Consider the following 69,711-nt stretch of genomic DNA (forward strand, 5'->3'; position numbering starts at 1 on the left):
AGTCACTTCTGGGTCTGTTTCTGTTGATGACAGGTCATCTTGCCTGGAGTTTTGCACCTACGTGACCTGTGATGGGAGGCAGAGCGTTGTGAACTTGACCCTTTGGGTGCTGGGTAGTTGTATATCCCTCTGAATATTCTGGAACTTTGGGCTGCAGGCAAGCTCCTTGCAAAGAGTTTGGTCATTCTTTCAGGTCTCGGTCGTAAGCTCTGTGTGCTGGGACCAGCATCGTGTTTGGCTGAGGGGCTACGATTTCCTCATGGTTCAGGCAAAACCCATCTGAGTTTGCACTGATCACCTCTTCCAGGACAGAGGTGAAACCAGCCACTGCTCCTCCGTCTTGACCAGAAGCGAAATTGTGGGCTCGTTAACTTCTCTTAAGCTGAAAAGAACTAACCAGAGCCTGAGCAGCCCTTGACGACCCCGTGGCAGAGACCGGCCCTCGGCCCGCAGGCCCGGCCAGACGAGTCCGTGGAGCTGGGTTCTGCCCCTGGAGCAGGAGGCTTCCTGCTGGTCAGAGGACAGACAGCGCCGGCCATAAATGTCTTGAGGTTTAATGAGAGTTACCCTTGAGCCAGGCAAAGAGTCTGTTTTGTCAGCTGCTTCATGTGCATTTTTAATAGCAATTAAGTTTGGTAAACGAGGTTGTTCACATTTTCTACATAATTGCGCTTCTTTCCTTGGTGGGTCTATTGATTACTGAGAGAATTATGTGAAAAATCTCCAGTTCTCTTTGCTGATTTATTTGTTTCCTCTGTTCATTCTGTCTGTGTTTGCTTAGCACACTCCGAGCTGCGTTGCTGGGGATGCACACCTTTAGGATGACTGGTCCTTCGGGGGAGCTGAACCCTTTATCAGCTGCGGTGTTTGCCTTGACACCGTAATCCGCCTCATCTTAAAGGTCACTTAGTGCTATTAATCCTGCCGTATCAACTGTCTCAGAGTTATGTTTGCATATTACATATATTTCCTGTTTTTTAACTTTCAGTATGTGTTTAAAAAGCATATAGTTAGAATTTTTCGTTTGTTTTTTAGTTTGGCCTAGCAACTGTCCTTTAGGAGTTTTGGGTCTGTATTTGATGTAATTACTAGTGTGGTTGGTTTCATTTTACCATTTGCTGTTTGTCTTCTATTTGTATTACCTGTTCTTTGTTCTTTTCTTTACTGCCCTGCTTAGTTTGGATGAAATTATTATCCAAAAATATTCCATTTTATTTCTACCATAGGCTTATTAGTTATAGCAATATGTTTTTTAAAAAATTTGTTTATTTTTTGTTTAGTTTTGGCTGTGCCAGGCCTCTTGTTGCTACGCGGGCTTTTCTCGAGTTGGGGTGTGCAGGCTTCTCACTGCGCTGGCTTCTCTCGTTGCAGAGTCTGCTCTAGACCGTGGGCGTCCGTAGTCCTGGTGCTCGGGCGGAGCTGCCCACGGTTGAGGGATCTTCCCTGATCAGGGATTGAACCCGTGTCCCCTGCAGTGGCAGACTGATCGTTAGTCACTGGACCACCAGGGAAGTCCTCCCTCTGTTTTATTTTGCTTTCTCTGGAGGCTCACCTGCGTTTTAAGTGTTCACAGCCCCGCTTCAGGTAACACTCGTCTTTTCTGCAGAGTCGGGTCCCCACGTGTGTCCCGTGCTTACCTGTTTCCACAGCAATATTTTCTTTTTCTCTGGCTGCCTTTAAGGTTCTCTTTACCAGCAGCTTCCAGAACCTTTTGTGATGAGCCTTGCAGTATTTTTGTTGTATTTCTTCTGTTTGTGGTTAATGGAGCTTCTTGGCTGTCTGAGCTGATAGATCTGGGAGAAGTCTGGCTAACATTTGTTCAATGTTTTTTCTGTCCTACACCCCTCTCTGGGACTGGTGTCTCCCGTGATGGGACCCTTAGTGCCGCTCTGGGTCGGCCTCCTCCGTCTGTGCTCCGTCGGACGCACACGAGGGGCTCACGGTGTTTGCCCTGCAGCGTGCATCTCAGGTACCCCGTCCAGGGTAGGACCTGGGTGGTGGCTGTGGCCTCTCTTTCCAGCCAACCCAGCGAGTACGGGTGACAAGGGACAGAAGGGGTGGGGTGACGCACACGCCCCACCCAGAGCTGAGCCAAGAGCAGCCAAGGCCGGCATGGCTGTGGCCAGACCCCACCCACCCCCCCGGCCCCTCCTGTCCTGGAGGGGAAGGGCTTGTCCTGTCGTAATGCTGTCCCTGTCCCCCACCCCCATCTCCGAGCCTCCTCCGGCACCGAGGGCAGAGCTCACCACCGCTGACCTCCCACCTCGGGTTACGTCGGCAAGGGACGTTCACTGCAAGGGAAGCTTGGCACTCTGAACAGGTCCCCACCAGAAGCACCAGCCTGATGGACAGAGGGTCAGCGTCTGACGCCTCAGTGCCGGGGTCGGTCCTAACCGGGTGCCCGTGGCATGTCGGGTGTGTGTGGAGCTGGTCTCGGCAGGGACCATGCCTGTGACACGGGGTGGGGAGGTCGGGAGAAGCCGAGGGGAAGCTCTTCTCTCCTGGTGACCCCAGGGGCCTGCGTGGCTCTGTCTGGGGATGTCCTGGCTTGCCGTCCGCTGGACACATGTCTGGCCTTTGGGGCTTGGGGGCCAGGTGGTGCACAGTGGCTGGGAAACATAAGCGGGGCTGGCGTTGTGCTTCTGTAGAAGCGTCAGCCTCTTTTCCCTTCCCTGAGCGTCCGCCTGGCGGGTCCCAGGAGAGGGGCTACGCGGGCAGACGGGGATGTGGGGATGCGCGGAGGGGGAGGCGCCTGGGGACAGTGAGTGAGGGTCACCTGTCACTGCCCTGAAACTTCTCTGCCGCTCCGGGCTCGTCCGTCTTCAAGGGCTCAGTTCCCCCGGCTGGGATGCTCCTACTTAGGGACATGGTGGGGCCACTGCCCTGCAAGCTTAGGTGGTCACAGCTGTTGGTTGTCCTCCTGCCAGTGAGGTAACAGGGTGGCGCCCTGTGACAGATGCTAATGACAGCGTGGCGGGCAGGGGACCCTCTGGGCACCTCTCAGCTCTTTCCCAGCTGATCCCGTGACCAGTGGAGGCAAGACCACAAAGGCTCCAGGTGCTTTGGAAAGAAAATGTGACTCCTTTCTCTTGGGAAAGACCTGACTGGTCAAGGTATGTGGGGACCATGGCACGGGGGCGGGGGGGTGGTGGGGGAAGGAAGCAGAGAATACCAGTCTCAGCCACACACCAGCCCCGGGAGGCAGGACTGCAGTGCCCGAGTGACTGCTTTCTTGACTGGCATGTGTGCGTGCACGTGAACGTGTACATGTATGTTTGTGTGCCTGTGTGTACACATGTATGCACGTGCATGTGTGCACACATGTACACATGTATGGACATGCATGTGTGCATGCATGGGTGTGCACATGCCTGTGTACACAGAGGTATGTGCACATGTCCCTGTGTATACACGTGTGCATGTGTATGTAGACACATGCATGTACACATGCATGCCCATGTGTGCGTGCATGCGTGTGGGTACCTGTGTGCACACGTGCGTGCACACACATGTACTACATGTGTCTACCTACACATCCGGTCGTTTTACAGCGGGAACTTTATCACCTAGTTTCCCATGTGACAGAGCATCCGATGCTGTCCACTGGCACAAGAAGAACTCCCCTGAATGGAAGTGGAGGCAGTGGGACCCCACTTTCTCAGCAGAAGTGAAGCGTGTGTGGAGGAGGGGTTATAACATCACGGGAGTCACTGCCTCACAGGGAGGTCAGGATGGACACCGTGTGGCCGCAGGGATGGACAGTGCGGTCACCAGGCGCCTGCTGCTCTCGGCAGCACCCCCTGTTCAAGACTCATGACGTTCGGCTTTTGGGGCTGCAGTACCTCAGCTCTTCCATTTCTAAATCCTTTACTGATTCAATGGGCCCGAATTCAAGATCCCTGTCTCTGCTCAACAGCCTGTGAAGAAGGTGTGAGTTTCACAGAGAAAGGATAGAAACTGACACTGCAGGTCTGCAAACAGCCTAGGAGGTTGAGTTCTGGGAAATGTCCGCCGCTGTCCATGTAAGCGCGAAACATCCAGACCCTCCTGTTACCCAGAGAGTGTTTCCTACAGAATTTCAATGACCGTGCTTTCCTAGCCTCCTAGAAAAGCACCAAGAAACCTCAGCCAGACGGTGCTCCTGTGACAGTCTGAGTCACGTCTGCTGTTGTCTTTCTAAAAAAAACCACACACATAAGAAAATACATCCTCAAGCATTTAAGACGTTATGTTTTATTCGTTCTGTTGAAAACCTCTGGTTGTTTTGGAGCTGCCTGCCCCACCCCCCCACCCCCAGCACCCAGCGGGGCCCCTGCAGGCGGTGGGCCCCTTGCAGCTCCTGGTCCCACGCACGGGGCATCCACCCCCAAGCTCTGTACATTCACAGCTCTGAACCCACGACCCTAAGTCACTACGAAAGAGAAAAGAGAATCAGGAGGAACAAACATCCATTCAAGGTCTGTTTATCAGAGATTTTTTCCTGAAAACGCATGGCAGCGTTTCATTCAAAAACCCTTCATGCACAGACGCGGGCTGACGCCCCTGCTCAGAACATCTTGGCTCGTTCACCTCCTTCATAGCTGGGCGTGGGGTTTTGTCTTGTAAAGATGAACCTTCATGCGCTCTATGGTCACGACCTCAGTCCTGTTCGCTGCCAAGGCTGTGCTAGAAGTGTTGTGTCCAGCGGGCCAGTGCTCTGGAATGATGTCAGGTGCCCCCTGCCCAGCGTGGGGCTGGAGGGGCTCTGGAATGAACGGAAGTTACAGAGGGTTTTCTTTCCTGACGCCTGTCCATCTGTCGGTCGACATGCAGGTCTCTGAGCCCCAGGAAGTCAGTAAATATTTGCTCTGCAATTCCAGCCCTGGTGGTCACTTTCCATGGTGATGGCCCCAAGAGAAAATCCAATCGCCTTAGAAATTAAAAAAAAAAAAAAAGTCCCAAACAAACCCAGAGGCTGTGCTCCGGGAACACACTCCGTGTGGTTGTCATTGTGCTTTGAGGAGACGTTTCTAATCACGTCCTGAGGAAATGAATCAAGGTGATTTCGTGACCGTGAAGGAGGCCCCTGGAGCCCCTCTCTGAGCCCGGAGCTGCCGCCCCCCACCTCCGGGCACAGAGAGGTACCCCAGCCCCCGGGTCTCCCTGAAACCCACCACCTGCTCCCCACACCTTCCTTCCCTGAGGCTGCTCTGGCTCCTGATGCCCCGGGAAACCTGGGGCAAAAGGGGGGTGCTGGGGGGAGTCAGCGGCTGGTGGAGCCTCCCGGGGATTGCCGGTGCCCTCGGGGTGCCAGCCGGGGAGACAGGAGCCCCCTGCTGGTCTCCACCGAGGCCGGCCTCCCCTCCCCACGCTCAGGGCTCTGGTCGCAGCCTGCAGTCGGTGACGTGGATCCGGTCACCCCAGAACAGAAACCCCAAGCTGGTGTAAGAGCAGCGGGGCTGAAAAGGGCTGATGCTGCAGGAAGGCAGCTCCAGACGGGGTGCCTGTGGCGCCCCAACGCAGGGGCGGGGCAGGGGGGCTGCCTGGATGGGAGGGGCTGGAGAGAAGGTCAACTCAAAGCTCCAAAGAGCCCCGGGATCTATCAAAAAAGGGCCTATAAATAAATATCCTCTGACCCTCAAAGGAAAACGAAGTAGAAAAACGATTCTCTTCTTGTAAAAAAAAGGCTGAATGTTTCCTGAAGTATCTAAATGAAGTTTACAAAAGACTCATGAGCTCCTGCAAATATAGAAACGTTTAAAAATCGGACGGCGGCCCTGCCCTCCTCCGCAGAGGGCGGCGGAGACTGTTGGAATCGACACGCGGGCGGGAGTGCCGCCTTGAAGTGCCCATGGAGGCCGCCGGCCCGTGCTGCCCGGACAGGACTGGACCGGACTGGAAGGCCCGAGGGAGAGGATGGGGGCAGAACCGGGGCTCGAGGTGAGGACAAAGCAACCGCGGGCCCCCGACTGCTGCCTGGAAGCGGCGCCGGAGCCGCCCCGCGAGCTGCTGTGGCTTTGCTTCCGGCGCTCAAGGTCCGGCCTGGCCCGCCCGAGGGCAGGGCAGGGGCAGCACGCGCGGGAGAGTGAGACCGGCTGGCGGCTGCGCACAGGCCTGGTCTCCCCAGACCCTGCCTCCCTAGTCCAGCTTCTTGCGAACAGGCTCCGTCCCAACGGCTGAGTTTTCGGGGCTGAAATCGGCGCAGAAGCCGTTGGGGGTGGGAGCCGGGGGCGTCCGGGCGCAGCTCCGAAGGCGCGTCTGCTCGGAGTACAGGTATTCCTCCGCGAAGTTGGGGTTCGCCTCCGCGAACCTCTCGAAGTCGGCTGGAGAGAGACAGGCATCTTGGTTAAGAGCTCGGGGGCGAAGGTCTCGAGCCTGGCGTCTCTCCCAGGCGCCCCCCTCACACCCGGGGGCGTCTTGGGATCTGTGTGCACGGCCCGGAGGCCCCGCGCCTGTTTTCTCTGCGGCGCCCTAGTCCCTGCGGAGACCCTGGCGGCCGCCACAACGCCTCGGCCACGCCCGCTTCGGGGGAACTGAAGGGTCACTTCCGGGGTGTGTCCCGGGTGCGCAGCGTCCTGAGAGGGACTCGGCTGTGCCCTGGGGACCCCGGGCGCACCGTCCCCCGAGCCCTCGCGGGGCCTGCGCTGTGTCTCCCGGTGACTCTGGGTCCCAGCTTCGGGGTGGGGCACCCTGGGGGCGCGGCGATGCTCTGAGCCCCGGGTCGGGGCGCCGCAGGCTCCAGGCGGCTGAAGAGAAGCGCCCGTGCTCCCTCGGCCGGTGGGAACAGCCTCCACGGGGTCTGCAATTCGGGGGCTCAGAGCCGCGACAGCCCCCGCTCCCCGCGAGGCGTGGCCCCTTTACCGCAGGCGTGCGCAGCCAAAGCGAGGCCCGGCGGCTCCTCCTGACATTTGGCTGTGATTTAAAAACACAGCCAAACAAGAGGCGCACGATGACCTTTCCTGAGCAAACTCTGCTCTTATCTCAGGGAGATTACCGCTCATCCTCTGATGAGCCCGCCACCCTCGGAGGCTCCTGCTGCCTTTGCAGCCCAGGCCTCGTCCCCGGGTGGGTTCCCGCCTGAGGCGCGCAGCCGTCCCACCGTGTGTGGCAACAGGTGCCAGGGCCAAGCCCCCCGGAGAGGAGGTGCCCTAGGCGTCAGGGCGGAACCCCTCCTGGCCCCAGGGACCTTCTGATCTCCGCCCGGCAGACGCTGGGGAGGGCATCTGCTTCATGGCCAGACGCGGAACGTGCCCGTTAACCGCCCGCGGAGGAGACAGGGAGCCCCGCCCCAGCCCTGCCCGGTCTCGGGGCGGGGCAGGGGAGTGGGGCGCCCCACCTCGCACGGGGGTGTCCTCCCCGGCTCCCGGCCACTCACCAAACGCGATCCTGCCCTTCCGTTCTTGGTCTATTGCCCGGAAGAGGTCGGTCACCGTCAGCTCAGCCACCCCCAAGGCGGTCTTGAGGATGCTGGACAGGGCGTGCTCGTCGACGCTGCCGTCCTGTGACCCGTACATCTGCGGGGCGGGGCAGGCGTCACTCAGCAGCCTCCCCTGCCCCACGGCCCCGGACTGCTCCTGCTCTTGGGCTGGGCCGGACCCCATAGGGTCGGGACCACTGGAGCCCACAGAGTCCGGAAGGTTGGCGCCCAGCTCCACGACCCAACCCTCGGGCCTTCAGTTCCCCGCTCTTATGTCTTAAATCCACCAGACACGGTGCTCCGGGCACTGCAGTGCAATCGCCTGGCATTTGGCCGTTGCCTGCAAGGCGCCCGCTTCAGACGTCCCCCTGGGTGAACACACCACGGCCGTGACACGTGGTCACTGGCAAAACCACAGGGTGAGGAGCTAGGCCGGCCCTCAGACCCCGAGGTCCCTTCCAAGGAGCCCTGGTGACCCACACAGCGGACCACCGCAGTGACCTCCTCTCCCTCCTCTAACTTCCCCCTTCTGCTTTGAATTCACCGCTGAAGAATGAATCCCCAAGCCCCAGGCCCCATCCTTACCCCCCACAAAGGCAGAGCCTGACCCACTCTCTCCCTGTGACCTGGCTATACCCGCGCCATGGGCCCTCCAGGACCTGAGGGTGATGGGCCTGTCCTCTCGAGGTTCCCTGACGGTCATCACTGCGGGCGCCTTGCAACCAGTGAGGCCACACGGGCCGGTGCAGCCATAGCCCCGGTTACACTGGGCTGAGACCCGCCTGCAGCCGCCGACCCTCTGCAGCCGACCTTCCCGACGCCCCTTCCGCCTGGTTCTGGAGGAGGCCCCCTGACCCCCGAGGCTGACCGGGGCTGCGGCAGAGCTGGGGGCTGCCCCCCGTGCCGCCTGTGGGCTCAGCTCCCCACTGTGACCCAGGGGCCCCCAGGCCCAGCTGCTCCTGGACCCCACGACCTCTGGAGCATCCACTCTACCCTCCTGCCTGGAGGCGGGCTCCCTGGGGCAGGATGCCTGCTCCTTGGGTCAGGCAAAGCTCGGGCCCTGCCCGGCGCCCCCAGGGGCTCACTGGCTTTTGTCAGCGAGACGAGCCGGCCACCCGCTCACACAGCCTTCCGCAGGTGGGAGGCCCGCTGCCAGGCGCTTCCGTGTTGGAGGGCCGCCTCCACCGCTCCCAGGGCCCAGCCCGCTCCGCCCCTGGCCTAGTCCCCTCGTATCTCGCTCTTTATATGCGTCAAACCAGACCACCTGCAGACAAACCTCTCTGCAGCCTCCAGAGCCCCACAGTCCAGCCCGGCCTGCGGGCGCCTCGCACCCGCCAGTGCTCAGAGCTGCTGCAGGGGGACCAGCGGGCCTGAGGCCTGAAGCTGTGACGCCGAAGGCGAGGGGACTTCTGTCTCTGCATCCCGAGATGACCCTGCCGTCTGTCTGAGAAAGGCCAGGAGGCACCGGACTTGTGACGGGAGGACCAGGCCCCGGGCTGCCCCCCTCACCTTCCTGAGCTGGTGGGGTTTGTACCACGACTGTATCTGCAGTTTCACATGATGATGACCGTAAGGAAAGCTGGGCACCGAAGAATTGATGCTTTCGGACAGTGGGGTTGGAGAAGACTCGTGAACAGTCCCTTGGACTGCAAGGAGATCCAACCAGTCCTTCCTAAAGGAGATCAGTCCTGGGTGTTCATTGGAAGGACTGATGCTGAAGCTGAAACTCCAATATTTGGCCACCTCATGCGAAGAACTGACTCAGGACTGAAGGCAGGAGGAGAAGGGGCCGACAGAGGATGAGATGGCTGGATGGCATCACTGACTCGATAGACATGGGTTTGAGTAAATTCCGGGAGTTGGTGATGGACAGGGAGGCCTGGTGTGCTGCAATTCACGGGGTCGCAGAGTTGGACACGACTGAGCGACTGAACTGAATCGATGACGGTAGTAGAGAAGGTGGAGACAAGGGACCCAGAAGTACGTTACGCTGCCTGCGAGCACTGGCACGGGTCTCTGGGAGCCTGAACTCCGCCATAATGCTGGGTCTCAACCATCAGCCCAGGGGGACAGGCACAGGGGTGTCCGCGTCCCCGGGCAGGGCACCTCGCAGACCCTCCTCACCACATCTCAGGGCCGCCTGCCCCGCACCTGCTCACACACGCCCCAATCCTGGGCTGTGGGTGGGGACGGAGGGGGAGCCTGTGGGTCGTCGACCTCAGGTGGAGTAGGCCGTCCACACGAGCAGGACACGCGGGCACCCTGTAGGGATGCCAGACACAGGGGCCGCCCGCTTTCTGGGGAGCCTGGGAGGGGCAGTCCCTGCAGGGGAGGCCATTGTGGAGAACCACCGGGACCCTCGGGTCAGCTGCTCAGGCAGCCCTGCCCCCCCCGGCCGTGCACCTGGCCCCGGGGTGGACGCCCTAGCAGTTCATGCTTGTGCTCAGCTGCTGTGCTGAAAGCAGGTCGCCCGCCCCCCCACCAGCCGCCATCGTGACGGCAGATTCTACCCAGCCATGTCAGTGAAGGGGCGATGGGCCCCGAGAGGTGCCCGCTGAGGCCAGAGGATGCGGACGGGCTTTCCTGGTCTTGGTCCACCAAGCACTGATGCTGCCCATCAACTCCTCTGCCGGGACTGGTGGAGCCACCCTGCGCTGTGGGGTCCCTCCCAGCCGTGGGAAAGGCCTGCTGGGGCTGGAAGGCAGAGACGGCGTTCCCCACCAGCGAGGGACAGGGCTCCCCGGACCTACACACAGCAGGTGCCCATGAGTCTCGCTAGTGTGAGATGGAGCCTGTCTCTCGGCGGGCAAGGCCTGCCTCGCTCCATCCTAGCAGACTGACCCCACGAGCGGCCTTCAGGGCCGCTGGCTGGATCCAGGTGGGCCAGGACCCCAGCGTGACCCTTCCCTGCCTCCCAGACTCACTGCCCGCCTCGTGAGCAGACTGGCCTGGAGTTACACTGGGGCTGGTGGGTCTTCAGCCCCGAAGCCCTGCTTCCCTCCGGTCAGCAGGCCGACAGGGAGGCTGTCTGGGGAGAGACGGCCCAGCGGTCCTGCTAGGCACCAGCAGGACTCGGGAAGGTGAGCAGGGCTCTCATCTAGGAGGAACCGGGCAGAGGCGCTTCTGGGCCTTTTTACAAGCAATGGCTGGTACACACTCAAGTGAAAAGGGCCGGCACACGACTAAGTTCCCCAACATCCTAAGGGACTACAAAGTGTCTCACAGGTTGGACGAGCCCATGTCTCCCCGACCCCACATGTTAAGGTCGCAGAATCGCCGCACTTGCCTTGAACGCGAGCTGGATGGTGTCCAGGGTCCGGGCCGGCCGGCAGACGACAGACAGGGCGACCACGTACTCACGTAGGTCCACCTCCCCGCCGCCACCCTGGGGACAGACACCGTTAGCAAGGGCCCCGCCACCTCCCGAGGGCACGCATGCACTCAGGGGTCTTTGAGCGACCAGCTTCAATTCTCCCAACTACAGGCGTGCTTGCCAACAAACATTGACTTAAAAGCCAAATTTCTCTTTGCATTTGACAGCACAGGACAAAACACTCCAAAAGACAGGGTGGCTTGGAAGATGGGCAACAAAGGCTGGTCTCTCGTTTGCTTCCAAAATTGCCCCCAGGGAAAACCAGCTGTCCCCCGCCACCCCTACCTCATCAAACAGGGAGAACAGGTCCTCCAGCGACTCGGACTCGGGGACCCCCAGCTGGGCTGCAAACTCAGGGAGCGTCACCCTCCTGCCCTGCTTCATTCTGGCGCTTTCTGCATGCCTGTCCAGATCCTGCTCAAGTTTTTCTGGCTTTAGTCTAAAGAAAAAAAAATGAGGGGAGGATTGTTTTCAATAAAGTCACAGAATGCTGAAAACGGAAGCTTTATGTCTTAAGACCCAGCAAACCCTGAAGATGATTCATAGACAGAGCAGCAGTCAGTCCTTGGGAAAAGGGGCTCGTCTAGAAGACTGAGGGCCAACTGTGCCCCCGACCCCAAGCTCTGGGACCCCGCGGTGCACGGGCCCACCCTGGGACCGGCCCTCCTAGGATTCGGGGCGGGGCTGGGGGCGGGGAGGCCGTCCATAAAGAGACAGTCAGGCTAGCCATTCAGGGTTTAAGACACTTCTGTGTGGAATGATGCTGGCATTTCAAAAAAGAAAAAATAACCCAAACCTCAGAAAGAGCACCGTTAATCATTTCAACTGGCTTCCGCCTGCGACCTCTGGGTTTGTCATCAGTGCCCGGGTGGGGACCCTGCGGGGCCCACATGAAGCCTGTGCCCTCTGAACGGTCTCCTTCGTCCCAGGTGCCTGAGAGACGGCCGCCTCGACTCAGCGCCCGCCAGCGAGGACCAGGGAACTCACCCCAGACCCCTGAGCAGCCGGGCAAACTCCAGCAGACAGGTGTCAGCGGGGAGACGGAGCTGGCCTTCCGCCAGGGCCAGCTGGCAGTCCTCAAACGTGTAGTCGGTCACGGAGACGCCCAGGGCCCTGTGGGAGAGGAGGGGCTGGGTCAGCTGCCCTCCGGGCAACAGGGGGGCCGTCCCAGGGAGGGAGCGGCCAAAGAGCAGCGTCACACGCAGAGGCCCAGGGTCTCGGCCCCTCTCGCACGCTCAGCTCTGGCGGCGGAGACCCACGCGACAGCGAGGCCTGCCGACTCAGACGTCCTGCTTCCTGCTCCGGGACCCGTGGGCGCGGAGCCCTGGAGCGGTCTGTCCCCAGAATGCGTGCATTTTTAACAAAAGACTGCCCTCCACATGACCCAAGCTGTCTGCACCCTAAGTGGCACTTCTGCTTAGGTTTCCACATTCTGCAGCCTCAGTGAAGCTTTAGTTACACATTAAAAGTAGAAGCTGATAAGAATACAGGTGGTGGTCAGGGTGGAGGGGAGAGTCATGGAGAGAACCAGCTCCCCAAGAACAGGAACGACCCCCTGGGTGAGAAGTGGGGCGCAGGGGTGCTGGAGAAATGGGTGGCTTCCCCAGGCAAAGGCCCTGGTATGTCCGCGCCGCTCAGGGTGTGCCGGCACTCAGCTGCGAGAAAGGAATCGGGGGGCAAAGCCCCGCAGCATCAGAGGGGTGTGAAGGCCGGATGAGGGCACACGCACGTGTGAGGGGACGAGCTGCTCTGGGGGCCCCCCCACCCCCCGGCCTAGGAGGCGGGGCAGGCAGCGCACCATGAGTCCTCTGGCGTGAGAGCCGGGCCTGGAAGGAGGGCGCGTCCTCCTGAGCGTGAGCCCAGCCGGCTCAGATGGAGGGCCATGCAGAGAACACTGGCAAAATCCCACTTTCCCTGTCCTGGGGCTAAGGACACAGGTGGCCCCGTCCACCCAGTGGCGCGTGGCAGACTCCGCTTCCCTCGGCCGTTCCCACCTGGGAGTGATGCGGGGAAAAGCCGCAGGCCTGCTCCCAGCCCCGCCGGAGTGAGGCCCCTCCTGTCGGTCCCCCCAGAAGCCACATCTGGAGGGTCCTAAGCTGGGCCTGGAGGGAGGTCGGAGGCCCTGACCCTCCCCCTGGGCGCCCCTAAGCCTGCAGGATGGGATGAGGTGCCCGCGGAGCCCGCAAACACCCACCACCCCCAAGTAGGAGCCTTTAACAGGAGCCACTGGGCACTGAGTGCTCTGGACGCCGAGGTGTGTAGAGCATATTCGGGGAGCTCCCAGGTAGCCTAGAGGTTAGGACTTGGCACTTTCACTGCAGAGGTCTGGGGTCGATTGCTAGTCAGGGAACCATCCCGAGTGCCAAGCAATGAGCCAAAATACAAAATAACAGCAATGATAGGAAGTACCACACTCGGCACTAAACACAAAGGCTGAATAGCTGACCCCACACGTCAGTGACTTGGGGCCTGGGGCTGCCCAGCCGCGGGTCAGCCTGGTGCCTCAGCAGTTCCGCCCATGAGGGACGGAGCCCGCATCTGGCGCCTTCAGGGACAGGAAGCCGCCCTCGCGATGCAGAGCACCCTGCTCTCCAGGCTGGCACCGCCCTGGGGTCAGAGGGAGGCAGGACCCGGTCATCCCACAGGCTGTCTCAGATTCCATGGAAAGCAGCCTCCTCCTGACGTTTATGGAAAGTGCATTCACAGTAGGAAATTTACCAGGTATCGAGAACGACCCCGCCAACCCTGTCTCTGTAACCGAGGGGGCTTTCGCTCGTCTCGGTGGGACAGTCGGCCTTCCCGATCCAAGGTTCCACATCTGAGGACACAGGGGCAGCATGCGAGGCCATCGCACACGAGGCGCATGAGCCTCCCTGGACTTTGGTCTCTGAGGGCCCTGGACCCAGTCCCTGGCAGGTATGAGGATATGGCTGTGGTTCCTGGTTGCCATGGCAATGACTCTGAAGGCTCCATTCTGCGGCTGCTGAACTCCCCTAAAGAGCACTCAGGTCTGGCCGTGTGGGGACAGGAGCCAGAGCTGCTGCAGGTCCGGAGGGTCCCCTGGCTGCCTGCAAAGCCTGTGGGACCCTGGGTGGGACCCTCACGGTTCTGGAATCCTCCTGCAGCCGTGAGGCGAGACAGGACCCGATGGGTATCTGTCCTTTTCCACTGAGCCAACACGGACCGTATGACAACACAGAAGTTTCCTTAGGGTAGGTACTTAAGATTTTTAATGGCTAATTTACTGAATATAAACTAAAAAAAAAAAAAATCACACCCAAACTGTCAGGCCTCTGACTCTGTGGAGAGTATATCTGTCCAGGGGCTGATCAGGGTCCCTCACTGCCCTGACTTCCCAAAAGCTGAGAGTCGAGCGCCTCCTGCTGCCCGGCGGCTCTGTGTCCCAGAGTCAGCGTCGGGGGTCGGGGTGCGGGGCGTGTCCCCCCCAGACTCTGCTCCCAGCGCTGAAGGCTCTGAGGTGTGTGGGCAGGCTGAACGCCTGGGGTCTGGGGTGAGGCTGCCAGGGCCCGAAACCAGCCAGGGGCTGCAGGGAAACTCAGGCGGGCATGCTCCTGGCTGCAGGCACGCCGTCCTCTAAGCGCCACGGGATTAACTGCACAAAACCCGCGCTCTGCGGAGGAAGAACCTCAGGACTGCTCTCCAGGAGGAGGGCAGCCAGGACGTGCCGGCCCAGGCCCTCCCATGCGCTCGTGACCACGGCCCCGCTGCCCGTCTCCATGCGCACGCACGGACACAGCCCCGCGGGCACTGCTGGCTCACAGCGATGGCTGCAATGCAGAGAATTCGGGGGCAATGACCCATCCTCTGAAGGCTGAACAAGCAGAAACGTCCGCCGACAGGACGGGGAGACAGAGCGTGTGGCCAAGCACACTCTGGCTGACGCTCGGCCAGGCTGGTTCAAACCCATCGCCCGCCCCGGCTGCCGGGTGGTCTCCAGCAAGGCCAGGACGCCGGGGACAAGGTCACCGAGTGATGAGAGCCGGGGAGGCCGCGGGCGCTGGGGCGTGCATGGAGCGCCGACCCGGCGGCGCTGGGGGGCGGCGGCGCGCGGGGCTCACTCACTCGGCCATCACGCGGCGCACGTTGCTGGCGTACAGGGCGGGGTCCTTCCTCTCCTCCTCCGAGGGCGTGTACACCGGAAGGAACTGCAGGGACAGAGAAGCCGGTCACCGGCACGGCGTGGGCTCCCCGCTCCGCCATCACCACCACAAGGCGACCTCCACCCTGACGGCCGAGCACCTTCCACTGGAATCGTCTGGACTTGTCACTCCTGCTCAAGCAGGTGCACGTGTGTGCACACACAGACACACCCACACACGTGTGCACACTCCCAAACTGCCTTGCCTCAGCAGGAGCACCACTCCCTCGACACAGGAGTCAGGGCTTGGAGCGGTAACTTCACCCCGGGGCTCAGTCTTTAGATGCAGAAGAATCATACATGTGCTCCCATTTCTCATGGTCTCAGTTTCGTGTTTCATCTGAGAGGCTCTCAGCAGCTTTTGGACAGCTACTGCATGATAAATCGCCCCAGGAACTCGGGTCTCTCTGTGACTGAAGCTCACAGTGTTTTATGTACGTAAGTCCCACGCCTTGGGCCAGGCTCCATCATAGGAAAGGCTCTAGGCTGTCACTGCTACCTTTTTAAAAACTCTGCAAGTTGCAGCAGTTTGACCTCAGCACTGGCATCTTGTAGAGAGACACAGGAAGGAGTTCAGAGCGGCGTCACAAAGCCACACAGTTTCAACTCTTAAAATTAGAAACCAGGCTGAGACAGAGCATCCATCCTCCCCGGAGACTCGGCCCGCCGCTGCCTCCCGGCCACCAGCAGACGAGCCACAGCAAACCTCCTGGGCTGTGGGCCGGCCGCCCCTGGACGTGGGCCATGGCCCTTTCAGCTCAGTTCTTTATTAAGTGGCTTATTTCTGCTGAAGTGGAAAGCCTGGCTGAAGGCCGGGATCATGTGTAAATTCAGCGTTACTCTACAAATGAAAAGCTTTACGCTGTGTAAGACTAGTCTTTCATTTTTCAGATGTAGGAGTAGCAAGTGAATTCCACTTTTAAGAAAACAGACTCTATTCCTCATGATTAAATTTACAGGCTGCATGAATGTGGCATGTTTATCTGAGCAGAGAGCACAGGTACTGGGACTTTGGAGACGGGCTGAAGACTCGTGGGCAGTTTGCCTGGTCTGACCGGGCATTCAACAGAGGGCAAGAGTGTGATAAGTTCAGCAGCACGATGCCAGCCACGTCAGCATCAGGTGAAAATGTAAGTCAAGAGAATCATTAACTGCTTGTGTGCCAACTTTATATGCTGTCAAGCTACGCTAACCATAATAAGGGAACAAGGGACTTAGCTTCCTGCGGATATTTAAAATGCTATCTGAATGGATAAAAGGTCATACAAGAGACACAAATTGACTGAACCACTGGGAAGCCCTCTACGAAGCCATGAGAAATGGAGCGTTCAAAGCAAGACAGATAACCCGTAACCTCCTACAGATGCCAGCATCATGTATAATATCACGTCCGTAGAGATCCTGATGTAACATCCTATCTCTATGGACCTCAACCTGGTAACGCTGTCTATGGAGACCCTAACATGACATAACGCGACATTGCAATAACATGCACAACACGACACTGTGAAACATCCTGTCAGCACAGACGCGGCCGCGACGCTGTGGACGCCGCATCCGGACAAACCTCAATTTCCATTTGATTGTGAAACTGGCACAGCGTCAGCCACAGGATCTTCAACCTTAAACGTGAACAAATTTACAGCATGGTGAAGTCTCGGTTCCCTGCAGCTCTGATGCCGGGTCTCCACGCCCCGCTCCCCTGCAGAGGGCACCCCTGAGCAGGCTGGTCTCCAGGAGGCGCCGAGCCTTCCTGGGCCTGAATCTCAACGGCGAATGCAGCCCTGAGGACAAGGCTGAGCGCCTCAGAGACGCCCACGCCGGCCTGCCGCAACCCGAGGCCGCGCTCCCTGATTGGCCTCCGGCTCAGGACGCCTCGTCTCCCCGACATCCGGCCCCTCCAGGGCCCCCAGGCCCGAGGTCGTGGCACCCCTACCACTGTCCACCTCTTCACGGCCCGCTCCAAGCCCAGCTCGCCAGGAACCTGAAGGACCCCCTTCCCAGACTCTCTCCCAGCTCCCCCCAGCTCCTCACCTCCCACTCCACCCTTCAGCCTTGGCGATGCCACCTCCGCCACTCGGGCAGGCCAGGGGCCCCGGGAGGGCCGCCCCCCCACCCCCCAACACCAGCACACACCGGCGCCCGGGCCCCCGTGCACCCCCTTCCTTTCCGGGGTCAAGCTGTGCGCTCAACCAGCGAGCTGACAGACGCAGGTGGGAAGAGGAATCCATTCCCCTCCCACCGGGGGGAGGACCATCAACTTCAGTCCCAGGATCCCGGGTGTGGGGAAGGCCGCCTCGTGCAGCCAGACTGAACTGCAGGCCGGCGCGGCGACCCCTAAAGCGGCTCGGTGGCGCCTGGAGGGGAGGACAGGGTGGGCTCTGACTTACGCTCCCGGGCCTCGCCATGTCCACGTGATGGTGTCCTGGGGGCAGGAGAGCAGCCGTGAGTCCCGACGGAGCCCCTCATCCCCGCGACCCCCCTCCTCCCAGAGCCGCCCAGCGCCCTGCTTCAAACGAGCCGATGGAACAAACTGGAGAGGGGGAAATCTAGAGCTCTACAGGCCGGTGACAGATCCTCATTCTCAGAAACCGACCAAAGGGCGAGCCTCTTCAGGGCCGTAAGGACGGCTGCACCAGCCCACGTGGCTGCCAGCTCTACTGGCGTTCAGACACCGGGTCTGTCTACACCGGCGGGCACGGGGTCAGCGTACACACCTGGGGCCCACGGGCCCGGCTTGGAAGCAGGGGCGCTGAAAGCCTCTGGGGCCCACAGACGTCAGAGGGATCCCGCCACATCTGAACCAGCCCCCCGCCCCCTGCCATGACCTGTCGTGACAAAGCTCCCAAGGGAGCTCGTGTGAGCGAATACACCTTGGGTCCCCCAGGGAGGTTCTCACAGCCAGCACCAGGCAGGCAGGGACCCCAGAGCTGCACACCCCTGCAGAGGCAGGATGCAGCCTGGGGCAGGGCGGGTTACAGATGGGGCGGCCGGGGAGAGGCACCCACGGGCACCGGGGCCTGAGGCCTCATCCGGGGCTCACCCTGGAAGCCGAGCTGGGCTCTGCCAAGAGCACCGTCAAGAGGGCGCTTGTGCCCCCGGAGGACCGAGAGCGGAGGTGGCTAACCCCGCTCCCTTCTGCTCTCTAGCCTTCGGGACTTAGTTTTAAAATGTCCTGAGTGTGAACTGGGTGGCAGAGATGCTGAGGAGACCTGGTGGGGGGGGTCTCATACCCACGGGTCCAGCTCAAGGACGGGCCAGGACTCTGACCCACAAGAGCAGGGCTTCAGGAGCGAGTGCGGGGGAACGCTCTGGAACACCGGGCCGTTCTCAGGCCCAGGACACTCGCTGGACCTGTGTGCCCAGGAGAATGCACTCACCAGTTTGTTCGGGTACCGCAAAACCACGGGCTGGACGGGAACCCCTGGGATGAACGCACCTGCGGACGGAGAAGGGATACGTCTCATCTCTGTGGCGGCACGTCCCCCGCCCGTACGGCCCGGGAGGGTCTCAGCACAGAGTGGGCTTCTCGGTCAGAGGTCACTGGGGGCCGGCCATGGACACTCAGACCAAACCCCAGGGTCGCAGGAGACAGATAGGAGAACACCTCCGGGCTGAGGCACTTTGCTGGGAGTGAGGGCCTTCCCCACCTTCTCGCAGAGAGAGAAAGATAATTAAGGCACTACATACCAGGCTTGAAGGTGATTAAGCACGTCCTATTGGTACAGGTGCCTTCTGGAAAAATCATTATCTTGAAATGAGAGGGAAAAAAAAAAATTTCAGCATCAAAGGGCCGGTTCAGGGGCCAACTTCCCAATCTGCTTCTTCTGGGCCTGAAATAGTTCAGGCACTTCAATCACATTCAGTGGAGAAAGGTAAGAGGCAGACAGAAGCATTCGTGAATTCCCCCTCTGACTGCTGGTTTTACTAAAATCTGGAAGCAACGCAGACACACAAACAGCACGCGTCTCCCAGTGGCAGGACGCACAGTGCCCTCCAGAGCTGCCGCGTGGAACAGACACGGACCAGCCCACGGCACAGGCAGGACAGAGGCACACGGATGGGAAGTGTGAGGCTGAGGACGGGGCCTCGTGGACCGGGGCCGGGCCAACAACGCAGACACCCTCGGAACCAGCAGCAAAGGTAACGCCTTGTCACCGGAATCTCCCATCTCTCTAACTCGTACTGACTCCCAGCAGGGGGATGGAAGCTAACTTCCCCCACGTGCTGGAAAATACAGCCCATAATGCTGCTTTCAACCCTGGGCCCTGGAGGAAAGACCAGCTCCAGGGGGCTGGTCCAACCCTGGGTCAGGCAGGTGAGCTGAATGGAGGAGGCAGGGTCATGCCATGCTTGGGGGTGGGTGGCAGCCGGGACCCTGGAAGCACAGCCCCCCAGGGGTTGCTCGTCCATGGGCAGGGGGCCACAGCAAGGCTGTCACTGTTTTCTGAGCAGCCAGAACCCAGAGAGTCCTGTGGGGCTCCGGCTTCTTGAGGTCGGCTCAATAGAAAAGAAAAACTACATGTGTACACAGCAGGGGTCACACCGCACCTACGGCTGCCTCTGGCTGAGGATGCTGCCCCACAGCCCAGGCCAGGCTTCCTGGTGCCTCGAGGGAACCAAAGCGTGCCGGGAAAGCTCAGAGCTTTAAGAAGCAAGTGGACGCAGCCCAGTGCCCTACTCAGGCACGAGGCCGCTGACTCCAGAGCCAGGCCAGCCAGCTGTTTCTGACGGAGAACTTAAAAGATGACTTGGGAACTTCAGATGCATGTGAAAATTATTTTCCCCCATTTCTTATTTTTAAAATGCCAGAACCAAAAATACCTGATATACAAGCACATTCTTAGGCTTGCACTTATCAAAAATAATGTGAAACACAATGAACCCAGTCTCCAGGGAAGTCAAGTTCTGGCTCTCAGGTTTCTTTCCCCTCTGACCCCTATGTTCAGGTCTTTCAGAGTAAATCCGTGCAGGACACAGCAAGGCAGCCCACCTGTGGCCACTTCCCGCCGGACTGCGCCCGCCTCCTGATTTCCTCCACCGTCTTCCTGCGGGAGTCCTGGTCTGCCCGGGACACAAACACTGGCCGTATGTACTTTATCATAGCTGAAAGAGAGGGCGGGGCGCTTGTGGGGGGTGGGGTCGGTGGGGGCGGCTCGTGGCATGGTGATCCCCCCGGAGGTTCCCCGCGGGCTTTGCCGGCCACAAGGGAGCAGGGACGGCACTGACTGGGAGCCCCACCACCTGCGGGCCACAGACGACAAGGCGGGAGAGAGACAGACGGTGGGCTGACCCGCCGGACTGGAGAGCCCTCGGTCACCTGCGTCACTGATGGAAGAGCCAGAGAACCCAGGTCCACGGCCGACCTCCCCGGGCCCGCGGTGACCTCCCTGGGCCTATGGGTGATCTCTCTAGACTCACAGCTGACCTCCCTGGACCTGTGGCTGACCTCCCTGGGCCTGTGGTGACCTCTCTGCGCCCATATCTGACCTCCCTGGGTCCACAGCTGACCTCTCTGGGCCCATAGGTGACCTCCATGGACCCGTGGCTGACTTCCCTGGGCCTGTGGTGACCTCTCTGCGCCCATAGCTGACCTCCCTGGACCCGTGGCTGACCTCCCTGGGCCTATGGGTGATCTCTCTGGACCCGCAGCTGACCTCCCTGGGCCTGTGGCTGACCTCCCTGGGTCTGCAGCTGACCTCCCTGGGTCTGCAGCTGACCTCTCTGGGCCCATATCTGACCTCCTTAGACCCGTAGCTGACTTCCCTGGGAAACAGGACCTCTGCAGATGTGGCCAAGTCAAGATGAGGTCACACTGCACAGGGTGAGCCCTGCTCAAGGACTGGTGTCCTCGTGAGGAGGACAGATGGCCAGGTGACGACGGAGACAAGGGTGAGGGGACATGGCCACAGCCGGGTTCGCCCAGGAGGGCAAGGACAGCGGACACCGGAGGGGGGCCTGGGATGGGTTCTCCTTTGAGACCAGCCTGCTGAGACCTGGGTTTTGGAGTCTGGCCCCCAGAACGATGAGCAAACACATGTTCCTGTCATTTTAAACCCCAGGCTCCGCGGTGCTTGGTCCCCATTCCAGGACACAGAGACCCTTCTTAGGGGTTCCCTGGGGTCCAGAGGTGAAAGTTCTGTGCTGTCACTGCCGAGGACATGGGCTCAATCCCTGGTCAGGGAGCTAAACCCTGCAAGCGGCGTGGTTAAAAACAAAAGAAACAGACTCCATTCTCAGCCCCCAGCAAGTGTGTGTGTGAGAGTGTGTGTCTGTGTGTGAGTGTGAGAGTGTGTGTGTGTGTGACTGTGTGAGAGTGAGTGTGTGTGCGAGAGTGTGTGAGAGTGAGTGTGTGTGCGAGAGTGTGTGAGAGTGAGTGTGTGCGAGAGTGTGTGTGTGTGCGTGCAAATGTGAGTGTGAGAATGTGTGTGTGTGAGTGTGTGTGTGAGAGTGTATGAGTGTGTGTGTCTATGTGCGAGTGTGTGTGAGTGTGTGTGTGAGAATGTGTGTGTGACTGTGAGTGTGTGTGTGAGAGTGTATGTGTGTGTGTGTGAATGTGTGTGTGACTGTGTGAGTGTGAGAGTTTGAGTGTGTGTGAATGTGTGTTTGAGTGTGAGAATGTGTGTGTGAGTGTGTGGGTGTGAGTGTGTGAGAGAGTGTGTGGGTGTGAGAATGTGAGTGTGTGTGTGTGTGAGTGTGAGAATGTGTGTGTGAGTGTGAGAATGTGAGTGTGTGAGAATGTGTGTGTGTGTGACTGTCAGTGTGAGAGTTTGAGTGTGTGTGAGTGTGTGTTTGAGTGTGAGAATGTGTGCATATGAGTGTGTGTGTGTGAGAGAATGTGAGTGTGTGAGAGTGTGTGAGTCTGAATGTGAGTGTGTGAGAGTGTGTGTGTGTGAGAGTGTGTGTTTGTGGGGGCAGGAGTGCACTCAGGACTCCCACGACCAAAGCTGATGGTGACAACCAACACGCTGGTCCTTGAATAAGGATTTAAAGGTGGGAAGTACTTCTCAGGAGAGAAAATCTGACCTGACGGCAAGTGGAGGCCATGGAAGTCGGTTACCCTCCCGGGCTGGTGAGGCCACAGTGGTCGGTTTCCACCTGCTCTGCCCTAGGGCCACCCCTCATGGGGCCCAAGATGGGCTGTGAGCTTCTTTTCTGAGTATTTTTGCTATTTGTAAACAATAATGTTTCATGACCTTTATTTCCTGGACGTCTTACAAAACTGAAAAGAAAACATTTTTAAAAAGAATAAAATTCTACCTAGTTGGGTCCATGGCACTCAAAAAATCTAAGCGCATCTCAGTGATATTTTGTCACATGTCTTGAAACAGTTTGCTTTTTCATGCAATTGACACTATTTCATCCTTCCTCACTGATTATTCCTGACGCTGCTAAAAAGGGCCATGGGGAGAAAGGGAGGTCTGGTGGAACCACCCAGAAGGATGAGGCAGTGAGCCCACCGACTGGTACAGCCCAGCAGCTACCCCCGGCACGGGCACTGAGCTAGCCCCAGCTTCCAGCGCTTCTGTGAGCCAAGGGCAACACGCTGTGTTAGAGCTTGAAGGAGCGCTTTAACACCTCACAGTTGAGGGTACTTGTGTGCTAATAAAAAATGAAAACCACAGTAATATCAGAAGAAATCGTAACACAGAGGTCAAGGTCAGGGCCTGGCTCACGGGGGTGGGACCTATGCAGACGTGTCTGCCGTCACGTGACCTGGACCAGCCAGCAGGGCAGGTGTCGGTGCCCCCAGGACGGGGAGGGGGGCTCAGCACTCCCACCAGGATGGGGGGGCAGTCTCCCAGCAGGATTGAGGGGGTGGGGCTCACTGACTCCCTGCAGGATGGGGGGTCACTCTCCCAGTGGGATGGGGCTCTCTCTCCCAGGAGGATGGGGCTCACTACCCCAGCAAGATTGGGGTCACTACCCCAGCAGGATGGGGGGTCACTCGCTCCCAGCAGGATGGGGGGGTCACTCTCCCAGTGGGATGGGGCTCTCTCTCCCAGGAGGATGGGGCTCACTACCCCAGCAGGATGGGGGGTCACTCCCCCAGCAGGATGGGGGTCACTCTCCCAGGAGGATGGGGGCTCACTCCCCCAGCAGGGGGTTCACTCCCCAGCAGGTTGGGGGCTGTCACTCTCTCCAGCAGGATGGGGCTCACTCCCCCAGCGGAATGGGGGGCTCACTCACTTCCCCACATGGGGATGTCTCTGCTCTCAGCCTTCATCACGACGGAAGACATCGTCATGGTGATAGGGATGGCGTCGAAGTAGGAGGAGTGTGGAGCCAGGGCGAGGATGGCGGCCTCGGTGGGCAGTGCCCGCCGCCCCTTCACGGCCACGTGGTGGAAGCCGCCCGCAAACCACATGGTGCGCATGATGGCCCTGAGCAGCACGTCCACGACCCTGCAACAGAAGCGTGGCCGTCGGGGACAGCGCCTTGCCGCCCACACCCCGTCAGGGGCAACGCCGACCCCAGCTGGCGCCAGCACCCCGTTCCTGAGGCAAGGGCACCGTTCACACTGGAGATGCAGAGCCATTCCAGGGAGGGGGCCGGGGGGCAGATCTACAAGGGCAGCGACCCGCCCTCGCCCCCACCGTCCTCCCTTCCTCACATAGGGAGACACCTTAGACTCGGATGTGTGGGGGGAAGAGGAAGGTCCGAGGAGACCCCAGGGCAGGCATCAGAAGAGACCCACACATGTCAGTACATTACGGAGCCAGGGTGCTCTGAAATCGTCCAGAGGACAAGAAAAACAAAGCATGTGTGAAAATCCAATGTCTCCTGCAGAAATGTCAGCTCCTCAGAAAGGCTGGAAAATGGAGAGGGAACCTCCCAGAACATGCCAGAAAAAGCCAGGACAGAACTATAAGACACCAAGAAAACAGCTTCTCAGATTGAAGGCGGGCACAGACTCCCAGCACCACATCAAGGCGCTGACCAGAATGCACTTTGTTAAAGAAAAAAAAAAAAAGATTCATGCAATCTCCTTTCAAAAGTTTCCAAATTTCCAATAACAGAGACTTCGAACTTTCCAGAGAGGAACAGGTGGGCTTCTAGCATCTAAGCTGCAGGTAGCAGCGTGTCACGAAAGCGCTGAGTCAGGTCTACACCTAACTCAACACCCACCAACACACAGAGCAGAATAAAGACACTTCCAGACACAAACGGAACGAGCTCCTTCCGTGCATCTTCTTTCTGAGATAAAATCCGATACTCCAGAAAATCTTGGATGAAAAACAAACAAACAAAAAGAAAACAGGCCCAGGGAATGCAGACCACGCCCGAGAGAGCAGCAGAGGGACAGGCACCAGCTGGGGTCAGGGCCCCGGGTCCCGAGGGGACAGCGACCCCCAGGCCGCAGCCTCGGGACCTTGGGGACAGAGAATTTTGAGGCTATACTCAGGGCTCATCATTCTTTTGGTAAAAGGCAACATAAAACTGGAAATTCCATAAAACGGAAAAAGACAATACAGGAAGGAAAGGTCAGACCTCCCACAGCAGGCGGATACGCAGGTGACCTCAAGAAGCCATGTGTGAGGGAAGCCCATGGTGACCCTGACCGCCACCCTTGCCCAGCCGGGGCCCCAGACCTGCTGGCCACCTGGCGCCCCTCAGGGCTGGGTTCTGACCCCAACAGGCCCAGAGCACCCGACTCCTTCCCCGGGCGATGGAGGCCACGGTAGAAGAGCCACACAAGGTAGGTGTGCGTGCTGCTGGGGTACATGCCAGTACACGAACACGTGTATGCACATGCACACACGCATACACACAAACACGCATTTGTACACACTCGTGCACACACACAGGCATACACTCAGAACGATGCTCAGTCTCTGTGGACGTGAACACCCAGACCTCCTGTGAAACCACCCCATGTCTCTGCACGTGGGGCACATCATGGGCCTGTCTCTCTCTCTCTCTCACACACACACACACACACACACACACACGATGCTTCTGTGAAGTGGGCTGCTGGAACTAAACTTGGCTGTGGTCCACTTATCACCCGATGAGATCAAGTGCATCACTGCAGACAAGAAAAGCCACAGGGAGTCAGAACAGGGAAATGCAAGGAGCCCCGAGTCACCTATGTGAAAAGACAGACTCGGAGGCCGTGCGAGGTGAGAACAGGAGGGAAAGGAGCCCAGCCCGGGTGGAGGAAGGAAAAAGGGAATAAAGATACTTTTATCAAATCACTCCTTCTGGGTAAAAACTACAAAATCTCTGGTTTCTGTAGGTTTTCAATCCAGAGAAACTGAAATTCTGATTCCTTTTTGGCCTGGATTTATTTTCCTTGACTATACATTTGGTACCAAATTCACCTGGGTTCAATCCCTGGGTTGAGAAGCTCCCCTGGAGAAGGGAAAGGCTACCCACTCCAGTATCCTGGCCTGGAGAATTCCATGGACTGTGTAGTCCATGGGGTCACAAAGAGTCGGACACGGCTGAGCGACTTTCACTCCCTACTCCCTCATACTTTAGTTAAAAAAAACTCTCAAGGTAAAGTATGATCTCCAAAGAGATTAGAAAGCCTGGTCCCTGTCCCCCTCTGGTTCGCTCTCGTTCGCCCTCGCTCGCTCACTCACGGACCTGCTCATTCATTCTGGAGAGCTCCGTGACACCAGGCAGTCTCCGAGGCCCAGATGTGCTGGGACACACCTGTGGAGCTGGCCACACCTGCCTCCGGTTTCAAGGGAGGAAGAATAACCACGGTTCACTAGAAACTGGGGACGGTCTGCGGACGAGAAATGCCGCGAGGGGGGTGAGGCGTCCCCCAGGTGTGGTGCTCATCCACGGCTCAGAAAACCCTGGACCAGCAACCGGCTTTCTCTGCCCTGCACGTGGTAACTGCTGCTCTGACCGTGGCGCGTGGGCAGCGGAGAACTAAGGCCCAGGAGAGACACCAATTTCGCAGCCTCTTAGGGCATCATCAGATAGCGGGAGAGAGAGGAGGGCCTTGAGCTGGTCTGTAAATCTTAGGGGCGGGGCAGCAGGCACCGGAGGCCGTGTGGGCCCTTGGCCTCGGCCACAGGAGTCCTCGCTGCAGGGCAGCAGCCTGGGCTGGTGCAGAAACGAGTGGGCAGCACCGCGTCCCAATAAACCTCATTCATAGAGCAGGTGGTGGCACGTTTGGGCTGTGGGCTCGTCTAAACTAGTAACATTTTTATTATTAATTAACGATAAAACTAATAACAAATCTGTTTTGAATAAACCATCCCAGGGCCCTCAGGATGGATCAGAGATATAGACACAGCAGGTTGTGAACACCTTGGTTTTAACAGGAACAGTGTCTTCTAAGACACTGAAAACACCCAGGAAAATCCTTCCACTGGCTTGTTTCCCTTCACTAACAGTGAAGAGTTAGTTAAGGAATAGCTTTTGCATGTGTTCGCTCTGTCCCACTCTTTGTGACCCCAAGGACTGTAGCCCACCAGGCTCCTCTGTCCATGGGATTCTCCAGGCAAGAATACTGGAGTGGGTTGCCACTTCCTCCTCCGGGGATCTTCCCCACCCAGGGATCAAACCTGTGGCTCAGACACTGCAGGCAGGGAACCCCCAGGGAAGCCCAGCAAAGAGAGTTAAGGAACAGCCTTAGGTATTTAACACAAGAAAAGGCTGTGACTTCATTTTGTTTTGCTGGATCCCTGTGGGAGCTTTAGTTAAGCTGCATTTACACGTCCATCTACATGAAGCCATGGTTTATCACTGTCCATGGTGTAAAAGCAGAGAGCAGACCCGGGCAGCAAGCCCACACGCGGCCTCGAGGGCTGCGGGCAGGAAACACGCGGGAGCCTGTGCTCAGGACACCGCACAGAGGTTAAGTGGCTCGCGGAGTCCTGGAAGGAGCCTCCGAGTAGGAGCGGCCGGGGAGCAGCGGGGGAAGGTGGCCTGTGCCGGGACGGGGAAGAGGACTGAGCCACGGAGAAACGGCTCTGCGACACCCCCACTGCCCCGGAGCCCCCGCAGACTCGGACTCACCTCCGCCACAACACCGGCGGCTGCTCCGGTTCCTGCCCGCCGGGTCCCAGCGAAGACACGAGCGCCAGGGGCCAGGCGAGCAGCATCATGAGGAGGGCGACCAGCAGCCGGACAGGGAAGAGCGTCAGCGTCAAGACGGCGACCTGCGGACAGGGCACGGTCACTGCGGGGCTGTCCCCGGGCTCCTCACGCCAGGCCCGCCCTGCCCCAGCCGCCTGCCGAGGGGACGACCTGGAGATGGGCACCCTGCCGACTCCCAGCCCCACCTATTCCCAGCAGACGGCCCCGCCCATCCCTGCACACAGCCCCGCCCACTCCCAGCAGACAGCCCACCCACTCCCGGCCCCGCCCATCCCAGCACACAGCCCTGCCCACCCCGGCCCCGCCCATCCCAGCACACAGCCCCGCCCACTCCCAGCACACAGCCTACCCACTCCCGGCCCCGCCCACCCAGCAGACATCCCCGCCCACTCCCAGCTCCACCCCCCCGGCCCCGCCCATCCCCGCACACAGCCCCGCCCACTCCCAGCACACAGCCCCGCCCACTCCCAGCACACAGCCTATCCACTCCCAGCCCCACCCACTCCCAGCAGACAGCCCACCCACTCCCGGCCCCGCCCATCCCAGCACACAGCCCTGCCCACTTCCAGCAGACAGCCCACCCACTCCCGGTCCCGCCCATCCCAACAGACAGCCCGCTGGAGCCCCCTGCTCTCAGCACCCCAACATGGGCACATTTACATGCCATAGGAGGCACAGAGCCGCCAGAAGAGGGCTTGGACCGCAAGGAGAGGGGGACCCGGGGACTTCCCAGCCCCAAGAAGTCAGGGATGGGAGGAAGGCCTAGCAGGGATGGGGCGTCCAAGGCCACAGGTCTGGTCCAGAGGACACAGGAAAGGCTGGCTGGGGCTTGTGGGGAGGGGAGGCTCTGCAGGTGAGGGGGACAGCCACAAGCCTGGGGGGAGCAGTGAGGGTGGACACACGGGGTCAGTGGAGGCCGAGTCAGGAAGGGCCGAGTGGATGGGCAGCTGTGCGGGAGGTCCAGTGCTTCTGCACAAAAGATGCTCTGGATCCACGTGGCGAGGGGAAGGGGATGCTCAGGACCAGTGAGTTTTGTGATGAACTTGATTTCAGGGGGCCTGATTAGAAAATGGGGAGGGGGCGGAGTGATGAAAAGACTTAAGACTCGCAGAGCCTCATGAGCAACAGGTGCAGTTTTTGATGCTTTACAAGAATATACACATGAGATATGTGGGTTTGGCACACAGGAGACAGAAGAGGCAGGAAGAGATCCAAGTCTGAGCTGCTCACTGCCGCGCCCCCACCCCCCACCCCCACTGGTCTCTGCCACCTTCCCTGATTCCTGGGGTCTCCATCAAGGCCAGCGCTTCCCGGCAGGAATACAACACAAGCCATCTGTGTCATTTTACTTTCTCTTGCAGCCGCATTTAAAAACACAAAGGTGATGAAATCAGTTCAAAACGCAGTTAATTTAAGCCAACACCCCTGAAATTCAATCATCTGAGGAGGCACTCAGGACAAAGTGTGCATGAGCCACTTTACTTTCTCTCCCGTCATGTCCGGGGATCCAGACACAGCGCATCTCAATCACACACGCCATGTTCCAGGTGCCCAACAGCCACAAGTGGCCTATACTGCCCGCAGCCGGTGTGGGCCATCTCCACGTGCTGCTTACGGGAGCCAATCCTGACACCCCGTTGGATCTGTTTTATTATTTTAACCTTTGCTTCCTGTTGCTTTTGTTCACTAAAAGGATTCTGTCCACACATAAAGGCCTGACTCGTGGAACCCTGCCCACCTGTGGAAGGCTACAGGAAGGAAGGAATTAACATAGCCTTCCCCACGACTGGCCCTTCCAGGAGATGTCTGCAAGATTAATGGCCTTTTCACTTTACCTCCTCACCTCCCCGCTCTCTGTTCATAACAACAAAGCAAGCACAGTAACTTGCACATGGTAACTTGTACTCCGTAACCAAAGCCCACCTTGTTGGGGGAATTCCTACGGAGCTTTCTGATGGCTGCTCCCATGCTTTCAAATTGTTTACCTGGATTTCCCACTTTCTGGAGTTATTTCAGCGTTTTCACCTCGGAGGAAGTTTCTGCGGGTCCTTGGCAGGTGCTCTTTCCAGTGGATTTCCCGTCATTCACCCTCAGGGTCATCGCGTGTAGCCGCTGCCCTGGAGTTACACGAGCCCTGCCCTGATCCCCGGTGTGTGGTTCGCGTGGTTTGTGCTTCTAAGAGGTTTCAGGCTGAGAGGACACACTCGCCCCTCCTCTACTAACCTGCTCACAGAACCACTCCTGCAGCTTGTCCCTCGTCTCTGCTGTGACCATTCAGCCGTATGAACTCTGGATCTCACAGGCGCCTCTCTCTTCCACTCGTGTTTACTCTGCTGTTCTAACTTCTTGAGGGAAGAGCCTGGAGCATTATTTTCAGAAATACCTTATCTCCCCCAATTCACACAGAGAACGCTACTTTCTATAAGTACTTAAATTCAACCCCACTAGTTTTAAAACATAGCCTTTCTTTCCCGTTAAAATTTAGGTTAAATATTATATCCTTTTGCACCCTTGCTATTATCTTGTAACTTCGTTACAGAGAAATAGAAGGCAGACGCTCCGCTTCCTCAGCTACTGCCCCCGCCTCTCGGGCTGCCTGGCCTCGCCTCCTCGGCCACTGGCCCCGCCTCTTGGGCTGTCTGGCCTCGCCTCTCGGGCTGCCTGGCCCCTCCTCCTCAGCCACTGCCCCCGCCTCTCGGGCTGCCTGGCCTCGCCTCCTCGGCCACTGGCCCCGCCTCTTGGGCTGTCTGGCCCCGCCTCTCAGGCTGCCTGGCCTCGCCTCCTCGGCCACTGGCCCCGCCTCTTGATCACTGGCCCCACCTCTTGGGCTGCCTGGCCCCGCCTCCTCGGCCACTGGCCCCGCCTCTTGATCATTGGCCCCACCTCTTGGGCTGCCTGTCCAGGAGACAGTCCAGGGCCCGCCAGGGACTGTGCTGCGAACCTTTTCCTCCTACGTCCTGTGCTGCCAGCCCCTCCAGGGTGCAGACGGTTGGGTCCCTGGAGAGTCCCCTGTGTGTCCCCACAAATGGACCCTCAAGCTGCTGCCTGTGCCAGAGCGCGAGCAGACAGCGGCGGTGGACAGGGGCTGTGGGGGCCATCATGCTCAGCGCGCTCACGGGTGCACAGCGACACGCCTAGACGGCGCAGCCACACCCAGGACGGCTGCTCCTCCAAGTGACAGAGAGGAACGACACAGCTCAGGCCTTTGAGGACTGCAGCTGAAAGGGGCTCGGAGGCAGCACCCCAGTCCATCTGGACCGACAGAGGGTGATGACCAGGCCTGGAGGGGCAGCCCCAAAGCTGGGACAAGCGCCTCTGCTGAAGTTGCTGGTTAATGAGCAGACAGCGTCCTGAACGCAACAGGGCTCACCGGTCACTCTCATGGACGTGACGCGTGACCATGTCTGCCCCCCGGAGAATGCACCCTGCGCCCACTCTGTGTGCCTGAGGAGACACAGGCCTGGCGTCTGAGCTCTGCAGCCAGCAGGAAGAGGACGTGTGAGTGACCACACAGCCCCCACCCACAGAGGAGGACAGGCAGGTGCAGAGGGAACGTGGCCTGAGGTGCAGACCCGCCCGGGCTCTGTGGAGGGTCGGGGGGGCCGGAAGCACGCTGGGCTGTGAAGATTGCCTGGAGGAGGCGGGCACCTCCGGAGCCCACAGGTGCAGGAGCGCCTGGCTTCCTGAGAAGCTGGGACCCGCCTCCCTCCTGAGGCGCAGCCCACAGTCTCGCCCCGCCGCCATCATCAGGAGCCCACTATCCTCAAAAGTGGCAGGCCGACTTTGTGGTCACCCTTCTTGAGGGCCATACAAGGGAGGCACTCAGGGTCCTGGGCTGAGCTACTTGGTGGGAACTATCAGAGGTTGCTCAGGAGAAACTGCCCCAGTGTCATGTACATGCTGCTGTATTTAAAACGGACCACCAACAGAGACTTACCGCACAGCACACGGAACTCTGCTCAGTGCTATGTGCCAGCTTGGGTGGGAGCGGGACTTGGGGGAGGGTGGATACGTGGATACGTATGGCTGAGTCCCTTCACTGTTTGCCTGAACAACACTGTTAAGTGGCTACACCCCGACAAAAAATGGTTTTGGTGTAAAAAAGAAAAACAAAACAAAATGGGCTCAGCAAGAACAGACTTGAGCGTGCATGCTCCCAGCACGTCCATGTGGTCAGTCAGCCGTCTAACCCAGAGAGGCAGGCGCACCGCCCGCTCTCAGCCAGCACACTTCGCCGTGAGTCCCGGCACAGTGGGTCCCGGTGATGACCTGTCCAGGCCCGGGGCTCCGCTTCCCACCAAAAGGACCCAGGGCCCCACGCAGATGGAGCCACAGGAACACAGGAACAGTCCCCGTGTGGGGGGAACCACACAGGCACAGGCCCACATCCACACACACGCACCCCAGCCTCACCGACTGCCTTTGGGTGACTCTAGGAGACTCATTTCTGATTGTGGCACCCGCCGAGGGGTGGGCGGGGTGTGCCCACGAGGGGCTGGCATGTGCGTCCAGAGCCCTCCCTCCAGGGACGGCCACAGGGCCAAGGGTCCTGCTCAGAGGCGGACCAGCCTGAAAGCCTGACAGAAATGGAAGCCCTCCAGCGCTAGGTCAGGCCACCAGCTTCCAGAAGATACGGAAGACAGGACAGAGCAGCAAACACAGACACCCCAAACAAGCGCAGGAAAAAACCAAACCCTCTGATCAGAGTGTGTGTGCGGGTGCGGGCCGTGTAGACGCAGCCAAGAGCCAGCACCGGGCACCTGCTGGCCGAGCTCAGCGCCCGCCCCCAGTGCCAAGGAGCGGACCGTGCCTTCAAGGGCGACACCGCCCACACGGTGGCCGCTGGACGTCCTTGTCCTTGAGATGCGGATACACGCGGGATCTTTACGGGCGCAATGACACCTGGGCACCGCTTCCAGAACACTGCTGGAGGGGGCGGGGTCAGTGGGTCCAGAAAGGCCATCAGTGGGGGGTGCGGAGGCGGGGGGTGTTAGGGGCTGAGCTGTGACCCCCAGCACCTTACAATGTGACTGTCTTTGGAGCTCGGTCTTTAAAGAAGAGATTAAGGTAAACACGGTCACGGGGGTGGCCCTAATCTCACGTGACTGGCAGGCAGGATGCAGACGCGCACAGAGGGTTAAGCATGTGAGGACAGGGGAAGACAGCTGACCGCCACACCCAGGGGAGAAGCCTCGGGAGGAACCAACCCTACAACCCTGGATCTCCCGCTTCTAGCCTCGAGAGTGGGGAGGTACAAACTCCTGCTGTTGAAGCCACTCCCCTGCGGCGCTTCGATTCGGTCGCCCAAGCAAAAACACTGGCTGTGTGTTTCAAACGGCCCGTGGTAAGAACCATGAAAGTGACGCTTGTTCTGGATGGAAAACGCTCTCCAGCTCACAGCGAGTGTGTGGAACCCACGGGTCCGGAGCTCTCCAAGTGCAGCACCCGCAGTCCCAACCCCCGGCTCAGACCAGCCCGGGGAGCACTCCCCCCCACCCAGGCTGCCAGGGTCACTGGCATCACCCACGTGCAAGCTGGCCCAAGTGCCTTGTGTTGCACAACCAGCGTGGAAGCACCCACGTACTACCGACGAGACAAGATCTCTGCAGAGACCCGCGCCCTCTCCTGGGGAGGGCGGGCCCCAGGGCACCACGTGGGCTGTGCCCTCCAGCGCCTGCCCCCCCGGGGACCCCAGTCAGCACATGGGACCCTGACAGGACACGTGTCAGGATGCACAGGGGGGCCGGTGCTGCCCCAGACGCCTGTCAGCGAGCTGACCCGCGGGCACAGCAGACCCTCCTCAAGGCCTCTTCCCACCCAGCGCTGGCTGTGACCGCGTGGGGAAATCCCGCCATCCCAAGGGAAATGCACCTCCAAGAGGCTGGAGGGCAAAGCACTCCTCCCGCGATGAGAGGAAAACATCAGCAAGATCACACGCAGGCCCGCTGGCTGCGGAAGCTGGCCCTGCGCCCACGTCCCCGGCCCTTATCTCTGCTTTCAGCGGTTCTGTGCGGCATGCGACAGAAATAGAAGCTGATGTACTGGGCACTTGATCCGCCTGTGGGCACCACAGACCATACTCTGGCGGTGGGTCGGGTCCGCGAGCCAACAGGTGGGTGTGGACCACAGACACGCCGGCCCTGGACTCACAAAGCCAAAGCACAGCCTTGCTGTGGACGCTGAGCGGAAAGCTGGGGCCACGTGTTCCTGGGGCTCCCGGAGCAACAGCTCAGGCCCGGGCCCCAGGCTTGAGGACCCTGGGGCCTTTGTGCAGCAGGTGAGACCTTGGGGTCAGCACCGGGCTAGGTGCAGCAAAGGTCACCTGCGTGACGGACGCCAGGGACCAGCCCAGGGAAGAGCTACCAGCTACATGGGCCTCAGAGGACACCCCCCGATGTGACACTTGGAGGACTCCTCCCTCCAGCAAGCACTCGCACGTCCAGGACGTGGGCCTGACGGGGACCATGTCCCTACATTGCCATCCCAGCTGCCCTGGGCTCCAGAGGCATCAACAGGGTCGCTGGAAACCCGCCCCAAACCAGCATCCTAGGGCCCCCCGCCCCGCTGGCTCCTCAGACACACACTTGGGCATCATATTTGATACCTTTCTTTCCTACCCCTCCCAGCTCCGTCCCCAAATTCAGAATCCCATCCCCCCCACCCCAGGTGCAGCCCAGACCCCTCCCCGCCCTGCATGCGGGGCTGCAGTCACCCTCAGGCCCCAGGTCCCCTCCCCTAGGCTGGTACCTCCCCAGGGGGTGCCTTCCCCAAAGTGCCAGAGGGGCTCCTGAGCCCCGCACCCATCAGCTCCAGGGAAGGGCCGTGCCAGACCCCCAGAGGGTGAGGGGCCAGACCTCCAGCCCCTGCCCTTCTCCAAACACCGGAGGAGTCACCTGCCACCGCTGACACGGACGGGCTGCGGTCTGGGCAGAGGTCACCCCCGGAAAGAAGCAGGGGTTAGGAGTCAGTGCTGAAGGCAAGGGAGCCGTGGATTCTGGGGCTGGCATGCGCTTCCCCTGGAGCTGGTCATGGGCACCTCCAGGGTGTCCCGAGAGGAGCAGATTAGATACAAGACTCGCAAATTCTGCACAAAGATCTCCGAGGCACGCAGGACAGACACAGGAGCCTTATCTGGAAATCACCTTTTTTTTTTTTTGCTGCTACTCATAATAAAAAGGGCTTCCCTGGTGGCTCAGATGGTAAACAATCCACCTGTAACGCAGGAGATGGGTTCAATCCCTGGCTCGAGAAGATCCCGTGGAGAAGAGAATGGCTACTCACTCCAGTCTTGCCTGGAGAATTCCATGGACAGAGGAGCCTGGTGGGCTACAGTCCATGGGGTTGCAGAGTCTGACATGACTGAGCAACTAACACTTTTGCTTTATATTAAAAAAGAAACAAATCAAAAATGATAAAGCCAGCTGTCTTTGAGACTCCTGATTTAGAGCGGACAGAAGATGCTAAAAGTGCCAAGGCAACACTGATGCCCTGGCAGCGTGGGGCTGCACCCCAGCCTTGCGGGGCAGGAGGTGGGCAAAGCCTCGGAAACACTCGTCTGCTGGACGCAGCGGCGAGAGAAGAGCGACACGCCTGCTAACCTCACTGTTCTCCTGCGAGGAGGCGGTGACAGAGGTGTCCCAGGGGTCCCGCCAGCTGGCACTGCCCACCCCCAGGCCCCCGAATTCACAGCAGCAAAGGAGGAGCATCAGTGGGGGACCCGACAGTGAGGCGCAAACCCAGCAAACCGGCCTGGAGACGCCTCCCCTCTGCCTGCCCCGTCTGTAAAAACACCTTTATTAAACGTAAAACGCCTTCCAGTTCAAACCATATCCTGCTTTCAAATAGCAAACAAGCAGTCCTCACAAGTAACTCGAATAGTTCAAACACGTGAAAGCAAAAGTGAAACGGAAAGAGCTGGCAGTCTGAACCCAGGCTGTTGGCTGTACCTCATCACACACATCTGACCTCCAGATAAGGCTCCCCTTTACTGTCGAACAAAACGCCGAGTGTGGCCAGAGGCCCAAGGTCAGCAGTGAGCGAGGGTGGGTGGGAGGGCCAGTGGGGTCCAGGGATCCCAGTCCCGCCCCCTGCTGAGGGGGCGCCTTATGCTTGCTGGGATCTGGGCTTCCTCTGGGGTCTGCTGTGGAGGTAAATCCTGTGCCCAAACTCACACCGGGTTCACCCTCTTTTTCTTACTAAGGTGTGAGTGTCTTCTGACCTCGGGTTTTCCTCCCTGCTGTGTGTCAATGGGGATAACCTGTGCCTCCACTTGGGAAAACTCTCCTCTCAGAGCCCATGCTGACTGTGTACAGAAGCTGTTTCTTCTGAGCTCTCCCACTCAAATCTAAAATTAAATATAGCTTTTCTAAAAGAGCTATTTTTTCTCTCAAACCCTCAGGCAGGCTCAGCTTCCCCACCATCCCAGTCACTCTATTCAAGAGCTTTCAACTCAAACCTTAGTGCGGGTCGCCCAGGCTGCAGGCTTCCACAGAACGGGCGTCTTTCAGTAATTCACGGAGTTTACAAACCTGTCCCACAGGAGAGAAGACCGCAGAGCGGCTTTCCCGGACGACCACACGCGCCCCTCCTGGCACGCGACAGCTGATGGTGGGGCCGCTGTGGGGGCAGCCCTGGCCATCGTACGTTTCTCTGGGGGATCAGACCCCGAAGTGTGAGACTCTGCAGCCCCGGCCACTGGTCTGGGGCGGCGGGGGTCACACCTTCACATCTGCCGATCCTGCCCTCTGGCCCACGGCCCCAAAACGATGGTTTCAGAGGGCTGGCCCATACAGGTCCTGAGTTCCCAGACCCCATGGGCAGCCGGGGGCAGCAGGGCCCACGGTCCATGGGGAAAGGAGTCAGGAAAGCAACCCCAGGGCCTGCAGTCAGCGTGGTGGGACTGCTGGGGCCGTCCGGGGGACTGCAGCAGAGACGGCAGCTCTGGAGGCACGGAGGGGCCGGCAGAGCCCTTGGGCCAGGCTGGAGGGCTCGGGACACAGGAGCCTGCGCAGGAGCGAACCCTGGGGCCACCGTGAGCCAGCCGCCTGCCACGCAGACTCGTGTCTCCGGGGCAGCTGAGAAAGCTCCCTACAATAATAACGGGTGGGAGTTAAGCAGAGATGGAAGGAAGTATGTGAGGCGCAAAGGGAAGAACTCTCCACGTGGGGCTGGGCCTGGAGGAGCGGGCGGGCCAGTGGGTGGGCAGGGCCCCCATGGGCCTGCCTGCACCCTCCTCGGGCCTTCTCCTTCCTCTCCCAACTCACTCAAATTTGCACAAAATCTCAGCTCCTCCGGGTTCTCAGGACCCCTGCATCCCAAGGCCCTGGTGACTGTGACCTCAGCTCCTGCCCCCTCTGGGCGCGACATTGGCAGTGAAGCCAACCCCTGGCTGGAGCCCTCCTGCGGCTGCCCGGTCCCCCGAGCCCAGCACCCCGCATCGCCTGTGCCCAGGAGGGCGGGCGGGCAGGAGCAGGAAGGCTGGCCGGCTTCCTGGACCCGACAGTCCCCCAGAGACGGGGCTCAGAGACACAGAGGCCACTGAGCTGCTTCCACAGGCGGCTGGTCGGTGCGGCCGGGACACCCTGGAATCACAGGTCCATGGGCTCACCTGCAGAAATGGATGCAGGAGGCTGCGCGTCTCACAGACATGTCAGAAGCTCTGGCCCAGGGTGTCCCGCAGCCTCGGGGATCGTCTCCCTGAGGGGGCGGGAGCAGGGGGCTGCGGGGAGCTGGGGCACCTTGGGGTCTGAGAGCCGGAGGCCGTGCTTACCAACCCATGAGGCCCTGACGGCGTCCCTGCCCTCAGGGCTCTAAGGACACACCTTCCACACTTTTACGGTCGGGAGTGGGTGCCCTGGCAGGTGGCCAGCAGCGGCAGGAGCCATGGGAATGGGGGGTGGGGATGGGGGTGCGGAGACAGCCCAGCAACAGAGCCGCCTGCAGAGGAGGGGCCTGACAAGCTCGGACCAGCCCCCCCCCATCATCTCAGGGGGTGCTGTGGGACACGCCTGCTCTGCAAGGCCCTTACTTCAGGGTTTGAGTAAAAGAATCTCGAAGTTCTGGACCTGCAGCCTTTTCTGCGGGTTTCGCCTGTTCAGCAAATCCCTGCCCAGAGCAGGAGGGCAGGGGTGGGAGCCCCCCTACCCTGGGTCCTGGGCTCCTGGCTGGGCACGTCCTACACCAACCCGCCCTCAGGTACCCGGAGCCTCCCCGCCAAGACCTCCCAGCTCAACCCCACCCCCACAGGCTGGAGAGGCCCTGAACCAAATTTCTGGGTCCAGGCCCACATCCTGCCCCCACCCCCATCTGCAAGGAGTTTCCCCCCAACCACATCCTGGCTCTGATCACAGCGGCAGGACCCCCCCTCTGGCTGCAGGTGACCCCCAGGCGGGGACTTCCCAGTAGCAGACAGACCCCCCACGTCCCCGCTCGGCCCCCTTGGCTGCAGCAACGCCTCGCCCGCTGGGCACACTGGAGCCCCGCCACAGCAGCGGGGGGAGGGTTTTGGGCAGCCTGACCCCCGCCAGGCGGCCACTCCTCTGGGGGCAGTGGGGAAACTGGGGGGAGCGGGCTCCCACGTCCCACATGGCCTCTTCACGCTGGGTGGTCGCAGGCCCCCCGACCAGCAGAATGAGGGGAGCTGGTGGGAGGGGGGAACAGGCGTCCAGCTGGAGGGACCCACGGGCCAGGGCGGGGTGCAGGTCGAGAGTCACAGGTGCAGCAGTGACCACGGACTCCCCGCTGGGGAGAAACACCCACTGCTACGGAGGGGGGTCATGCCGCTTGCTCTGGACGAGGGACTGTCGTCCTCCAGGGCTGGCCTGGGGGGCAAACGGACCCCAGAGGAGAGGCCCCCACCCCAGGCTGGCCCAGCCCGTCAGCACCCTGTGGTCCTGGCACCGAGGCTGCCCTGCGAGCGTGGGCTCCGAGGGTGGCCAGGGCTGGGGCCCGCCAGGCGACCCGCTCCGGACCTCAGGACCCCAAGTGCAGCCCCCTGCGGCAAAGCCCGGCTGTGTGCCCCCCCCAGGATGGGAGGGTCCAGAAAAGTGTTTAAACAACTCACGTTTTAGGGAAAAGAAGTCACTCCTCCGGCTCCGAGATGGAAACAAGGACTCTTAAGGCCCCAGGCCGCCGGACACACCCCCTGCCCAGGAACCCTGCCAAGCACCGCCCAGGACACTATGCCCAAGGAGGGAGCCCCGGAGGCCCAGGGGAGGCCCAGAGGGAGGCTGAGATGGCAGTGAGGGGGCGCTCGGCCACGGTGACACACACACACACACACACACACACACACACACACACACTGGCTCACAGGTTGGAAGGTGGACTAAACTCAGAGCACTGTGTGAATGAGCAGACACTGCAAAGGGGCATGGGTGGCGGGGCGGCGAGGCGGGCTTCCGGGGAACACAGCGGGACCACGTTTCAACAAGGGGTTTCCTGACACACACTTGCCTCTGGGCTCCTCCCGGAGTAACTCACACAGAGAAGAGGGGCTTACGGGACTCAGAAACACCAGCCCTGAGGCCGCAGCAAACACACGAGAACTCCGCTCGGGCCAGGCTGCTGGGGACGGGGGCCCTGTCCTGTCCGTGTGGTGACGGCCCCGGGGTGGGGGGCAGGTCCAGCCAGGTGACAGGGGCTTGTGGGGGCTCTGCTGAGAACACCGGGCACCGCAGCCCAGGCACTTCCTCGGACGGTCCTGCCTGCGGGGAGAGGCGTGTGCGGTCCACTCCTGGGGACAAAACCCTGCTTTTTAAAGGAGCAGTGAGGCTGACTGTGCTTAGCTCAGCGCTCAGAGATGAGAGCGGGGGTAAGAGAAGACTGTGTCCGCGTGCACGTTGCCAGGACAGAGTAGCGTGACTATGGAGAAGCACCAGGATGTCCCTGGTGGTCCAGAGGCTAAGATTCCATGCTCCCCATGCAGGGGGCCTGGGTTCCATCCCCGGGTGGGGAACACGACCCCACCGGCTGCAACCAAGACCCAGCATAGCCAAACAAAAGAACGGAGGAGGCCCGCCACCCCGAACCCCCTCCTCACTCCTCATCGTTAACCGCAGCTCGGCTTCAGTGCAGACCCTTGCAGAAAATGATGCGGGTCACAGGGGGCTCCCGGCGGGTGGAGGGGAGAAAGTGGGCAGGTCAGACATCTGCCCAGAGCCAGTGCACGCGGCCTGGAATCCACGGAGAGCACGGGCCCTGGCCTCGGCCCCTCACCTGGATGCAGGGACACGGCCTGACTCTTCACCTGCCTGGGTCCCAGGGCCGCGCTCTTGGTCGTCAGAAGATTACGGGGGGCCTCAGGGCCGAGCCTGGAGGAGGGCACAGAGCCCGACTGTTCACCTGCTCGGGTCTCAGGGCCGCGCTCCTTGTTGTCAGAAGGTGATGGGGCCTCGGGGCCGAGCCTCTCCGATCCCCAGGGGACCAGCCTGGTCCTGCCCTGGGACACATGCGTTCCCAGGGGACCCCCAGCCCTCTCTCCCAGCTGCTGTATCACCAGTCCCCTGAGAACACGGGGTTTGGGCCAGGCCACCTCCTCATTCACCCATCCTCTCCGCCCCAACCAGGCAGGGCCTGGGGGTCCCAGGAGGGGCTGGAGGAAGGGTTGCCCAGGGTGGGGGCAGCTCCTGCAAGGAGCACCCAGACTTGGGGAGAGGGCGGGGCCTGGTCTGTGTGCCTGTGGGGGCAGGTTACCGGGGCCACCGCAGATGTGAATCAGACCTCTGGTGAGTGGAGCGTCCCAGCTCCCCTCCCCGAGAGGCCCCCCCAACTAACGCTGCATCCAGACGAGCCCCCAGATACCTGCTGCTGCTCTGTTATCAGACCAAGACCACCCGCTCCTGGGTGATCAGGCTGCAAGCAGGGCCCCCGGACAGGCCTGGCCCTGGACTCACCCTCCTGGTGACCACTGGGGCCCAGTTCCAGGGTGTTGGGGAAACCAGGCTGCCGTCCAGGAAGTAAACTCTCCGTGACACCGGTGCAGGGGCTCAGAAATGGGGAAGTATCAGAGCTGCGGGGCGTGCTCGCCTGGGGCTTCCAGCGGGAAGTCCCCAGACCTGGGGGCGGGTGCCAAAGACCACTGCCCGACTGCGAAGCTACACCATCTCCACGCGAGGGCCTGACGGCCCACGAGTTACAGCTCTCAGATCTCAACTTGCTGTTTTCCATCCTAAGAGATGCTTAAGCTCCTCACTAAATCTGCTGTTAAGTGACAGATGGGCGCAGGGGTCATTAATCCCCAGACAGGCAGCAGCCCCTCCCCCCCCAGCAAAGGCCAACAGGTAAACACAGGCGCCGGACTGGTCGGTCCCAACTCAGGATGAAGGGAGGCGAGCTTCCGAGCGGCCCTGGGTCGTCTCGGACATCGAGGGATCTGTTTATGTGCTGAATTGGAGAGGAAGGCTGCCCTTGCGTGGACAGGCCAGTCGGCTCTGCAAACTCTACCACAAGTAAGCACACGAAGGGGAAGAGCAGTGTGGAACGCCGCTGGCAGAAAGCAGAACGTTTCCGCGGACTGGCATGGGGATGGTCCGTGGACCGCACACCCCACATCGGGCCTGGCGCCGCAGGCCTCTGGACAGAAACACGGACTTGGTCCCAACCCTGCCTGGCAACCAGGGACGCACCAAGGATGCCTGCCCTGCCCGGAGATGAGAACACGGCCCGCCTGCTCTTCCCGGACCTCAGCCACACGCCGGGGAGAAGGGCCAGGCCGGAGCCTCCGGGGCCCACGGTGCTCACCTCTGCCCCTCAACAGCCAGCTGGCTCCCGCGGGGACCCCCCCACCCCACGGGGGGCGGCAAGCACAGTCCCGGTCAGCACAGAGCTGTCCTCTAGGCACCTGCGGGAACGGGGCAGCCAGCAGGGACACGGAGGAGGCCCCCCAGGGCGGAGGGGACTCCCTCCTAGGGGGCCACTTCACCCCAGAACTCCCAGAGGGAGGCGCCAGGGACCACAAGGGTAGGCACAGGCCCCAGAGCCAGCGGGGACAGCTCTGTCCCTTCACGTCACCAGGAGGACTGCCGCTCTGTCCCCTCCCCGACCCCACCCTGCAATCTGCCAGTTTCTGCCCCACTGACAATCACCAGGCCTGCCGAATTGGCACTTAGAGAAAAAGGCAGGTGTCTGGGGAAATGACCACCTTAGACTGACTTCAAGAACTTTTCACTTTAACATTACTTCAGATGAATTACCCTACACGTTAAAAACCCCAATCTCCCCACAAAAAGCTCTGTCACGGGTGGAGGTGTGCTCCCCACCGGCTAGATCACCGGGGACAACCAGGAACTCTCTGCTCCTCCTACTGGTAGTTCTGGAGTCACAGACAGGCCGGCCAGTGAGCAGTCCTACAGACGGCACACACAGCTCACAAGCAGAGTCCGCACGGTCCACTCGGAGGTCCCACCAGGGCAGAGAAGCAGCCCGCCAGGTCGGGGGCGGGGGAAGGCAGGACCGATGGTGAGGGGCGCCCCGAGTGCCCCCCAGTCAGGGCGAGAGCAGCCCACAGGCAAAGCGTGCGGAGAGCAGGCGCCTGGACTGTTCACCGGGCTGGACCTGCTTGTGTGTAACCCATTCAGGCCCCAGACAAGCACCAGGATCCCCCAGAACAACTTGGAACCGGGGCAGGCCAGAAACCCCCCCCAAACCCCTCTGCTAGTTACCCCAGGACCCCAGAGTCCGCCCCCACCGCTGCTGCACTGACTCTGGGGACCAGCGAGGTCCCCACACACGAAGCGCATCAAGTGACAAACTCACATCCAGGGGGAGCCGCTCCGGTCCGGCGCGGGGCCTGCACGCGGCGGGAGTGGGCGCCCGGACCGGGGACCGCGCGGCGTCCACCCACCGGGGAGTGGCTCCGAGGCCGGGATGCAGGGCCCAGGGAAAAGGGGTACGGGGGGTGTCCAGGGATCGGGGAAAGGGGGACGAGCCGGGTGCGGGGACCTGGGGAAGGGGGATGCGGAGCCAGGTTCCAGGGGCCGGTGGCGGGAACCGGGGATGGGGCGCGGACGGCGGGGGATGAGCCCTGCGGGTCGCAGGGAAGGGTGGCGGTCGCGGGCCCCGGGGAGCGCGCTGCTGGGCCGCGCCCAAGGTCCCCCTCCCGGCCCTCTCCGGCCGCGCATCCCTGAGCCTCGGCGCGGCCCCGGGCCCGGGGCGGCCTGGGCTCACGGCGGACACCCACCTGGGCCTTCTGCAGGGCGCCCAAACGCAGCTCGTGCACGAAAGGGTTCCGCCCCGGGGGGGCCTGCCGCCGCGCGTCGCCGGCCCCCGCGCTGGAGGAGGGGGCGGCGCGAGGATCGCGTCCCCGGAGCCTCATGGCCGCGCCGCCCGCCGCGATGGGCGCGGGGCGCCGGGCCGGGTGCGGAGCAGGGCGCCGGGCGCGGGGCGCGGGGTGAGGATGCGCGGCGGCTGGAGCGGGCCGGGCGCGCGGCCGCGCAGGCGCGGGAGGGGAGGCTGCATGACGTGGGCGGGCGGGGCGGGGGGCGAGGGGCGGGCGGGCCGGGGAGGGGCGTGTGCTGGCCCCGCCCCGCGGGCGCCCAGAGGCCACCCCCGCGCCCCGCGCCCCGCCCGCCCCGCGCCCCGCTCGGCGCCCGGGGCCCAGCTCCCGGTCGGCTCAGCGAACCGCTGGGGGCGGGTCCCGAGCGGCGCCGAGGCCCTGGCCGAGAGCCCGTCGCGGCGGCGGGACCACAGGGACGCGCCCCGTGGGTCCCCGCCACGTTGTCCCCTTCCGCTGCTCAGGGCGCCCACCTGGGGCGCGGCCGGGAGAGGAGGCGCCGTGCAGCCACGTGGGGGCGGCCGGAGCGGCCGGCACTCGCTCCCCGGGCTGGGGGCGCCGAGCCTCCGGGCTGTCCTCTCGGACCCCGAGGAACACCGCTGGGCCGCGCCTGCCAAGGCCGCGCGTGTGAGGTCCGCTGCATGCCCGCCGAAGACCCCAGTCCTCCTCAGATGCGCCCCGCTGCGCTGCTTGATCCTGCCTGCCCAGCTCTGGGCTGGGGACCAGCAGCCCCGAAGGGCAGGCCTCATCCGAGACGCCTGGGGTCCACTCCGATCACAGGGTCCAGGCGTTTGCTGACTCAGACCCAGTGGTTTGAGAAGGGGGTAATGACTCTAGTTCTTGGCATGACCTTGTGGGTGAAGAGGGGACACTGGGGTCCCTGGTTCATGGTGGGCGCAGTGCTAACTAGGGTAAATGCAAAGTACACCCTGTTCAGAATCTATACATTTCAAAGTCGCCACAGACCCTTAGTGTCAGGAACAGCTGCATTTCTGCCGGTCCATCCTTGCGGCCCAGACAGCAGGAGATGGAGAGGGCCAGGCGGTGGGTGCGCGATGAGGAAGGACCAGCGGGCATGTGGATGTCTGAAACCACAGCCCCGCCTGGCTGGCCTTCTGCAAAGTGGCCCGGAGCCCGGGCCACTCTGGGCCTGGGCGGTGAGTCAGGGAGTGGTCGGCCCTCTGATGACCCAGCGGATGCCGTCACCAGGTGACGTGGTGAAGACTCACCGACTGAAGGCCCTTCTGTGTTTCCATGGAGAGACTCTGGGGGGAGGGGGCCCCCCCTGAAGTCTCTGGTGTCCTACAGGAGTTGTTAGTACAGGAGGCAAAGTGCAGGTTGGGTCCAGGCTTCTCCGAAGCCTCACGCTTCGCCTGGGTGAGTGACCACTCCTCAGAATCTCGGGAGTCACACCTGTAAGAGGCCAGTGGAGCAGTGACTGACCACACAAAAGCCCTGGGCGCCATGCTGGACCAGGGAAACTCTGAGGCCAGCAGCCCTCTGCTGACCTCCTGGACATTAAGTTGCCGGTTATTCTGACGGCGGGGACGGCTGGTGGGACAGTGCAAGGGTCTGGGCAGGCAGAGGGGAAGGGAGCAGAGGCGCATCCCTGTTGACCACAGGCCGAAGCCTGCTGGCCCCGAGTGGCTGGGGAGGGTGGAGGGCTGCCCTCCGGGAGAGCTGGGCCGGGGACTGAGGCGTGAGTCTGGGGTCATCCCCTTGGGAGGACCGGCCAGGATAGAGCTGGGATGGCCACTCCGTGGTTGTCGATACGGTGGAGACCCACCTGCAGTGGGCGGTGGGGAAGCTTGGCTGGAGGAGCAGGCAGGAGGTGGAGGCCTGGGGAGGGGGGTCAGGATCCAGGGGTTAGGCTCCCTGGGGACGGTCTGGGAGGAGGCAGAAAGCCAGCCCCATACAGGGGAGGTGGAAACCCTGAAGGGTCCCAGATCAGGGGAAGGGGTTGGGGGGAGCCTCTGGGGGTGAGGGTCCCCCGTGAGGGAGCTGGGAACTGGGTGGGGCTGGGGCAGGGGCCGGGAAGCTCGCCAGCTCACACTGGTTGCTCCCAGGTGGGCTCTGATTCTCATGGTGTGGTGGAAGTTTGCAGAAGCTTGGTCGGGAGAAGCTGCTCTTGGTGGGCAGTTACAGCAGTTCCTTTCAGTGGACGAGGAAGAAAAGCCTCAACTATCTTTGGGCCCTCGCTTCTTGGTTTTGGTGAAACCGCCTGCTGTGTCCTTGAACCACTGAAGCCTGTCGTCTGGGACCTCCAGGACCCTCGGACCCAGGGGCGCTGGCTGTGCTCCGGGGACGCAGCTCCGTCCTGCCGCTGCCTGCTCGGGCTGGAGACGGAGGCGATCCACCTCTGGCTCCAGGTCCACCGAGCGCACTCAGGCCTTGCCTGTTCCTGGGGGGTGGGGTGGGGGTGGGGGTTTGTTTATGTTTTGAATTCTAGAGTTATTTAAGGAAGAGGAAGAGAGGTCCTTTCATTTTGTTCCAATGTTTGTTTTTAGTTCTGCCCTTCGGGGTTGTTTCTAACCCATTTACAGGTTTTTCTTTTCCGCCTGGAACGTGGATACTCTCAACACCATTGATCAGTCTCTCCTACTGTTGTCCTGCTTTGGGTATGAACAGAAGTGTCTATATAAAGCTATTTCTGGATGCTCTATTTTACCACGTTGGCTTGTTCCTGTGCTGGTTCCACACTGTTCTAGTCTCTCTTTCTGTGGTCCCCAGTAGGAGGAATTCCACTTGGTGTTTCAAGAACTGTCTTGGGACTTCCCTGACTATCCAGTGGTTAAATATCCGCCTTCCAATGCAGGGTACACAGGTTCGATCCCTGGTGGGGAAATAGATCCCACCTGCTGCAGAGCAGCTAAGCCTGCACGCAACCTCTGAGCCTGCACGTCACGGCGAGAGATCCCCAGTGACGCAATGAAGATCCCACGTGCTACGACTGAGACCCAGTGCAGCCAAATTAAAAAAGAAGAGCTGTCTTAATGATTCATAGAACTTAGTTTTTCCATCCAAATATAGAATCGGTTTCATGACTACAGCCACAAAATTAAAAGGCACTTACTCCTTGGAAGAAAAGCTAGGACAAACCTGGACAGTGTATTAAAAAGAAGAGACATCGCTTTGCTGATAAAGGTCCCTGTTGTCAGAGCTGTGGTTTTTCCAGTGGTCATGTATGGATGTGAGAGTTGGGAAAGCTGAGTGCTGAAGAATTGATGCTTTTGAACTGTGGTGTTGGAGAAGACTCTTGAGAGTCCCTTGGACTGCAAGGAGATCAAACCAGTCAATCCTAAATGAAATCAGTTCTGAATATTCATTGAAAGGAATGATGCTTAAGGTGATGCTCCAATACTTTGGCCATCTGATTGGAAGAGCTGATTCATTGGAAAAACCTTTATGTTGGGAAAGATCAAGGGCAGGAGGAGAAGAGGGTGACAGAGGATGAGACAGTTGGATGGCATCACTGACTCAATGGACTTGAGTTTGAACAAAGTCCAGGAGATGGTGAAGGACAGGGAAGCCTGGTGTGCTGCAGCCCATGGGGTCACAAAGAGTGGGACAGGACTTAGCTTTGGAACAACATAGAATCAGTTTATGCAGTCACCCAAAACTCCCACTGACAGTTTTGTTTTGAATTGCATGAAGTGTTTATATTACTTTGGTAAGAATGTGTTGTAAGGGGACCTGGACTTTGTCTTATACTTGGTAAGGTACACAGATGCAGGAAGACAGGCTTGGAGGAAGAAGCGTGGCCCAGGGGTCCCCGGAGACAGGAGTGGTGACAAGCCTCAGGGCCCCCGGGAAGCTGCTCAGGAGGCTGAGGGCGAGGAGAAAGCGGTGCCCGTGGGCGGGCACGGGCCGGGTGGGGGGAACAGGCTCAGAGTTGGCTGGCGTGGGTCACTTCCCCGGGTCCTGGCGCTTCCCGGTAGACTGTCGCTGGCTGAGACAGCGGCCGCGAATCCGAGCCCCGTGGCGGAGGGCTGGGTGTGGGCTCCGGCTTGGCCCGGCTGCATTGGAAGGATGACCCCACGGAAGTAGCCCTAAGGGTGGTCCTTCAGGGTCAGCCGGGCCCCGAGACATCAAAGTGTGCTGAGCCGCTCAGTCGTGTCCAGCTCTTGCGACCCTGTGGACTGTAGCCCGCCAGGCTTCTCTGCCCAGGGTATTTTCCAGGCAAGAATTTTGGAGTAGGTTGCCATTTCTTTCTCCACAAGACATCAAAGTATCTGTATTAAAAGACAATTAATGCAAAAGATACAGACCTTTTGCAACTTGAAGCATTATCTTTCAACAGTATGATTATTCTTCCATTTATATTGGTCTTCTTTTAATTTTTTGATAGCATATAAATTTTTTCTACATAAAGATTCTGCATTTTCTTAGACTGATTCCTGGATATGTTGTAATTTTGCAGTTGTAAAGTAAAGGAATCTTGTCTCTTATTCATTTTTCTAATTGTTCCTGACTCATGAAGGAACAGTACTGACTGTTGACCTTGAAGATTGAGTGAGGTTAGTCAGGGGCCCTGTGGGGGTTCCTGCAGCCCCCCACTCCCCCACCATCACAGCTGAGTGAGGGACCCCAGCCTCTGCAGGGCACAAACCTCCCAGGAAAACCACAGCCTCACAAGAAGCAGTGAGTCCCTGAGCGTTGGCGTGGTTTCTGAGTATCAACAACGTTCTTCAAAAAGGATGCTTTGAATTTTGATGAAGCCTTTTTATGTGTGTCTGTGATGGATCATGCTTTGCTCTCCTGTGAGGCCCTGTGGAGAGGATGGAGGCAGACGCTTACGTTTTTTTCTCTCGGGGTATCCAGCACCATTTCTTGATGAGACCGTGCCTGTCCCTTTGACTCACCTTGGCAACTTTTGGCGTGAATCTGGGGTTCATTTCTGGACCCCATGTCCCGTTTACCTGTACGCCGACAACCTTTGCTAACATCACATTGCCTTGATCACTGGAGCGTGGTGGTAAGTCTTGAAATTAGATCACGTGGGTCCTGCAACCTTGTTCCTCTTTGTCAGGGTTGTTTTCCCTCTTCCAGAGCCTTTCACTTCCTTTATAAATGTTACAATCAATTTGTTAATGTCTCAAAACATCTGCTGGGGGATTTTGATGAGATTTTTGTTGAATCTACTGATTAATCTGGGGAAATCAATATCTGAGTAATACTGTTGTCTGTCCCTGAACATGGTATATATGTCACTGATTTAGGTTTTCTTTAATTTTTCTCAGCATTGTTTTATAACTTTTGCTTATCACTTATAGGTCTTGCCTATGTTTTTCTTATTCTCCCCCTAAGTGTTTTATGTTTTGATGCCCTTGTAAATGGGACTTTCTTTTCTTTTCTTTTTTTCTTGACTGCCCTTTGCAGCTTGTGAGATCCTAGTTCTCAGAGCACGGATGAATCTGGGCCCCGGCAGTGATGGCGCCGGGTCCTAACCACTGGGCCACCAAGGAAGCCCCAGCTGGGGCTGCACTTTAATTTCGGTCCCTGTGAGTGCGCAGACGGTATAGCGAAGCGTAGCTGACGTCTGCGTGTTTAATCTGTGCGCTTCTCCCTTGGTGAGTTCACTGCCCAGCTCTGACGGCGTGTTTGCAGGACTTCCCCGTTCCCGGCCATGCTCCCCGTGAGTCGCGGCAGTTTTACCTTCCCCTCCGAACACAGCGCCCTCTGATCTTATTTTCTGTCACCTCACTGACTGCGGCGTCAGGTTGCGATGCTGAGCAGCGGTGGGGCCTTGTTGACAGTCTTGGGAAACGCGTCCCATCTCTACCTCAGCCGCGGATTTTCTCGGCCACCTTCAGTAAAGTCCAGGATGTTCCTTTCTAGTCCCAGCTGGAGCGGGCTGAGAATTTTTGTCATTTTGTCAAAGATCTATCATATCTTTTCTCCTTAGTCCTCCTAATATACTGAATTAAAGGGGTTGATATTCCAACCTTAAAGCAACCTTGTTTTTCTGGACAGCCCCTGCTTGATCATATTTATTGTTATTTTAAGTTCTGTCCTTCATGGTTGTTGTTTTTTTTTTTTAATCTGTCATTTTTAAGTGAATCTTGCATTTTAATGTCATACCTAAAAATGCCTGTGCTTAACAGGGACCTTATTTCCCCGCCCAGGGTTCAAACCTAAGACCCCTGTACCGCACGGCAGGTCCCTAACCACTGGGCAGCCGGGAAAGTTCCCGTGAGCTCTTTTTTTGTGTGATGCGAGATGGTTCATGTTTTTGCACATGGCATACGTGATTCCGTATGATTTGTTGTAAAGGCTGTCCTTTCCCCACAGACCTGCCTTTGTATCTTTGTCAGCAGTCCACCGCACACCTGTGCTTCTGTTTCGGGACTGTCTGGGTGACATCACCCATCGTGACTGAGTGAACAACAGTAGCTGATGTACAATACTGTGTTAGTTTCCGATTTTTTCCCCAATAATTGAAGAATTGATGCCTTCAAACTGTGTTGCTGGAGAAGACCCTTGAGAGTCCCTTGGAGCAAGGAGATCAAATCAGTCAATCCTAAAGGAAGTCAACACTGAATATTCATTGGAAGGACTGATGCTGAAGCCGAAGCTTTAATGCTTTGGCCACCTGATGTGAAGAGCTGACTCACTGTAAAAGACCCTGATGCTGGGAAAGACTGAAGGCAAAAGGAGAAGAGGGCAACAGAGGATGAGGTGGTTGACAGCATCACCGACTCATTGGACGTGAATTTGAGCCAACTCCAGGGAAACCTGGTGCGCTGCAGTCCATGGGGTTGCAAAGAGCAGGACACAGCTAAGCGACTGAACAACAAAACAAGATATTGAACACAGTTCCCTGTTATACAGGAAATGCTTGTTGGAGAATGTCTGTCTTGATTGTTGTTGCTAGTGCATAGGAACACAATATATTGCTTGTACAGATTCTGTGTCATGATATAACTAGATTAACTCACAGGTTCTAGCATCTTCTTCATAGGCTCTGTTTTGCTAAACAGACGATCACGTTCTCTGCAAATGAGGACAGTTTCACTCCTCCCTGTCTTGTCTTCCTCTCTCACTGTTGGGCTCATGAGTGTGACTTTGGGTAGACGTGGTGACGGTGGACAGCGCTGTCTTTCCCCGCACAGGCTGACATACAGTCCTTTTCTTACACTGTTGGCTTCTGTTCGCAGACATTTTAAAGATTTGTATCCATATTCACAAATGCGGTTGCCTCCTTTCCTGTAACGTCCATGTCTGGGTTTGGGATCAGAGTGATGCCAGCCTTTCGACAGGGTTTTCAGGTCTCTGGAAATTCTGGAAGCATTTGTATGGAGCCGGCGTCATCTCTTCTTTAAAAGTTTGGGGGAATTTTCCGTGAAGTCCTCCGGGTGTGCCGCCTCCTTTCTGCGAGTTTTTTTAGCTTGGATTCAGTTTCCTTTATAGCTGTAGGGTAGTGTCTGCGGGTCTCCAATCTCTTAGAAAGACTCCAGTCATTGATGTATGGCTCTCTCTAAACCCAGGGGGGTCTCATCTTGAGGTCTTACTTTAATTACATCTGCAAAGACACTGTTTCTAAATAAGGTCACACTTCTCCCAGGGTACCGGGTGTCAGGACCTGGATACGCCGTTCTGAGGGGGTGGAGGGGGGGAGGGACAGTCCAGCCCACTGCAGCCAGCTAATCTCGGGGGATTTTTGACAAAATGCATGAATAGATGTTAAGGGTGGAATACAGCCTGTGTTGGCTCTGCGTGGCCCCTCGGGCCGTCCCCTCCGTCACCAGCTGAGGTCAGGCTCGGGGTTCCTTGCCTGTAGGTTGGGCGTGGTCACCTCAGTGGAAGCAGCTCAGCAAGGACGACCGTGTCCCAAAGCGACCTCTCGGCACCGGCCCCCGCGAAGGCGGCTCGGAGTCATGGGATGCGCCAGCCCTGGATGAGCTCTGCCGTGGGCCTGGGGGCCCCTCCTGCTCTGGGGCCTGGGGTCACCACAGCTCCCCCCCCCCAGACACTTTCTCCCTGTTCCCTTCGCCCGGTGATCCCTTTGGGAGCGTTTTCCGTACATGTCCGACCATAACGTGCCCAGCCACCCGGCTCATGGCAGTGTTTCTGGTTTCTCCAAACCACGTATCTTGCCCGCCGGAGCTGCCCCGGGCACCCACTGGCCATCCATTCCTTGGTATGTTCAGAGTGAGGAGGTGTCTGGGTGGCAAAACCCCCCCCCAAGAGCCACGGGACCTCCCTCCCCAGGACCCCTCCCCAGGGCAGGGGGCAGAAGGGGACAGTGTGGGTGGGTGGGCTTCTAAGGCCCTGAAGGAGCCCCTGTTGTGCTTTCTTATTCAACTTGACACTGATGCAATCTGAAGGAAGAAAAGAAAATATTACCTATTTGGGGACTGACACCTGTCAACACAGGAGGCTGATAAACGTCAGCCAGCCGAGAATTCTCGCACACATCTGCGAGCATCTAGTGCTCCGTGGAGACAACCGTTTTCTCTGTACTCATTTCAGTCTCAGCACAATCCAATATGGAAACACAAGGAAAATACTGCTTTTGTGCACTAAGGAACTGATGTTAGCTGATGTCTCCTTAAAAAAACACAGCTCCCTTGGTGTTTCCTAGGTTCTGGGTGGACGGCCTTCGGGCCCTTCCTACCCCGCAGACCTGGCGGCGACAAGGACAGGCCCGGGAAGCCTCTGTCTCGGGCAGAGCTGGGCTGCCCGGGGGCTGCCGGCCTGACCAGCGTCTCGGTCCTGCTGTATTGGTTTGGTGCCCGCAGCTTGGCTGTTCCCTGGTACCTGGGCGATCCCGGGACCTCTGGAGGAGGCAGGGTGGCGGAGGCGCCTTCTCTGGACTGTGGGCCCCATGGGCTGGAGCGGCTCCACCCGGGAGCACCCTGAAAGCACTGCCCGCCCTCCCAGAGCCGCTCCCGCCGCCCACTTGGCCCACCCCGGTCCCTCAGCGCCTGGACGTTCGAGCGCATCTCTCCACTGACTCTGCTCCTCCTCAGCCTTCCCGCTCCGGCCCCCACATGCCCCTGGAGTGTCTGCGCACTCTCCCTGGGCTGGCACGCCCCCCGCCTTGTCCACCCCGACAGCACCTTCCTCAGTCTCCCTCATCCCACCTGGCCTCTCTTTCCTGCCCGCCCCTCCTCCACGTACCTCTCACCTGGACCAGGTCAGAGCCATTTCACAGACACGAAAATCGCAGCCCAAGAGACGGTGGCTGAGATCCGAGCCAGGGCCGGTGAAGGCCGAAGCTGCTTCCTCCAGCGGACATGCCATGGAGGTCTGTGTCCTGAGTCACCTGTCTCTGCAGGTGGCCTTCCAGGGAGAGGTCCTGCCTCTACAGCACGCGGATTCCAGACAAGACCGTTTTCCTCAAAGATAAAGACCCTGGACCTCAAGTCAGGATCTGGATACTTGACACGATGCTACATCTTATGTGTAGTTTTCAGCTGCCATTTAACATTCAGGTGAGCACTTACAGCCCATGTGGGGTGACGCTGATGCTGCAGCTGGCGATCAGAAGCCTCTTTCTCAGAGACGCAGGGCCCTGGGAATTTGTCTTGCCATCACCACACCCTCCCCTTTAGCAGCATCACCTGTTCCATTTTTGGGCACTGAGCAAGTGCGCCTCAGTTTGGAACCTGAGCCGAGATGAGGCTGTCTTCTGTGGGCCTCGGCGCAAACTAGATTTTGAAACTCAGAGGCACAGCTTCTTCACACATTGCAATTGCAGAACAAATGTTTGCATGTAATTTTGCTTCCCAAAATGTCAAAAAAAGCAAAATATGAAAACATATTCTCAAAGGAGTGATCTTTTATGAAAAAATTGGTTACAGTATTTCTTTCCAGTTGGCATCGAGAAATACTGTGTCGAAATATTTTTATAGTCGAAGTTGCAAAGAGAGACCTCACGTTTCAGAAGAAGGGTATGTTCCTGAAGGAGGCGATTCACTGTGAGGAGGGGGCAGAGGCCAGGCCACACCTATCCTCAGCTCGTTAGCAATAGAACACAGACGTTTCAGAGGGAAGCTTGGCCAGCCAGGGTAAAGACTGCATTCCCTGGCCTACCTGCCAGTTAGCTGTGATCACTATAAGCTCTGGCAGCAGATGGGATGCAAGCACAAGATTTGTGGAACTTGAAGGGTGAATGTAATGAGAGGGTGCTTTCCTCCTGATTGGAAGGTGAGTGTAATGGTTGGAGCCACAGCATCCATATTGGGACATGAAACAATTTTTTTGCATGCTAGCAGACCAATCTGAGAGAAGAAACCCAAGTCCTGGACCACATGAAGGATGCTCCCAATCTTCTGTGGCTACTGCTGGCAGTTTATGGTTGTGAGAAGAAGTAAGGTTCTTTCTTGAAGTTATTGTTTGGGATTTTTCTGTTACTTGCACATAAACTTAATCCTAATGAATATAGATGCTTGGACTAAAAAAAACCCAGGCCAAAAACAAACAAACAAACAAACCACACACACACAAATGAAGCCTAAGCAAAACCCATGAGATGTGTTTTTGATCTTTTCTGTGTGGACATAGATTTAGGTATTGATCTTTGTGTACTGATGTAGAAGCCCCTTAAGCCCCTCTGAACATGACTTCTCCTGCTTCCTCTCCAATCCCCTTGTTGTTTCTCTTCCCAGTTCCTGTAAGACCTTCTGGCCTGGCTTCCGTCACCCCTTTCCACACCACTTCACTCCCCAAAGACCACCCTGCTCTCCTTCAGGAGGGCCTCCTTCCCTGGGTGGTCTGACATCTCCTGAACCTTTTTATTCACTTCAAAGATCTAGAACACTGTCAGGCTTCAGGAGATATTCCTCAAAGAAATATGCCTCCTTTGCTCTCAGCTCCTGAGATATTTCGGTTATATAATATTGTTTGAAAGAGAATAGTCTCACTTGGAGACCTGGAAAGTTTCTTCTGGAAGGTGCAATGACACGTATCTTCATACTCTTGATCTAACTAGCACATAGTAGGTCCCAAGCTCTGGCTGGGAGGGGGAGCCTGGGGTGTGAACGTGGGTCTGCCCCCAGTGGGGGTAACACCTGCATTGTCACAGGTGGGCCCCCGGTGCATGGGGGAAAGAGGTGCCGGAAAGGTCCAGAAACTTGAGGAAGGGAGAAGCATCTCCTGCTGGAGGGTCAGGGAGTTCTTGGAGGAGGAGTGGACTCTTGAGGAAGTCTGGAAAGAGGCCCAGGAGGAGGGCAGTGAGTCGGGAGGTGAGGACGCCGTCCACTCAGGCCCAGCGGGTGGAGGTGGGGTCCATGCAAGCCGGCCCCTGCCCTTCCTGTACTCCTCTCACGGGCACATGAGTGTGGGGCGTCTGGTCCTCAGCAAGGCCTCTTGCACAGGTGGTGGAGCCGTATTCCCTTCTCAGCATGGAGGAGTGGGCGCAGGTGCACCCTGCACGTGCTGCTCACAACCTGTGCCTGCGCACGCCTGTACCTGCACACGCCTGTACCTGTGCACGCCTGTACCTGTACCTGCACACGCCTGTACCTGTACCTGTGCACGCCTGTACCTGCACACACCTGTACCTGTACCTGCACACGCCTGTACCTGCACCTGCGCACGCCTGTACCTGCGCACGCCTGTACCTGCACACGCCTGTACCTGCACACGCCTGTACCTGTACCTGCGCACGCCTGTACCTGCACACGCCTGTACCTGTACCTGCGCACGCCTGTACCTGCACACGCCTGTACCTGCACCTGCGCACGCCTGTACCTGCGCACGCCTGTACCTGCACACGCCTGTACTTGTACCTGCGCACGCCTGTACCTGCGCACGCCTGTACCTGTACCTGCGCACGCCTGTACCTGGCGCACGCCTGTACCTTGTACCTGTGGCAACGCCTGTACTTGCACAGCTGTACCTGCAACATGCTGTACCTGTGCACGCCTGTACCTGTACCTGCACACGCCTGTACCTGGTACCTGCGGCAACGCCTGTCTGTAACCTGCCACACGCTCTGTAACCTGTGCACGCCTGTACCTGTAAACCTGCCACGCCTGTAGCCTGTACCTGCGCAACGACGCCCGTACACTGCAACGCCTGTACCTGTGCACGCCTGTACCTGTACCTGCACACGCCTGTACCTGTACCTGCACATGCCTGTACCTGTGCACGCCTGTACCTGTGCATGCCTGTACCTGCGCATGCCTGTACCTGGGCACACCTGTACCTGCGCACGCCTGTACCTGTACCTGCACACGCCTGTACCTGCACACACCTGTACCTGCGCACGCCTGTACCTGCGCACGCCTGTACCTGCACACGCCTGTACCTGTGCACGCCTGTACCTGCGCACGCCTGTACCTGTGCACACCTGTACCTGCGCACGCCACCCTCTGCACTTCCCTCTCCAGTGCACTGGCGCCCATGGTGGCCCTGGGCTTCACTTGGTACAAGAGGCTGTTGCTTCAGCAAACAGGGCGTCCTGCTGAGCGGAAGCACTTGGTCCCAGAACATCTCCCGAGCTGGCTCCTTGACATTGGAGTGTCGGTCACAGCAGGATCTGGGTTCCCATTCTCAGCACTTAAATTGCTAAGCTGGGAACTTGACCTGGAGCAGAGGGCTTCTATGAGCCTCTTGATCGTCAAGACTCATTAGAGGGGGTGTGGCTCCTGAGACAAGAGGTGGAAAGTGACTCCCGTGTTTGAGAAGGACTTCTGAGTCAGGGCTTTGAGCATGTGACCGGGTAAGCAGCCCGGGTTGCCGGAAAGTGCGTTTAGTCATAGTTGAAGCCGCACATATCCCGTGTTGTCTTGTGATTTGAGAGTGGCCTCCATCTAGAGCATGTGCTGCAAACCCAGTCCTTCTGCTGTCGTCGTCCTCAGGCTGCACAGGAGGCTTCCCCGGCAGCCGGCCACGTCCGTCTGCTAAGCCAGGGCAGACCCTCCCGACAGGGGCAGGGTTGCCTTCTGGCCTCGGTCTCAGCGAGTCACCTCCCCCAACCCAGGTTCAGAATTAAAGGATTATCCCGGAAACCCTCTCGTAACCAGTGGTGACTCCACTGCAGGGACAAGCTGACACAAGTCCCCAGTCTTTCTCAATCACAGGCCTTACATTCTCTGCCGTGAAGAGACAGCAGCGTGGGGTCTGCCCTGACCTGGGGAGGACCCCCCCGCCGCCTCCCTGTCCTTCCTCGTCTGTGAAGTAGGGATGAGGTTGAACCCTTCTGCGGGGTTCTGTGAGGCCTGAGTGAGGGCAGCTGGAAGGGTCTGGAAGGCGCCTGGCGCAGCAGGACCTCTGAAGCCCCCGAGGTCCCGTCCGGCTGGTCTGCCAGCCCCGGCGCTCCTGTCACGTAGCAGCAGGCGCTCGGGTGGGCAGGAGCAGCCCCTGCATTCTCGGCAGGTTTGTCTCGATCAGGCAAGGAAAACGCAGCGTCCAGGGCTTCATGAAGCTTAGGGAGTCGGCCCCAGTTCTCTGAGAGTCAGGTCCTAGACGGCAGAAGGGGTTTTGTGGGAAGTCAGATGTGACTTTTGCTACTGACTCCACCGCTGAGGTAAGCGGCGCCGACACCGTGTATTTAGGAGAGAGTCTCTGTTCCCACAGGAGACGCGGCATGGGGCTTGCCCCTGGGCATCTCCCACCTTCTCTCTGAGCAAACGACTCTGCCACGTTCGCACGGGGTCCCGCGGGTCCCGCCCTGCCCAGGTGCCCTCCAGGCTCTGTTTTCAGTTTGGGTTTGTCATTGTGCGACACGCACGTGTTTCTCTGGACGCCCATCCCCAGCACGTGAGCACAGGGACGGGACTTAGACATGTGACTCTCCTCGCCAACCCGGGCTTCAGAAACGAGGCTGCCAGCCCGGCCTCCCGCCGCCCGAGAGTTGGGGTGCAGGCCTCTGCCACGAGGGGAGCCTTGGACAAGCGGACAGGGTCCGTGAGAGGCTGTGTCTCAGGGCTCTTTCTGCAAGTAGCGTCTTCATGTGGAAGCTCGGGAAAGGCTGCGCTCCAGGGAAGCTGGTGGTGAACGGCGCTGTTAGGGTGGGCAGAAGCCGTAGCCACCCCCGCACCTAAGCCTGAAGCCCAGTCTTTCTCATGCATTGCGCCGACTGCATGGACATTTTTTTCTCATAAGGTGGACGATCATGGCCTGTGTTTGGCTTGGGAGCTGCCCAGTGCTCATTACCACGGTCCGTGTCTACACTGTAGCCTCTCAGAAATCAGTTGGGTTGATGTTCTGCCGTCTTTTTATAAAGTTATTCATATTATTATTATTTTGGGGGGCTCCAAAATCACTGCAGATAGTGACTGCAGCCATGAAATTAAAACACACTTGCTCCTTGGAAGAAAAGTTACGACCAACCTGAAGTGAAGTGAAATTGTTCAGTCGTTTCCGACTCTTTGCATTCCCATGGACTGTAGCCTACCAGGCTCCTCCATCCATGGAATTTTCCAGGCAAGAGTACTGGAGTGGGTTGCCATTTCCTTCTCCAGAGGATCTTCCCAACCCAGGGATCGAACCCAGCTCGCCCGCATTAAAGGCAGATGCTTTACTGTCTGAGCTACCAGGGAAGAAGTTAACATATTAAAAAGCAGAGACATTACTTTCCTAATAAAGGTCCGTCTAATCAAGGCTATGGTTTTTCCAGTAGTCATGTATGGATGTGAGAGTTGGACTATAAAGAAGGCTGAGCACTGAAGAATTGATGCTTTTGAACTGTGGTGTTGGAGAAGACTCTTGAGAGTCCTTTGGACTGCAAGGAGATCCAACCAGTCCATCCTAAAGGAAATCAGTCCTGGGTGTTCACTGGAAGGACTGATGTTGAAGCTGAAACTCCAATAGTTTGGTCACCTGATGTGAAGAACTGACTCAGTGGGAAAGACCTTGATGCTAGGAAAGATTGAGGACAGGAGGAGAAGGGGATCACAGAGGATGAGATGGCTGGATGGCATCACAGACTCAATGGGCATGGGTTTGAGTAAATTCCGGGAGTTGGTGATGGACAGGGAGGCCTGGCGTGCTGCAGTCCATGGGGTCGCAAAGAGTCGGACACGACTGAGCAACTGAACTGAACTGATTATCAGCTTAGATCGCACTGGTTTCCCGTCTCTGAATGGGACGTGGACTTTTACTCTCAGCTGTTGGCTCACACGCGTGACTGACGGACGCTTTGCTCTGTCGGCAGTGGCGGGGGCTCGGGTCTGCCTGGATCCTGGCTCCCGCCCTGCTCTCTGGGGCTGGGTGTGGGGAGGGCTGCCTCTCTGCTTGCCTGCTCTGTGATGACTGCCGGGAGGCTCACGAAGGAGGAAATCACTAAGTGAATGGTCCTGGCCTGAGGAAGTGACCCCGGGGGTGGGGGCGGGGTGTCCAGAGTCACCTCCACGTCCGAAATCACGTGACCCTGAATCCAATGAGGTGGGCAGTAAGGTCCTCTGTCTTTTTCCTTTTTAACAGGAAATCTGGGGAAACGCCGGGCACAGCAGCACAGGGACTCACGAAGTGTTCATGAGTCGCTTACTGTTCTAAACCGTCACGTTGATGATTCATGAAGTGACTTCAGCCAAACGGTTTACAGCCTTTTCTCACTCCTGGCATGCAGCGCGTCGGGGTGCCCAGTGTGACCCGGGGTTAAGGATCCGCGTCCCACGTGCCTGAGCATCCATGAAGAATCCCTGCAGGATCCAGACGGGGCCGTGGTGATAGGCCCCGGCCTCTGAAGCTCGGGCAGGTGCAGCCCCGGTCTGTTCCCCCAGGCGTTTCTGCAGTCACTGCCAAACCTCACGGGCATGAAGCGTGAACCGGGGTTCCCGTGCTGGGAAATGCAGTGCGTCTCCCCACACCCCCAGAGGGTGCCCAGTGAGTATGAATTTCAAGGATGTAGAGCAGGGGCTTGCTGTTGTCTAAGCAATTACATCTTCAGGGCCAGGGCTTGGAGAGGGGCCACCACCTGGGCCCGAGGGCTTCCTGCAGGGAGCCTGTCATCGGGTGACGGGCTGGTGACGGGACCCTTGGGGCCGCAGGGGACGTTAGAGTATCCTGTAGTGTCTCTGAAGTTCAAATGTAGAGACCCCGTGAGAGGGGCCGAGCTGTGTGTCCACCCTTGTGACATCCTTGCCATTTCCTCTTTGCTTGTCAGCACCTCCGTGCTGTATACGACACATTTCTTAGGCTCCAACCTAAATCTTTCTCTTAATCCTTAAAAAAACTCTTTTAGCTCAGCAGTAAAGAAAGTTTCTAGTGACGAGATTCCATCGAAGACGAAGTCTGTGGACATGTTACCATTTGATTCGTGTTGCAGGTTCTCATTCGATCAACTGTGCAACAGCCCACGGCGTCTTGGATCCGCAGGTTTCCGCCACAATCTCATCCTCTGTGTCACCACATCACCGCTTTGTTACCGTCAGGGACACTCAGGTTGCCTCTGGTCCCTTTCAGATCCTCAGAGCTAGTGAGCTTCCTCTCCGCCAGGCCTGAAAGGGATGCTCAGAGGTCTGGTCTGGCTGTGGGACACAGATGGAATGATACAGGGCGGATGACGGGGTTCACAGAGAAGACACAGCCCCAGAGAGGAAGATGGAGCGGGCAGACATGGGGGACATGGGGTTACCCCCAAGCCAGCTGCTGGCGCCAGACCCAGGGGTCCATCCCTCCCTTGGGGACTGAGCTTGAGGAGATTGAGAGGAAGGACCTGAAAGCCTCGTAGGGGCCGGGGTCCCTGGTGGGCAGAGGGGAGTGGGCCTCGAAGCACGTGAGGGGGCTGCAGGGGGTCAGAGGTCTTCCCTGCCGTGACGACAATGCCGTCCTGTGCCAACAGCTGCGTGTTAACCGTCCACGCGGTGAGGGCGCGCCTGAGTCGGAGAAGCAAGCCCTCTTCCTCCTCCTTCAGCCAGGAAGCCGTGGGGCCAGCCCCGAGGATCCGGCCTCTGCCCGGGGCCCACCCCACTGGCACAGCCTCCCCGGGAGGCGCTCGTGTCCATCAGCCCGACACCGTCCGTACCCAGGATGCTGGGCACCGTCACCCTCAGGCATCAGGGCCCCTCTCCCCTCCTCTTCCAGAGCGTCCTCTGCAGTATGGGGACCCTGGGGGGCGCCCCCTCCCCGGGTGAGGTCCCGCTTGCTGCAGGACCTCCTCGCTCCCAGTCCCCAGACCCATGTGGACCTCTGTGATGCCCCCCCAAGGACGAAGATCCAAGCAGGCACTCTCTGCTGCCTGTGGGCACCTGGGACCTGGCCGAGCTGGAATCTGAGACCAGGTAAGAAGGTCGCACAGCTGAGGTTAGAGGGCAGCCCTTCCCCAGGACACTCGAGGCAGAAGGAAGCTTCCCTGAACTGTTGTGACCGTGGCCTGGCTGGGCTCGGGGCCTCTGTGGCCCGGGGGTGCCCCAGCGGGATGGAGGGCCTATGGCCCAGGATGGGAGGCTCCTCCTTCATTCAGACCTTGTCCTATGGCTTTAAAATGTTTGTGACGCACCACTCTTCCTTTGCTCACTTTTAACAAATGTTCAGTGTCATCCCTCATCTATTGTTATAATTTTATATTTTTTTCTTTAGAGAAAGTGCATTGTTGTTCAGTTGCTCAGTTGGGTCTGACTCCTTGTGACCCCATGGACTGCAGCACGCCAGGCTTCGCTGTCCTTCACTATCTCCTGCAGTTTATTCAAACTCATGTCCATTGAGTCAGTGATGCCATCCAACCATCTCATCCTCTGTCACCCCCTTCTCCGGCTCTCAATCTTTCCCAGCATCACGGTCTTTTCCAGTGGGTCCGCTCTTCCCATCAGGGGGCCAGAGGATTGGAGCTTCAGCTTCAGCAGCATTCCTTCCAATGAATATTCAGGACTGATTTCCTTTAGGATGGACTGGTTGGATCTCCTTGCAGTCCAAGGAACTCAGGCTCCTCCATCCATGGGATTCTCCAGGTAAGAACACTGGAGTGGGTTGCCATTCCCTTCTCCAGGGGATCTCCCCGACTCATGTACTGAACCTGCATCTCTTACGTCTCCTGCATTGGCAGGCATGTTTTTTCACTGCTAGCACCAGCTGGGAATCTCTAAGAAAGGGCCTACAGTTGCATGAACTCCAGGCCCCACGAGACACGGAACGGCCACCTCTCCCCAGTCCTGGGAGCGGGCATGTGAAGGGCCCTGGGGACCCTGGACAGCCTCTCCCGGTGGGACGGGCTGTGCAAGGCCACTGCTGTGGGGACATCTTCTCCATAGCTTTGTCTCCAACATCTAACTGGTCTTGCCGCTCCGTAGAAGGCACATTAAAAACAGCGGCGCCTGGGGGCAGGTGGAATGACGCTGGGACCGGGCCAGGTGTGGGCGAGGGGGCTGGCCAGCTGGGGCTCTTCCTTGGCGCCCTGAGCTGGTCCTGAGTCGTCCCCTGACCCCACGCTTCTGCCCAGGGCGCGTCCTGAGCTGGGTGGCCTCCCCACAGGCCTAGTCTGCCTCTGCCCAGCTCTGCTGAGGGCACTGGGCTGTGGGCACGCACCAGCTGCAGGTGGAGAGGCTGGCCGGGGCGTCCGCCCCCGGCCCCACGGTCCCCGTCCCAGGATCCCAGGGCCGGGCTGTCCCGGCAGCTGGCCCTCCTGCCAGGGTGCCGTCCACACCCTGGAAGCCACTCTCCAACCGACCAGCCGTCTGTCCCTCGGGGTGAGTCCTTCAGCCCTGGCCCGGTGGTCATCCCTGCCTGCCCAGGGCCTCCTCACCAGCTCATCTGCTTCTCATCTCTGCTCCAGAAAATCAGGAGCCTGCACTGGATGCCTGCCAGGGTCCGGGAGCAGATTTTGTCACCAGCGGCTCTAACCAGCTTCTCTCTGAGGGAGGCTCCTTGAGACGTCAGCGGCTGTCACGACTCCCCGCGTGGCTGGGGGGATGGCCCCACACTCCACCTCACAGCTGTGGGGAGACAAATCTCTGACCCTTGGGGGCCGTCCGGGTCCTCTGAGTGTCTGCTTCCCACAACTGACGGGGGCCCTCGGGGGGTGGGCCCCTGAGGACAGGGAGGCGTGTGTGTGTCCTTTACTGGCTGTTCCAGCGTCTGCCAGGCGCTCGGGAGATACGCAGCCAGGCGCGTTGAAGAAATGGATTAGAAGACGCGTGAGCGGGGGGTGAAGAGAGAGCCTATGATGGTAGTGCCAGGCTGAGAACACACGAAACGCCCGGAACTGTCCCCTTCACCTGGTTAAAGCGGTGAACTTTATGTTTATTCTGCTGCTGCTGAGTCGCTTCAGTCGTGTCCGACTCTGTGCGACCCCACAGACGGCAGCCCACCAGGCTCCCCCGTCCCTGGGATTCTCCAGGCAGGAACACTGGAGTGGGTTGCCATTTCCTTCTCCAATGCATGAAGGTGAAAAGTGAAAGTGAAGTCGCTCAGTTGTGTCGGACTCGTACCAACCCCATGGACTGCAGCCCACCAGGCTCCTCCGTCCATGGGACTTTCCAGGCAAGAGTACTGGAGTGGGGTGCCATTGCCTTCTCCTTATGTTTATTCACAAGTGAATAAGTGACCAACTGTGGCAAGTGAGACCCTGGTAGCTCAGTCAGTAAAGAATCTGCCTGCGGTGCAGGAGACCCAGGTTCGATCCCTGGGTTGTGAAGATCCACCAGAGAAGGAAATGGCAACCCACTCCAGTATCCTTGCCTGGAAAATCCCATGGACAGAGGAGCCTGGTGGGCTGCAGTCCATAGGGGGTTGCAAAGAGTCAGGCAAGACTGAGTGACTAACACTACTCCACTACTCACCTCAAAGTTAAAAAGCTGGAGATTACCTTCGTGACTTTTGGGTAGGGGAGGATTTCTGAAAAAGTCCAGCAGAAGCACCAGCCAAAGCAACACCAGTGCATTGAGACAAAGTCGTACATTGTAGTGACGTCCCTGCTGGGCCAGTGGTTAAGACTCCTGCTCCCAGCACAGAGGGCCTGAGTTCTGTCCCCAGCTGGGGAACGAGATGCCACACACCGCAGCTGAGACCTGGCACCGCCAAATGAATAAATAAAAACAGACTATTAAAAAAGACAGCATGTTAAAAGTATCACTGTAAACCCGCTGAAAATAAAAGCCACAACATGGCAAAAAAAAAAAAAAAATAAGTGACAGTGAGCACCACGAGAAAAGGGGCCGCACTGTTTGATAAAGTAAAGACTCTACACGGCTCTGAGAAAGAGAAGTGAGCGGGGAGAGCCCAGCACAGACCCTGCCTAGAGGGGGACCCCACGGGGCAGGAGAGATGAGGTGACGCACCCCAGGAGGCGGTGTGAGAGGGGCTGGCGGGGCGGTGCTGGGCACCGCCCCGCCAGCCGGCCGTGGAGCTTGGAGGGAGGAAGGTCCCGCGGGAGCCAGCACGCAGACTCCCGGTCGGCGGAGACGCACGCGCCCTGCGATGCAGGAACACACAGCGGAGCCCTTGGCGGAGAAGCGCCTGGTTTGGGAACTGTGAGACGCGAGGGTCCCTCTAAGAGGGCGGTGGTGAGGGAAGACGCTGGCGGGGAGCCCTGAGCCGGCAGGCGGGGGACCCAGAGCGCTGGCGCCGGTGCCCGCCGGGCAGAGCCTGGGCGCTGCAGCTGAGCGGGACTGTTCCTCTTTTCTAGAAGCACCAAACCGTCACAGGGTTACGACTGAAGAGGAGGGGCAGGGCGCCAGGAGTTCCAACAGCTCTTGGGATGGGACTCGGGGGCCTTCTAAGACACCGAGTGGATCCTGAAGAGTAGACAGGCAGGTGGTGAGACACCGCTTGGGAAGTTGAAGGGACATAAGTGACCCTGGGTCGCGGGCGGGTAGCGGTGAGAGTGGGGACAAAGGCGGATGGGAGGTGGGGGGTGGGCGGCATGAGGCTGGGCCCCCGCCCAGGGCGGGTGCTGAGAACACCCGTGGTGCGTGTGTAACGAGGAATGTGAACTCCAGGCGCTGAGCTTCAGTCTTTTGATACTGAAACTATGGTGTCTCATACTTTGACTCTCCGTCCTTGGATCTTATTTTCTGTTGGAAGGTAAGATGCTGACGGCAGGCTGTCGGACGGCTCGGAGCGTCTGCATGCAGCTCTGTGGCCAAGCTCTTTCCCTTTCAGAGCAAAACTGAAGGGAACGCGCATCTCATTTCCCCGGGGCTGTGCTTCTGGTGGCGTCAGCACCTCTGTGGTCCCCAGCCTTCCACGGGGTTTGTAATGTCAGCAGATGGATTATTTCAGGCTGACACTTGGCACAGACGGTTCTCAGCCAAATGTGATTCCGACGGGGAGGGTTTGGTCTCAGTTATTCCATGTGGCCTTGTTGAAGGAGAGGAAGAAAACTAGCTCCTGGTTCCGTGGTATTTTAATTTTAGATGGAACTGGCTGGCAGTGAGCTTTCAGTGTGGACGATATTTTGGCGACTTAGGGAAAAGGAACCTCATTCACACAAGCCAGGGCTTTGGGAATGGCCACCCCGCCTTCCCGCCGAGGCTGGGCTGTGATGCTGACCCAGCGCGGCACACAGATCCCTCTGTCCCCCGCTGGATGCCCGCCAGGCGGCCACGGTCTGCGGAGCAAGACCCTCAGTGTGGGAGCCCCGCTCAGCCCTGGAAACCGCGGCTCAACAAAAAGCCTCTGTTGCCCTCGCAACGGCCGGCCTGGGCTGCGGGGATGGACTGCAGATGGACCGAGAGGAAGCCCCGTAATTAGGTCAGCCTGGCGGGGCCGGGGGACACCCTCTTCTGGTTCACCGGGTGACCCCGAGGAGGGGACCCTGCCCCGTGACTGCCTCCAGCACCGAGGAATTCACGACCACCTTTCTTTTCCTTCCCGAGGCGCTCCGTCCGTGTGGAGTTTTCGGGAAGGGGGCACTCGTGTGCCAGCCGTGAGAGGCCCCCAGACTCGGGGCCAGGGCGTGGCCTGGGCAGAGCTCCAGCCCTGCGGATTTTGTGTGACCGCGGCATTCAGTTCTCAGTCCTCTTTTGTCTTTGAAACCTCTGCCGTTTGGATGGTGCCTGGAGGGAAGCGGGGATGCGCTGACCCCGAGAGGAGGGTGTCCCGGGGTGCCTGGACCTCAGCCACCTGCTGAGTGAGCTCGGGCCTCCTGTTCTTCACCCGCCCGGGAGGGAGGGACCCGCCCGCGGGGACCCGCCCCGCGCCGCCCCGCCCCGCCCCGCCCCGCGCAGGTGAGACTGCCGCCCACGGTGGGTCCCAGGCACGGCCCACCACGAGGGCTGCGGAGGAAGCTCTGTTGTTCCTCACTGGACGATGCGGGCGTGTCTGGAGGGTTCTAGAGCGGAGAGGGCACCAGTGGCGGACACGTGGGGCTGAGCGGGTGGGCTGCGGCTGGCTCCCGGATGGGGTCCTGCTATGTCCGGCCTTAGAACACGGGGGTCTTGTCGGCCACCGTCCGGCCTTTCTGGGCTGTCCGGGTGTCCAGTCAATGCAGCTCAGTTCCCAGGAGGGGACAGCGCTTCTCTCGGGGCGGAGGCTGCTGGGCCCCCTTGTCAACTCGGGGGGGGGGCAGCAAGAAGAGAGGGCGTTCTTCTTTTGCTCCGCTGGGACCCTGTCCTCAGAGTGATGCCCGGCCGGGCCGCGTGGGGCAGAGCTAGCTGCGGGCGGTCAGCCAGGGCTGGGGCGCGCTGAGGCTTGTCTGCCAGCCTCTCCTCTCCCCTCCCCTCCCTTCTCCTTCCTTCCTTCTTCTCTTTTCATCCCAAGTTTCAGGGAGGTTACTTTCACCCCTTCCCGCCTCTCTGAGGGTGGGCGGGGGAAGGGCGCCTCTGCGTGGTTTTCAGGTGGGTGTTCCAGAGGTGGGTGGGTGTGTCCTGTAGGTGACCACCTGGGCTCCAGGGGAGGACAGGAGCCTGTGGAGGCGGGGGATGATGTGCAGTCCACGTGCGGAGCAGCAGCCCTGCAGACCCAGCCTCCGGACCTGGGCGCAGGCCAGGCGGGCTCCCTGAGCCCCTGGCCCAAGCTGGGGACCCACCCCTCGGTGTCCTCCTCTTGCGGGGTTACCGGGCCGGCCCCCCCGCCCTGACATCTGTGCGGATTTTCACCGTGTTTTCAAGGCTCCCCGGAAGGCAGAGCCCGGGGGGCTGGTGAGAATACCCCCATGGGCTTGAGGCCCCATCGCTTCTGATTTACCTGCCGGCCACTCCTTTCTGACCACCCCGTGTGGCATCCACGTGGCTGCGACTTTCTCCAGGATGGTCTAGCGTGGGAGGCTTTCAGTTAAATAGGACAAGATACTTTGAAAGCTGTCCTTTCTGTCAAAACAAGGATGATACAACCGTGCAGTAACAACTCCGTAAAGTTTCCTATTTTTTAAAAACCAGCACAGTGCTGCCGACAGCCAGGCCCGCCCCGCTGCTCTTGAGAAGCGCGCTGTGGTCTCCCGTTTGCCTCCTGAACACCTTCTGTGGTCTAGGTTTCACACCTCGGGATGGGACGGAGGGGCAGCGTCCCGGGGCCAGCTGAGAGCATCCCGTCTCTGCTCACGAGGGCACCGGCAGGAAGTGGAAGGGGCGTGTGCAACCGGGTGGGGTGTGTGGGTCGGGTGTGTCCATGTGTCGGGAGCACTGGGAGGTGGGGGAGGATCACCATAAGCTCATGGTGCCCCCTTCGCCCCTCCTGGGCTGATCTTGGCAGAACCAGCTCCAGCTCTGAATCCGGCTGCTCAGAGTTCCATGCTCTGAGCCCTGGAATCCGAAGCTCCCTCCTGAAAACGGCTCTCAGATGTTCCCTGCAGGAAGACATGTTGAGATACAAACACCCCCAGCCTGTCCACAGTGGCAGCTTTGGTTCCCCACGAGGTTTCACCTGCTCCCAGAGTGATCTTTCTTGTCATTCCTCTCAGAGTTGCCTGTCTGTGATTCTGTTCATGGGGCGCCCAGGATGAGGTGGGCTTTTGGGTGTAGGAGGGGGAGCAGGGAGGACCCGCAGGGTCTGTGTTGAACCAGGACCGCCAGGGGGCAAAGGGCGGGGCAGCCACTCCACCCGAGTCTACGACTGTGCAGGTCGGCCACCTTCCCGTGTGTTCTCGATGGAATGAGGTTACCTGAGGGTCATGTACCTGCAAGGACGTGGTCAGGGCCAGTGACTGAGGACCGTGAGGAAATCACACGCAGGCCGTCTAACCGGACAGCCCCAAGCTGGGCGAAAAGTGAAAATGTTAGTCTGTCAGTTGTGTCTGACCCTTTGCAATGCCATGGACTGTAGCCTGTCAGACTCCTCTGTCCAAGGGATTCTCCAGGCAAGAATGCTGGAGTGGGTAGTCATTCCCTTCTGCAGGAGGTCTTCTTGACCCACAGATAGAACCTGGGTCTCCTGCATTACAGGCGGGTTCTTTACTATCTGAGGAAGGGGTCATTTTATTTCGACCCAGGGATTGAACCTGGGTCTCTTGCATTACAGGCGGGTTCTTTAGTGTCTGCAGAAGGGGCTCATTTTACTTCCAAACTGTAGGCAGGCGTGGCCGTCGCATCCTGCTCAACGTGTTGCATCCGACCCAACACATCTGCAACAGACAGAGCTCTGGCTTCCACCCCACCCCTCCACACCCCCTTCCTGCACCTCAGTTCCCCCTCCTGGGACACAGAAACACGTTCCTGATGAGCTCCGGCTGTGACCTGGGGGTCAGATACAGTGTGACCTGCACAGGGGGGGCTGCCCCCAGGAAGAAGTCGCTGTGGGAGGCTGGTGGTGAGCAAGTGCCCGCAGGCCTCGGGTGGAGCTAGGGGACCGGGCGTGGCGGCTGGGCGTCTGTGCACAGACAGCCTCATAGGTCACACCTCACAAGCGAGGTTTTGCTGGGATGAGGCCGTTTTCCGCTCGTCGTCAGGGGGTGAGCGATCACAGCAGAGGTTGCATGGCCGCAAAGCCTAACAGCCCTGGGGACCTGCCCTGCACGGCCATGGGAGGGCCTCCAGGGACCCCTGGGGACAGGCAGGGTCCTGGCTGGCAGCAGGTGGCTGACCCGCACCAAAGACGGGCAAAGGGGGCCTTGAACAGTAGGGTCTGTGTCCAGGTAGGAGCGGGTGTAGGCGGGCACGACGCAAGACCCTCACATGCAGCGGGTGTGGGACATCCAGACCGCACGCGGTGGTGAGGCCACGTGCTGCTGTCCCAGCCGGCGCTCTGTACCCGCGTCCATGCCACGCCCTCAGAGCGTGGTCCCCGCCTCCCGGGGCCTCTGAGCCGCCTGCGCCCCTCAGAGTTGGGAGGCAGTGCGGCGCTCCCTGTGGGGTGTTGGGGTCATTTCTGGACAGAGGCCCCAGAATCGGTGCTTTTGTAGTTCTTTTCCCAGCAGGCGCTCATTGTCACCACAGGCTTCCTCTAAGAGGGGCCTGAAGCCTGTCTGGGGATGGTGCCAGGGGCCCTTGCATGGGTCAATGTGGCCTTTCGGCTCCAGAGGGGCTGTGGAGCTGCGGGTTTGGGGGGCTGTGGGTCTGTGGGTTTGGGGGAGGGGCTGTGGGGGAGGGGCTGTGGGTCTGGGGGGGTGGGGCTGCAGGTTTGGGGGCGGGGCTGTGGGGCTGTGGGGGAGGGGCTGAGGGTCTCTGGAGAGAGGCCTTCCCATCCCCACCCCCAGTGTCTGTGCTGCAAACAGGAACTTGGCTGTCAGAGGTCAGTTGACCCCTGGGAACTAGCAGTGCCCGGCTGTGTGCTGACCACGACCAGGATGTGGGTGCGTCCAGCGTGTGGGGCGTGGGGAGGAGGCCACCCCCCAGCTCTAGTCCTGCCCTTGGGCTAGAAACGGCACCCCTTTAGAGGCTTGACCTGGTCTGCTGGGAAGGTAGTGCCCAGGGCTCCATGCCTGAGGGGCCCCGGTGACCCCTGACCAGGCCTGGGCTGTCCTCCCTGGTGGGAGAGGCCCCGGGCTTCAGGCTGGGCCACACAGAGTGGGGTTTCAGATGAACTGGGCAGACCCTGAACCTCAGATCTGGGGGTGCTGCTGGTGGAGGCGGAGGAGGTGGCTAGGGGCTACTTCCCAGACCTGCCCGTGATGGATACCCCACCCCCACCCCGGGGAAACATGCTCGAAAGTTTATCCCTTCTATTCAGGAGCGTTCTCTGTGAAGGTGATGGTCCACCCACAAACTTAAAATCTGGGCAGCAGGTCTCTCTGTTGGTTCACTGGCTTCCTGGGCATCCCTTGCACGAAAGGGCAGTGCCCAGGGCTATCTTCCTGGAACTCGGGCTGGCAGCTCTGCCCCTGTCCTGGCGCGGATCAAGCCTGATCCTTTTATGTATTTATTTATTTGGCTGCCTTGGGTCTTTGTTGCACAAGCGGGATGTTTTGTTGAGCCGCACAGACTCTGATTGTGGGGCACGTGTTCCAGAGCTCACGGGCTCAGTAGTTGAGGCACGTGGGCTTAGTTGCCTGGATGCATGTGGGATCTTAGTTCCCCGACCAAGGATCAAACCCATTGTCTCCTGCTTCGCAAGGCGGATTCTTAACCACTGGACCACCAGGGAAGTCCCAGAGAGACTGTTCTCAGGTTATAATTCTCAGTTTGGCTTGAATAACATTTTTCATTTCTTTCTTAGATCTACTGATGAAGTTTTTCATCATAATGATAATGTTGGCAACAGTAAACAGTTGGAGTCTGCAAACTGCTGTACACATTACCTTGGAGGCCTGACAGCGGGGTGGGGGGTCATCAGCTGTTTCACGGGTGAGGGAGCGTGACTCATGGGAGAGAAATCCCCTCAAGTGCTCAGACCTGGAGTTTCAGGGGCACCGTGTCGTGCTCAGAGGTGGCTGCGGCCTGGCCCCTTTCCTGGGCTGTCGTTTATTTCAGAAATATTCCTTAGGCCAACTTTCCCCAGAAGGTAGGGAGGGACTGTTAGGAGGCTGGCACTGGAGGCCTCTAAGTTCTCCCCCTGTAAGCCCCCCACTGATGCTGAAGCTGAAGCTCCAGTACTTTGCCCACCTGATGCAAAGAGCCGACTCATTGGAAAAGACCCTGATGCTGGGAAAGATTGAAGGCAGGAGGAGAAGGGGGAGACAGAGGATGAGATGGCTGGAGGGCATCACCGACTCAGCATATGTGAGTTTGAGCAGCTCTGGGAGTTGGTGATGGACGGAAGCCTGGCGTGCTGCAGTCCATGCTGTCGCAAAGAGCTGGACACGACTGAGCGATGGAACAACAGTTGAACAAGCTCCACCTCAGATCTGTGCTGGCAGGCACCAGGAGGAGAAGCCCCGGAGGAACCGGAGGAAGCCAGCTGGAGCCTGACATGTGAGCGGCTGCGTCCCACTGGGGCGGCTGCAGTGGCCTCTGGAGGAACCTCCAGCTCCTCCTCCGCCACCAGCACAGCGTCCAGATGGAAGCCAGAACCTCCCGTGAACCATCACGCAGTGTGACGTAACTGGGTCACCGAGTGGCCAGATATTTGGTCCAACTTTATTCTGGGTGTTTCTGGGTGAGAACAGGTGATTCTGTGCACCTCCCCAGGTGGGCCTCGTCTAACCAGCGGAGGGCTGTGTCCGGGCACCCACTTGGCTCCTGCCCACTTTCTCCCTGTTCTTCTTGCTGACCAACAAGTGTGTTCCAGGCTGGCAGGGATGTGGTCCGTAC

At 59.1% G+C, this 69,711-nt stretch overlaps 1 protein-coding gene across 1 annotated transcript; it reads right to left on the bottom strand.

Annotated features, from left to right (window-relative positions):
* Positions 1–4,210: 4,210 nt before the first annotated feature.
* LPCAT1 (lysophosphatidylcholine acyltransferase 1) lies at positions 4,211–42,413 on the bottom strand. The gene is made up of 14 exons (XM_043488674.1): positions 42,170–42,413; positions 26,911–27,053; positions 23,119–23,333; positions 19,922–20,034; positions 18,619–18,679; positions 18,309–18,367; positions 17,319–17,353; positions 16,496–16,550; positions 14,853–14,935; positions 11,757–11,882; positions 11,055–11,208; positions 10,683–10,781; positions 7,355–7,493; positions 4,211–6,302 (listed from the first exon to the last, which is right to left on the bottom strand). Exons 1-14 carry the CDS (start codon positions 42,302–42,304, stop codon positions 6,118–6,120), a joined length of 1,602 nt encoding a protein of 533 aa, XP_043344609.1. The 5' UTR covers positions 42,305–42,413; the 3' UTR covers positions 4,211–6,117.
* Positions 42,414–69,711: the final 27,298 nt, after the last annotated feature.

The sequence above is a fragment of the Cervus canadensis genome, chromosome 16 (assembly GCF_019320065.1).
Source record: "Cervus canadensis isolate Bull #8, Minnesota chromosome 16, ASM1932006v1, whole genome shotgun sequence".
Taxonomy (NCBI): Eukaryota; Metazoa; Chordata; class Mammalia; order Artiodactyla; family Cervidae; genus Cervus; species Cervus canadensis.

Bases quoted from the DNA above. Each gene is read 5' to 3' on its own strand.
- LPCAT1 (XM_043488674.1), bottom strand. From the start codon at position 42,304: ATGAGGCTCCGGGGACGCGATCCTCGCGCCGCCCCCTCCTCCAGCGCG. The intron at 17,354-18,308 runs GTGAGTGCATTC...TCCTGCCCCCAG, and splicing joins TGCGGTACCCGAACAAACTG to GACACCATCACGTGGACATG. The intron at 11,209-11,756 runs GTGAGTTCCCTG...TTTTTTCTTTAG, and splicing joins CGGCTGCTCAGGGGTCTGGG to ACTAAAGCCAGAAAAACTTG.